This window comes from Sturnus vulgaris, chromosome 29 (genome assembly GCF_052056855.1).
Source record: "Sturnus vulgaris isolate bStuVul1 chromosome 29, bStuVul1.hap1, whole genome shotgun sequence".
Taxonomy (NCBI): Eukaryota; Metazoa; Chordata; class Aves; order Passeriformes; family Sturnidae; genus Sturnus; species Sturnus vulgaris.
The window spans coordinates 4,076,317-4,145,142 of NC_142271.1; the positions used below are offsets into that span (position 1 = coordinate 4,076,317).

The 68,826-nt window shown below is 49.9% G+C and overlaps 4 protein-coding genes and 1 long non-coding RNA gene across 5 annotated transcripts in view; 1 reads left to right on the forward strand and 4 right to left on the reverse strand.

Moving 5' to 3' along the window:
- Positions 1–264: 264 nt before the first annotated feature.
- Positions 265–28,433, reverse strand: USP49 (ubiquitin specific peptidase 49). Its single transcript, XM_014872705.2, has 10 exons — positions 28,368–28,433; positions 27,171–27,362; positions 16,408–16,486; positions 15,011–15,238; positions 12,369–12,494; positions 9,184–10,558; positions 6,037–6,241; positions 3,305–3,413; positions 1,466–1,671; positions 265–673 (listed from the first exon to the last, which is right to left on the reverse strand). Exons 6-10 carry the CDS (start codon positions 10,528–10,530, stop codon positions 507–509), a joined length of 2,034 nt encoding a protein of 677 aa, XP_014728191.2. The 5' UTR covers positions 10,531–10,558; positions 12,369–12,494; positions 15,011–15,238; positions 16,408–16,486; positions 27,171–27,362; positions 28,368–28,433; the 3' UTR covers positions 265–506.
- Positions 28,434–31,403: 2,970 nt separating this feature from the next.
- MED20 (mediator complex subunit 20) lies at positions 31,404–35,133 on the reverse strand. The gene is made up of 4 exons (XM_014872704.2): positions 35,062–35,133; positions 34,483–34,634; positions 33,107–33,360; positions 31,404–32,452 (listed from the first exon to the last, which is right to left on the reverse strand). The coding sequence occupies exons 1-4, from the start codon at positions 35,073–35,075 to the stop codon at positions 32,237–32,239; spliced, it is 636 nt and encodes a 211-aa protein (XP_014728190.1). The 5' UTR covers positions 35,076–35,133; the 3' UTR covers positions 31,404–32,236.
- Positions 35,134–35,153: 20 nt separating this feature from the next.
- On the forward strand, positions 35,154–38,551 carry BYSL (bystin like). Its single transcript, XM_088180292.1, has 7 exons — positions 35,154–35,460; positions 35,549–35,705; positions 36,197–36,335; positions 36,443–36,576; positions 36,715–36,875; positions 37,021–37,123; positions 37,835–38,551. The coding sequence occupies exons 1-7, from the start codon at positions 35,187–35,189 to the stop codon at positions 38,181–38,183; spliced, it is 1,317 nt and encodes a 438-aa protein (XP_088036418.1). The 5' UTR covers positions 35,154–35,186; the 3' UTR covers positions 38,184–38,551.
- Positions 38,552–39,263: 712 nt separating this feature from the next.
- CCND3 (cyclin D3) lies at positions 39,264–53,094 on the reverse strand. Its single transcript, XM_014872703.2, has 5 exons — positions 52,753–53,094; positions 51,391–51,606; positions 45,465–45,624; positions 44,370–44,512; positions 39,264–41,253 (listed from the first exon to the last, which is right to left on the reverse strand). Exons 1-5 carry the CDS (start codon positions 52,948–52,950, stop codon positions 41,095–41,097), a joined length of 876 nt encoding a protein of 291 aa, XP_014728189.1. The 5' UTR covers positions 52,951–53,094; the 3' UTR covers positions 39,264–41,094.
- A 676-nt stretch (positions 53,095–53,770) lies between these two features.
- LOC106851069 (uncharacterized) overlaps positions 53,771–68,826 on the reverse strand; it is a 23,228-nt gene continuing 8,172 nt past the window's right edge. The window contains exon 2 of the long non-coding RNA XR_015808741.1: positions 53,771–54,522. This is a non-coding gene — a long non-coding RNA (uncharacterized LOC106851069). The remainder of the gene's footprint in view (positions 54,523–68,826) is intronic.

The following is a 68,826-nucleotide window of genomic DNA, read 5'->3' on the forward strand; positions in this document are numbered from 1 at the left end:
CCCTGATCCCATTCCTGTCCTGATCCCATTCCTGCCCTGATCCCATTCCTGTTGTGATCCCATTCCTGGTGTGATCCCATCCCTGTCCTGATCCCATCCCTGCCCTGATCCCATCCCTGTCCTGATCCCATTCCTGCCTTGATCCCATTCCTGCTCTGATCCCATTCCTGCTCTGATCCCATCCCTGTCCTGATCCCATTCCTCTCCTGATCCCATTCCTGCCCTGATCCCATTCCTGGTGTGATCCCATCCCTGCCCTGATCCCATTCCTCCCCTGATCCCATCCCTGCCCTGATCCCATTCCTGGTCTCATCCCATTCCTGTTGTGATTCCACTCCTGCTCCAATCCCATCCCTGTTCCAATCCCACTCCTGCTCCAATCCCATCCCTGCTCCAATCCCATTCCTGCAGTTTTCCCCACAAAGAAGGGGAAGATGAACACCAAAATTTCCCAGAAGCAGCTGGGAGTGTTTTCCCCTGATGGGAATGTCAGTCTTGTGTCCTTGTCACTGGTTTTGGGTGGCAAAAACCTGAGCTTGGAGTTGTTTTTCTGGGATTCCTGCTTTGTCCTGCAGCGTTCTCTGAGTGTAGAAGAGGATGTAGGCCTGGGTCTTGCACACCTCCTCCACGCTACATACATTCAGTTTGGAGTCATTGCAGTGCACCCAAAAACCTGGGGAAAAAAAGGAGAAAAAAAGCTCTCAGCTGAGGAAGCATCCCTTTGGATTTTGGAACTGCCCACATGAAACATCCACAGGAGAAAAGGCACCTCTGTCTTTTCCTCTAATCTGGAAAATTGTTTTAATATCACTTTTTCATTTTTTTTTTGGTGCTTTAGAAATATATCAAATCTTCATTTAATCAGCCCAAAAGCTGAAATTAGGCAGCCAAAACTTCCCTGGGGCCAGGCAATTTGTACAGGCAGGAAGGCAGAGCCCATCCTGATCCAGCTGCTGGGATCTCCCAGCCCCCCCTGCGGATGTTATTCATGAATAGTTCCTGTTTTTCCTGCCTCAAAACACTTTCTGTTCATCTCCTCAACCCCCGAGGATCCTGAACAAACCCAGCTGCAGCAGCAGCAGCAGCTCCTTGGAGCAGAATGAAAAAAATCACACTATTCCAAGGAAGAGAAAAAAAACAAAAAACAGGAGGTTGTATCCAGCACCCGTTCCATTTCCATTTTCCATTTTACCTGAACAAATCACCCCTAAGACTTGAATGACCATGAAAACCAATCGAGTGATGGGGAGAGACTGTGGGCAAAGGGAAGAGAGGAATAAAATAGGGATGGGAAATGTAAATTGCAGGACTTCTGAGACGCTTGAGGCTCTGTGCAGAGTATAACTGGAACAAACTACTGAGAGGCAAGGAGTAGATCCCGAAGAATTGGGATTGCAAGGAAAGGAAAACCAAGGGATGCTGAGGGAGGGGAAGGGATTGGGATGGGTTGGGCCAGCACACTCACCTCCCTCCGTGTTGTAGCAATAGGCCGTGTAGTGCCCTGAGCCAAAGCCTTTGCCGTGGTGCATCACCACGGCCGCCAGGTCGTACACGAAGCAGTCGGTGGCCAGCGGGGGCAGGCAGTCCCTGCAGCAGAACGGCTCCATGTTCAGCTCCTGCTCGAAGAGCACGTGCACCCCGATCTTCTCGCGGTGGTTGCGCTCAGACCACCTGGGAAACACGGAGGAAACCGGCTCAGAGCTGCTCCCAAAACCCTGCCCACACCGACCCCTGTTCAGGGATTGGTCATCCCGCAGTGAACTGCCTGCCTCCAGTGAAAACACCGCCTTACCTGCCGCCGGTGTCACTGATTTTTATTTGAGGTGGGGTCTCCCTTTGCCAGAGCAGATTTGTGATTTAGGTGGAATCTCCCTTTGCCATTGAAGGTTTTTATTTGAGGTGAGGTCTCACCCTGCCATTGAAGGTTTTTATTTTAAGTGGGGTCTCCCTTTGCCATAGCAGATTTTTGTTTTAGGTGGGGTCCCCTTTTGGCATTAGCAACTTTCATCTTAAGTGAGGTTTCCCCCTGCCATTGATGATTTTTATTTGAGGTGGGGTCTCCCCCTGCCATTGATGATTTTTATTTGAGGTGGGGTCTCCCTCTGCCATAGCAGATTTTTGTTTTGGCTGGAATCTCCCTTTGACATTGAAAGTTTTTATTTGAGGTGGGGTCTCCCTCTGCCGTAGCAGATTTTTGTTTTAGGTGGGGTCCCCTTTTGGCATTAAGAACTTTTATCTTAGGTGAGGTCTCCCCCTGCCATTGAAGGTTTTTGTTTCAGGTGGAATCTCCCTTTGCCATTGAAGGTTTTTATTTTAGGAGAGGTCTCCCCCTGCCATTGATGATTTTTATTTGAGGTGGGGTCATCCTCAAATTGATGATTTTTGAAGTGGGGTTTTGCCACAGCAGATTTTTGTTTTAGATGGAATCTCCCTTTGGCATTGAAGGTTTTTATTTGAGGTGGGGTCACCTCCTACCATCGATGATTTTTATTTGAGGTGGGGTCTCTCTTTGCCAGAGCAGGTTTTTGTTTTAGGTGGGGTCTTCCTTTGCCTTTAATAATTTTCATTTTAGGTGAGGTCTCCCCCTGCCATTGAAGGCTTTTATTTTAGGTGGGCTCTCCTTTTGCCTTTAATAATTTTCATTTTAGATGAGCTCTCCCCTTGCCATTGAAGATTTTTCCTTGAGTTGATCTCTGCCATTGAAGGTTTTTGTTTCAGGTCGGGGTCTCCCTTTGCCATTAATAATTTTTATTTTAGATGGGGTCTCCTGCTATTGATGGTTTTTATTTTAAGTGGGGTCTCCTGACATTGAAGGTTTTTATGTCAGGTGGGGTCTCCTCCTTCCATTGATATTTTTCTTTTAGGTGAGGTATTTTTGAGCCAGATTTCTCCTCTGACCACCTTTAAAATCCTCAGTTCTACCAATAAACCCCCCCACACCCACCCCACTTTACAAACTTGTCCTAACATTTTCAGCTTTTTCTGCTTTCTGTTCAACAACAGAATTTTTCAATTTCAACACTGGCACTGAATTCCCTCCATCTCCCACCTTCAACAAATCTTTCACATCACTGACTTCTCCTTCCAAACTGCCTGAAAAACTCGAGTAAAACCCAAAGAAATGAAAGATTAAAATGCAACAAAACATTCACCAGTGGCAGAAAAACCCCCTGCAAGCAGGCAAGGAGAGAGGCATTCACCAAGCTGATGGCTCAGAAGTTTTCCTGCTTTCAGCAGGAATTGAGGGCAGTTAAAGGCCCCATTTTTGGTCTTTTTTTTTTTCCCCAAAAAACCCAGGGCTCACCTGAAACGTTTAAGGTGCAGTCGGAGGACCTGAGGTAGTCTGTAGATCAGCAACTGCTTTTTAGCTTCACTCAGAACAAGAGGTTTGGGAGAAGATTTTCGCCTTTTACCTGCCCAAAAAAACCCCAAAAAAACCCCAAGGCAAAGATTATTAACATCCTATTAATTCCCCAAAAAGAACAACCAGCACAGGGTGAAACTTTTTTTTTTTTTTTTTTCTTTTTTTCCAGTCAAAGAAATAAACATTTCTGAATTCTTGCAGAACTTCTGTGGGATGAAACTCTCCCTTCTCCTCATCACACAAATATTTGTCTCCTCTGAGCTGTTCCTGCTGGGAAAACTCCAGGGAATATTGAGCCAAAGATCTCCTGGGCTGCAGCACTTCCAGCAGGTGAATTCCAGCTCACAAATATTCTATGTTTTATTCTCTCTGCTGCTTTGAGGTTTAGGTTTTAGTATAAGTAAGCAAGCAAGTAAATAAGTAAAATAGGTTTTAAATGCTTTAGATACCAGTGTAGAAATTTGAGTTCTAGTGAAAGTTGAAAAACATAACCCTAGATACTAGTGTTTCTGTGGAGGCTCCAAAAACCTAGTTTCAGACATAATAAAGTTATTAAAGAGACAAAAGCCTCGATATTCAGCAAAATTTAGATTGTTTTATTTGATATACAAAGAGCAAAGCAGTGCTGGGGAACGTGAGGGGTCACTGCTCACTCCACTCCCCACCCAACCTCGGTTTGCAGCCTCTTCTTACACTGTGGGCTCTCGGTGTGATCAATAATTTTTGGGTTTTTTTGTTGTCATAAGCAGTGGTGGTTGAATAAACATCCTTGTAGAGAACCACCAGAGAAGTTCTGGGAGTCTGGTCCTTGAGATGAGCAGCATTGATCAGACAAAGGCAGGAAGGGCTGTTGGGAAGGCTGAGTTTGGGCTATTGGGAAGGTTGATTTTGGCTATTGGGAAGGCTGAGTTTGGGCTATTGGGAAGGCTGAGTTTGGGCTATTGGGAAGGCTGAGTTTGGGCTATTGGGAAGGCTGAGTTTGGGCTATTGGGAAGGTTGATTTTGGCTATTGGGAAGGCTGAGTTTGGGCTATTGGGAAGGCTGAGTTTGGGCTATTGGGAAGGCTGAGTTTGGGCTATTGGGAAGGCTGAGTTTGGCTATTGGGAAGGCTGAGTTTGGCTATTGGGAAGGCTGAGTTTGGCTATTGGGAAGGCTGAGTTTGGGCTATTGGGAAGGCTGAGTTTGGGCTATTGGGAAGGTTGATTTTGGGCTATTGGGAAGGCTGAGTTTGGCTATTGGGAAGGCTGATTTTGGCTATTGGGAAGTCTGATTTTGCAAGCTGGTAGCTGATACAACTTATTTGGAAAACATAACATAATATAACATAAAATAACACAATACACCATAACAAGGTGATTTTAAACAGAATGGTTTCCTTTATCTAGTGTCCATGCTTCACTTCAGAGCTTAGTATTCTGGTTTATACAAACCCCAATGCTTTTGTGATCAACACCAATCTTTTATCAATTATCACAAAATTATCATCCTGGGAGAAATTCTCCCCACAGGAGCTGCTCAGCTCAGGGAGAGCAGCAGGAGCTGCAGCCTGAGGAGGATTTTACAGGCTGGGATTTTGCCCTGTAGGAGCTGCTGGTCTGGATGGTCAGGACTGAGAGATCTCTAAAGCCAGGCTTTGGAGCTCATGGTCTGGACAGTCAGGACTGAGAGATCTCTAAAGCCAGGCTTTGGAGCTCATGGTCTGGACAGTCAGGACTGAGAGATCTCTAAAGCCAGGCTTTGGAGCTCATGGTCTGGACAGTCAGGACTGAGAGATCTCTAAAGCCAGGCTTTGGAGCTCATGGTCTGGACAGTCAGGACTGAGAGATCTCTAAAGCCAGGCTTTGGAGCTCATGGTCTGGACAGTCAGGACAGAGAGATCTCTAAAGCCAGGCTTTGGAACTCGTGGTTTATTACAAAGGGCGTGGGTGAAAGGGCCCAGCTCGGAGCAGGCTGTGAGAGCAGGAGGGCAAGAGGAAAAGGAGTAAAAAGAGAGCAGGGGGTAAGAATTAAAAGGGGTAAGGGTGGTAAGAGGTAGGAGAGTAAGAGTGGTGATAGGAGAGAGTAAAGTAAGAGAGATAAGAGAAATAAGAGAAGTAAGAGAAATAAGAGAGGTAACAGAAATAAGAGAAGTAAGAGAGGTAAGAGAGGTAAGAGAAGTAAGAAAAGTAAGAGTGGTAAGAGAAATAAGAGGAGTAAGAGAGCGAAATTCCCGTTACAATCCATTTTCTTCCGTGTTGAATATTCCAATTTGCACTCACCAATCCAATCCAAGATACAAATCCTATAACATTTACACACAGCCTATAAGAATCACTACATTACCAGAACGTGTTACACTTTAAACTTTAAAAACCACTCTTTGGACTCTCTTTACCAATCCAGCAGGGTCTTCTCTGCCCCTTGGCCCTGTCTGCAGGCACAGGGGGTTGTTCAGTCAAGGGGGGATTACAGGATTGTTCACTCAAGGGGGGATTACAGAATCGTTCAGTGAAGAAGGGATTATTTTCAGCTACCCACACTGTTGTTTTCTAGTTCACTAACGAAGCTTTACCTTTCATTTCCACCTCTCTTACAGCACCCATATTCTCCAAATCCTTCACCAGGCCATGCCACGGATAACATTTCCCATTCCCACGTCCCTCTCCCCCGGCAGTGTCCCGCGTGGCACTCACTGTTACATCGGTCACAGGCGTAGATCCTCCCCTCCAGCGCCTCGGTCTCGGTGAACTTGGCGAGCATTTCGGTGAGCAGGCACTGAGCCTGGCCCAGCGGCAGCAGCCGCTCCTCCAGGCCGTGGTAGCGCTGCGGGAATTCCAGAGACAGATCCCAAAAAGGCTCCACGGTGTCGGATTTGTGGTTGCACGTGCTGCAGGTGACCTGCAGGGGACACACGGGGAGCGCGCTGAGAGCGCTGCGCCAACAGCTGGGGCCGAGCTGCTGCTCATGGCTCAATTATTGCTTTTTATTTTATTGATCTCTGTTCTTTATGGATTGGTTTATTGATTTCTATTCTTATGGGTCAATTATTGCTTTTTATTGATCTCTGTTCTTTATGGATTGGTTTATTGATTTCTATTCTTATGGGTCATTTATTGCTTTTTATTGATCTCTGTTCTTTATGGATTGGTTTATTGATTTCTATTCTTATGGGTCATTTATTGCTTTTTATTGATCTCTGTTCTTTAGGGGTCATTTATTGCTTTTTATTGATCTCTCTTCTTTATGGATTGGTTTATTGATCTCTATTCTTTAGGGGTCATTTATTGATTTATGTTGTTTATGGGTCATTTATTGCTTTTTATTGATCTCTATTCTTTAGGGGTCATCTCATTGCCTTTTATTGATTTCTATTTTTATGGGTTATTTATTGGTTTTTATTGGTTTCTATTCTTTAGGGGTCATTTATTGATTTTTATTGATTTATATTCTTTAGGGGTCATCTCATTGCCTTTTATTGATTTCTATTTTTATGGGTTATTTATTGATTTTTATTGATCTCTATTCTTTATGGGTCAATTATTGCTTTTTATTGATCTCTGTTCTTTATAGATTGGTTTATTGATTTCTATTCTTATGGGTCATTTATTGCTTTTTATTGATCTCTGTTCTTTAGGGGTCATTTATTGCTTTTTATTGATTTTTATTCTTTAGGGGTCATTTATTGCTTTTTATTGATTTCTATTCTTATGGGTCATTTATTGATTTTAATTGATCTCTATTCTTTATAGATTGGTTTATTGATTTCTATTCTTATGGGTCATTTATTGATTTTAATTGATCTCTATTCTTTATAGATTGGTTTATTGATTTCTATTCTTATGGGTCATTTATTGATTTTAATTGATCTCTATTCTTTATAGATTGGTTTATTGATTTCTATTCTTATGGGTCATTTATTGCTTTTTATTGATTTCTGTTGTTTATGGATTATTTTATTGCTTTTTATTGATTTCTATTCTTTATGGGTTATTTATTGCTTTTTATTGATTTCTATTCTTTATGGATTGGTCTATTGATTTCTATTCTTTATGGGTTATTTATTGCTTTTTATTGATTTCTATTCTTTTTGGACTGGTTTATTGATTTTTATTGTTTATGGGTCATTTATTTCTTTTTATTGATTTATATTGTTTATGGATTATTTTATTGCTGTTTATTGATTTCTATTCTTTATGGGTCATTTATTGCTTTTTATTGATTTCTATATGGATTGGTTTATTGATTTCTATTTTTATGGATTGGTTTATTGCTTTTTATTGATTTCTATTCTTTATGGATCGTTTTATTGCTTTTTATTGATTTCATTGTTTATGGATTATTTTATTGCTTTTTATTTACTATCTATTATTTCTCTTATTGTTCATTTATTGATTTTAGTTATTGATTTAAAGTTTTGTTTATTGTTTTAAAATTTTATTTCTTTTTATTTCTTACTTATTTGTATTTCTTAGTTATTTTTATTTATTTGTCCATTAATTTTATTTACTATTTTAAAATTTTTACTGACTTCAATTTTATCTATTTATTGATTTTTACTGTACACAGCTTATTTTTACATGGTATTAGAATGCACTGTGTGTGATTTTAATTGGTCAGTAAATGACTGAAACTTGGTTGTGGTGGTTTTGGTTTGTAAATTTGAAATTTTTTTTTTGTGAGATAGGACTAGGACGAAGGTAAAACAAGTTTAATTTGAAATGGTATAAAGAGAAACTTTATTACTAGAAATTATAAGAAAAAATACTTTAGACTATTTTCTTGTATTTTTTTAATACTGAAAATGTTTAGAAAATAATTTAATTAGTTTGCTATTTTTAAAATATTTTTTTATTAATTTATTGGAAGATAAATCCCTCAGGATTCTCTTTCTCCAGGTCCTCCCCCAGTGTGGGAATTGCACAGGGTCGTTATAATTTATTATTTTTATTTTTATATTGTTTATTTATTATTGTTTATTTCTTTATTGTTTGGGGTGTCTTGTGCAGGTTGGATTTGATCCCTGTGGGTCCCCAGGAAACTTTGTCAAGCACGTTCAGTGTTTGTGCTGGCAAAAAATAAAATTGTCATAAAGAGCTTGTCCAGAGGTCCAGAAACAACAAAAAGGGACAAAAATAAAAATAAAAATTGCAAAGGCACCTTAAAAAGAAATTCAAAGCCTAAAGTCTGGGTTTCACCCAGAATGGCTCAACTGAAGGGAATTTGTGCTGCATGTGACAGGGATGGAAATGGTGGCACCTGCACTGCAAGAAAAGGGAGGTTTCCTCAGGAACTGGGAAATTGGGAATTCCTAAAACTCCTCAATGGGATCCTCAACATGCAGAGCTGTGAACAGCTCCAACTGATCCCTGGGGAAAAGCAATCCCATACCTGCCTGTGGAAAATGGTGTTGACCACCTTGAGGAACTTTTCCTCAGGAACTGGGAATTTGGGAATTCCTAAAACATTCCTAAACGGGATCCTCAACTTGCAGAGCCTTTGCTCCTTGCTGTGAACAGCTCCAAGTGTGGTCCCTGTGGAAAAGCAATTCCATACCTGACTGAGCACCTGCACAGCAACCCAAGGGAGTTTTTCCTCAGGAATTGGGAATTCCTAAAACACTCCTAAATAGGATCCTCAACATGCAGAGCCTTTGCTCCTTGCTCCAACTGATCCCTTTGGAAAAGCAATTCCATACCTGCCTGTGGAAAATGGTGTTGACCACCTTGAGGAACTTTTCCACAGGAACTGGGAATTCCTAAGACATTCCCAAATGGGATCCTCAACTTCCAGAGCCTTTGCTCCTTGCTCCAAGTGCTCCCTGTGGAAAAGCAATCCCATACCTGACTGAGCAGCTGCCCGTGGAAGATGGTGTTGACCACCTTGAGGACCTGCTTGGTGAGCTTCCTCTGCGAGAAGGGGATGAGGATCCTGCGCTTGGTGCCCTCGGACTCCAGCTCCTGCTGCACCTTGTCCAGGAGCTCGCAGAGGAATTCCTGAGCGTCCTGCTGGTCGTAGCCACGGAAGGCAGGGATCAGGCTCCACACAGAGTGCAGCATGGCAACGGGGGACACCAGGGCCCACTTGCCAGACCACATCACCCTGAACAGGGTGTGCAGCTCGTGGCACAGGGAGATGTGCTTTGAGCTGGGCTCCTTGGGCTGGATCAGCTCCAAACTCCTGCTGATGGAGGAGCCCCCGTTCAGGCCGGCTGGAGACGATCCCACCCTGTCAGGCTTGCCTGGCTCGTTAGCAGCAGCCCCGTTTGCCAGTTTGCCAGGCATCCTGGCCCTGCCATTCACAGTTTTAGCTAAAAGTTCTTCTGTTTCACAGAGATCAAGAGTCAAGAAACATTCTCGGAACTTCTGGAGGTGGCTGAGCACCTGCAGGATGGAGTTCATGTAGCAGGTGTTGCCCAGGTTCCTCAGCCCCGTCACCCCGGGCGTCACCAGGGGCTGGCGCCGGATGGAGTAGAACTGCTTGAATCTGCTGCTCTGCACCTGCCTTGAGGTAGGGGAAGCCGTGGCCACGTCCCTGAATTTCCTTGGGATCAAGCTCTCCCTGTGCACGTGGGACAGCAGCCTGGCGCTTTTCCTCGGGGGAGTGTTGGCCAACTCCTCCAGGAGCTGCCTCTTCATCTCCTGCCGCCTCTGCCGAGCCGCCTCCTTCTTCTTCTCCAGCTCCTCCATTTCCTTTTTCTCCTTCAACTTCAGCTGTCCCCGGGAGCTCCTGTGGAACCAGGTGCGCAGAGCCCTCGCCAGCAGGGCCTGGCGCCGGTGCCACAGCGCCGTGAGCATTTGGGACTGGCCCTGAGGGCTCCTCCTCCTCCAGGCATCCTCGGGCAGCGCCATGGAGCGCAGCGTCCTCCCGCTCCTCTGCCCCTTGATGGCCGACAGCGAGCTCCTCAGCAGCTTCAGGTCACCCTCGGCGTTGTCATTGAGGACATAATCCTGGCACAGGTAACAGAAGACGTAGAGCTCGTGCACCTCCATGGCCAGGGGGTGCCGGCTCTCCTGGAAGTGTCTCAGGGCGTGCTCCTCGATGTAGCGGCCGCAGGCCACGTGCGAGCACTTGAGGCAGGCCCAGAGCGACTCGGTGGTGTGGCAGTCCACGCACTGCCACTTCTGCGGGTTCAGGATCGAGTGGTCCTGGGCGAGTCGTAGCCGCCCCACATGTTTGCATCGATCCATGTCTCACAGGAGGGGTCGCTGCTCCCACCTTGGGGGGGAAGATCACAAGAAAAAGTGTTTTAGAGATTTGACATGTGTTTGAAATCTTGTTGTAGAGTCATGGGATATCCTGAGTTGGAGTCATCAGATCTGACTCCTAGTCCTGCAAAGGACACCCCAAATTCCCCCTGTTTGTATCTATCCATGTCTCACAGGAGGCATTGCTGCTCTGACCTCGGGGGACAAAAATCACAAGGATTTTAGAGATGGGACACGCATTTGAAATCCCTTTCCATGGGATCATGGAATATCCTGACTTGGAAGGATCATCAAGGATCATCAGATTTGACTCCTGGACACCCCAAATTCCCTCTGTTTGTATCCATGTCTCACAGGAAGTGTTGCTGCTCCCACCTCGGGGGGCAAGAACACAAGGAAAAGGGTTTTAGAGATGTGACATGTGTTTGAAATCTTGTTGTAGGGTCACTGGAAGGGAGCCTGACTGGAAGGGTTAGGGATCATCAAATCTGACTCCTGGCCCTGCACAGCACACCCCAAATTCCCCACATTTGCATCTATTCACATCTCACAGGAGGTGTCACTGCTGTACAGAGGCAAAGAACACAAGGAGAAGGATTTTAGAGCTGTGACGTGTTTGAAATCTTGTTGTAGGGTCATGGGATATCCTGGGTTGGAGTCATCAGATCTGACTCCTAGTCCTGCAAAGGACACCCCAAATTCCCTCTGTTTGTATCAATCCATGTCTCACAGGAGGTGTCACTGCTCCCACCTTGGGAGGAAAAATCCAAGGAAAAGAGTTTTAGAGATGTGACACACACTTGAAATATTTTTGTATGGTCATGGGATATCCCCAGTTAGAAGGGGGCCAAAAGGATCCTCAAATCTGACTCCTGGTCCTGCACAGCACACCCCAAATTCCCTCTGTTTGTATCTATCCACGTCTCACAGGAGGTGTCACTGCAGAGGCAAAGAACACAAGGAGAAGGATTTTAGAGCTGTGAAACACATTTAAAATCTTCTTGTAGGGTCATGGGATATGACTGGAAAGCTCAAGGTTAAGGATCATCAAATCTGACTCCTGGTCCTGCATGGGACACCCCAAATTTTCCACATCTGCATCTATCCATGTGTCACAGGAGGTGTCACTGCTCCAACCTTGGGTGGCAAGAAACACAGGAGAAGGGTTTTAGAGCTGTGAAACACACTTGAAATCTTTTTGTGTGTTCATGGGATATCCTGATTGGAAGGGGTCCAAAAGGATCATCAGATTTGACTCCTGGACACCCCAAATGCCCCCTGTTTGCATTTATCCATGTCTCACAGGAGGCATTGCTGCTCTGACCTTGGGGGATGAAAAACACAAGGAAAAGGATTTTAAAGCTGTGAAACACATTTGAAATCTTTTTGTGTGTTCATGGGATATCCTGATTGGAAGGGGTCCAAAAGGATCATCAGATTTTACTCCTGGCCCTGCATTGGACACCCTGAATTCCACATATTTGCATCCAAATCTTCCAATTACAGCTTCAGGTAATGAAGTCCCCAAGTTTGCTGCCCCTAATTCACTTTTGTTTCCATCTCTCAGGGCCTGAGGCAGTGAGGTGTCCTTGACTGCCAGGCCTGGAGAGGAATTGTTGTGTGTGCCCAAAATGGGAGAGCAGCAGCCAGCACTGAATATGGAGTTTAGAGTTACACACTAAAGAATTACAGCGTTATAAATATATAAAAAAACCCCCAGAAAAGCTAAAATCCTAACTGCTTCATTTTGCTACAAGCTTCCCAGTGGATTGTGGATGCCTTTTGGCAGGGCAGGAGCTGAGAGCAGCCAGGGGACTCACGGAGTGCAGGGCACACATCCTCTCCTCCTCCACGCCACAGCCCGGGCCCCCAGCAGCTCCATCCTCCCCCAGATCCTGGAGAATTCAATTCCTGGGAACTCCTCACTGCCAGGCAGCTTCAAAGCCCTGGAGAGAGAGAGAGAGAGAGAGGAAAATATCCTGGTGATGCACAGAAACCAACCATGGGAGGCTGGCAGGAGCATCATTAACCCCTCAGTGCAGAACTCGTTTATTCCAGAAATAATTCTCTGGAATTACCCCCAGGATCCCAAATTCTCAGATGTTGAGACACACGTCACATACAAAATTCCATTTCCTTTTCATTCTCTGTTTTTTTTTTTTGTTTTTTTTTTTTAATCTGCTGATCACATCTTCACGATGAGGTTTTTGTAGTGGATGACCCAACATATGGCAGAGGAAAAAAATGGGAGTCAAAAAAAAAAAAGAAAAAAAAACAGGAGGAAAAACGTGCCCCTCCTGTGATCACTTGGAATTTTGGCTGCCTTTGGTGAGAGACAGAAGGAGGAGAAGGGGAAAGATTAAAAAAAGAAAAGCTGTGCTGAGTTCAATTTCATTTCTAGGTGTTTTTTCAAACAATAAAAAGGAAGCAATGAGGAGCTGGCAGGTGCAAACTGCAACAAAATAAGAATCACAGAGGAGAGAAAAATGGGAAAAATGAGAAAAAAAAAACCAGAGGTAGAAAGACTGGAAAACCAGATCTGAATTAAGTTTGTAACAGGGACCTGGCACACAGAATATGTGGTTAAAACATCATTTTATGAGGTGCAAAGTTTAACACTTGCCAAAGCTTTGAGGGATTGAGTCCTCACCTGCAGGTGAAGGAAATGCATTTTTAGTGGCCCAAAATGATGCAAATTTGCTTTAATTACCACCTTTATCAGTGTTATTGCTGTTGAGGATGGAATCTCTCAGAGAAAAACCAAAACTCTTCAGTTCTTTCTCCTGGACTCCACTGAAAGCTCAAGTGGCCACTTGAGCACCCAAAGAACCGCTGAGGTTTTTATTTAAACCAGCTCAGAAATTCCCACATTTCCCTTGGGTTGGGCTCATTCCTTCCCAAATTCCCAGGACCTGGAAAGGATTTTGGAAATCCTCACCGTTAAACAAAGCATTAATTTAATTTTTTTTTTTCCCAAGTTGGAAAAATCCCTTCTCCACCTTTTTCCCTCCCTGAGCTTTTTTTTTTTTTTTTTTTTCCCCCCTCTTTCCTCTTCATTTTCCTCCTCAGGTGTGGATCTAAAAATCAAAGAATTCTTTTCAGAATCCTGTCTAGCTTTGGTGTGGCAGAAATTCCAGTTTGCAGGAGTGCAGACACTGTGGTAACATTGACAGCCTTCATTTACATAAAAGAATACTAATTATGTTGTATCATCAACATCTGTGATTCTGCTCACTGCCATATGCGACAGTGTGGGGAATTTAACCCTTCAGCCTCCCCTGCACACCACATTTCTACTTTGGAACAACAAATTGGCCTGAAAGACACAATTTTTTTTTAGGGATTTATCAAACAGCTGGATGCTCACAGGCTCTGTGAAGTCTCAGCATGAGAAATTTTCGAAAAATTGTGAATTTCTCCCCCAGTTCCCAAGGAGGAAGAGCTGCTGGGTTCAGCGGGTTCCCAGGAAATCACTCCCACAGCAGATCCAGGGAATTATTAAATAAATAAAAAAAACAGATTGAAGAATCCAGTTTGACAATGCAGGAGATCATTCAGCAGCCTTTTGTCAACTGCTTTGGATTTTCTGGAGCAGGAGATTTCCAGCTTGGAAAAGGGAAGAGATTCCAGCTGACAAAGCAGCTTTGTTATGTCGAAATTCAGGAATTCTCAGCACAAAAGCACCTTTGATGCTGCATTTGATATCCCCCCAACACACACCTGGTTCTTTTTAGGTATCCTCAGATAATTCCCTTACAAATCCAAGCCATAATTCCACTGGAAGTCAGGAAAAAATTGTGTTTATTTAACCCCAAAGCACTTGAATGAGAGGATTTTCCTCGAAAGTGAAGCTTCTCCTCCCACCACGCTTCAGAGTGAATCCTTCACATCCAGCATTTCTCTTGCTGACTCATATTTTTGACTCTTTCCATGAAAAAAAAAATAAAAAAAAATAGGATTGGAATCAACTCTTCACGTGTTCCAAAGGCAGCTGGAGCAGCTGCAGGTCCAGCCCTGCACCCCCCAAGCAGCACAGAGTGAAATAAATCCCTGGAAATGCTGGCACGGGACTAAGGAGAGAAGTTTTTCCTCTGTTTTTTCACAAGTACACAAAAACAACTTTGCCACAATCTGCAGCTCCCAGCGGGAATTGCAAGGCTGGGATTAAAGGAGAGCAGGATTTGTGAGTCAGGAGCTGTAAACACAGGCACGAGGTGAGGGGAAAAACAAACCTGGCAGAGATCACAGGGCTGGAGCTGCCTCAGAAATCCCAAATTGCTGCCCTGGATGGGCCAAGCCATGAGCAAGACCAGGATTTAAGGATGGGCAAGGAAAACACCTTGGAAAGAAACACTCAGAGCTCTGCTCTTTGTAATTATCAGCTTTTAACTTTTGGGTTTGCATTTTTTTTTTCCCCATAAAAGCAGATTTAAAGGAAACTATAAAATCTTCCTTTTCTCACCTACTTAGATCTTTTCCAGAGAAGGGAAAAGAGGGAGAAGGAATCACTTGGAGCACTGCAATCCACTAAAGATGAGTCAAACTGAAATAAAATAGCAGGGAACAAAAGCAAAATAGAGGTATTAGTTCAGCTAATAACATTTTAGAGCCTATTTGAAAACTTCTCACCTTGTAAATCATTTAAACACTGGGGCAAACCCCACTTTCTTGCCTTGCATGGCTCAGAATCCTGGAAAAAAAAAAAATCCCAGTGAGATCCTCTAAGAGCTCCCAGAAGCAAAAAGCAGCAGGAACAATTTGGCTGCTGCCCCTAAAAGAGAGTCACAAGAAACCACCCGAGCTCGTTCTGCTCCTTTGTTCCATTGTTGCACGTTTGGAACCTGATTAAAGCCATCTGCAGGCATCTGGTGACAGCAGCTACTTTCTTTTTCGAAATAAATCTGCAAGAAGCCAAAAAAACCCAAAAAAACAACAAAAAAAAAAAACCCCAGTCCAGGGGCCAGGAGAGGTGCTGGATGTTCGACCCTGGAATGCTGCTTTTATTTGTCCAAAAAAGTGATTCCGGAATAAATAAGAGAGCACAAAGTCCTGGGAATCATCTGCCAGGACAGGTGGGAAGCTGAGATTGAAGGATTTTTTTTTCACTCATTCCTTCATCCCTCTCCTGGGAATGGCAGAAGTGAAGCACAGAACCATTGGGAATTGGTGCCACATTAAATAAAGCACATTTGTCTCTTTTTTTTTTTTTTTTAACCATTTTTTGCAGTAGTGTAGGAAAAAAAAAATCCTTGGATATTCTCGGTTTCCATCAAAATTCCATAAGGAATAGAGAGAATTTGGTCAAATCATAGAGACAGGGCAAGGGGGATGGCTTCAAACTGAGGTTTAGGTTGGATATTGGGAAGAAATTCCTCCCTGGGAGGGTGGGGAGGGGCTGGGATGGAATTCCCAGAGAAGCTGTGGCTGTCCCTGGATCCCTGGAAGTGTCCAAAGCCAGGCTGGAGCAGCCTGGGATAGGGGAAATGTCCCTGCCCTGGATGAGCTTTAAAATCCCTCCCCCCAAACCATTCTTGGATTTTATGGAATAGGATAAAAAATCCTGGATGCAAAACCCAAGCACTTCCCACCCCAATAAATCACTTTTTATGTGGAACTCTCCAATTTCTGCTGCAAACACTCCAAGATGGAAATCTGGGGATATCAGAGAAGAATTCCACTAAAAAAAAAAAAAACAAAAAAAAACCCCAAAACTTTCTTGCCCTGATTGTTTTCACCTCCCTGTTTGTGAGGCACCAATTATTGAACCAGATGTGCAAATGCAAACTTGTAATCTGAGCTGCCCAGAAATTGGGGAATAAAATCCTGCTCCAACATTCCCCCCCCTACACACACACACACCTTCCAGTTCTGGCAGGAGCTGTCCCAGGAGGCAACCAGGGTAAAATCCTTTATTTATGGAATTCCAGAATCATTGAGGCTGGAAAAAAAATTCCAGGATCATCGAGCTGTGCCTGATTCCCACCCATCCCTGCAGTGTCACATTCCTTGGACACCTCCATGGGGACTCCAACCCTCCCTGGTTTTCTCCTCCTATGGAGAAATTCCTCCTGAATTCTTTCTAAAGACACCAGAAATGAGAATTTATTTTTTTTTCATGGAAAAACTCCTCATATAATCGATGAAAATAGGAATTGCTGCTGCTGCAAGGAAGGAGTGGCACCACCACACCCCCTCACCCCTGTCCTCAGAGAGCCTCGTGCTCCAGAATTCCTCACTCAGAGCATGGAAAATATCCAGGAAAAGAGGCAGCAATCTCATTTTCCTGCTCTTCCTCCAAAAATCCAGCAGGGTTTCTTCCCTTTACTCCTCTCATTCAAACCCTGCTGGGTTTAGATTTGTAAATTCCAGCCCTGGGGAGCAACAGTGGCCAGAGATTTTTCCAGAGAGATTTTTTCCAATTATTCTGGAGCTCTTTTCCTGAAAACTCTCAATTTTTTATCCCTAAATTGCTGCTTTCCCTCTCTCCAGTGACACAACACCCAGCTGGATATAGGAAAATTAACAAAAAGAGGAAGATAAATCCTCCACCTGGATCTCACCAAATCCTGAGAATTCCCAATTTTCCTGTGCCAGGAGGGAGGTCAGGATCCCACAGGAGCCCTGGAGGAATTCCTGCTGGATTCTGCTGTTGGATACAGGAACTGGAGGATTCCACACCTCACCCACATGTGCCAAACTCCAGCTCTGGCACAAGGGAGCTTGAGGAAAATGGGATTTTCCTGCCAATATTGCCAGCCAAGTTCAGGAATTCCAGAATTAATCCCAGTTAATTCCAACTCTGGAAGCGTTGAACTCATCCTGGGAGCTCCCAAAATCCACTCTAGGCTCCAAGCTGGAATTGTCAGGAATCAAAAGTTTTCAAAGAAATACTGAAAAACCTCAACCAAACCCCAAAAAAAAAAAAAAGAGTCAAAAAACCCAAAGCACTTGGATTAGGAAAATCCTCTTTGCTGGATTGACAGAATTCCTGGTGGGAATAAACAGGATTCCTGCAGGATTTGGTTCTCTGCATCCTGTCAGGAAGCTGAACTTGGCAGATTTTGGCCCATCTTTGACTTTAGAGCACAACAAATATAAAAATAAAATATTTTCAGGTCCAAGCTCCACATGAACCAAACTGCTCCAGAGAAATGAAATGCTCAGGGAACAAAGTCCCAGGGATGCAAAACCTCTTTTCCTTAAAACTCTGGAATTCTGAGCACTTAAAAAAAAAAAAACAAACTTGCTTTAAATACAACTCGGGGCTTTGTGTAAACTGGAATGTGCTGTTACCTCACCTAGAGTGAAAAGGGAATTAAATATTCCCATTCTAAGGCTGGGATGGATAAAATAACCCAATTTTTTTTTTTTTTTTTGCTGCTCCTGGGGAATTGGTGGAGCTGCACACCCCAAAAACCACCTCCCTTCTGCTTTTCCTGATGAATTCCAAGGAATCAGAGAAGGCATCAAATTCTTTCTGGGTTGGTTGGGAGAGAAATTTATGACTCCACCAAAAACCTCTTCCAAGAGCTGGAATTCCAACTGCACACAAAGGGCTGCACATGTGTCTTCTATTCACATTCCTTCCCCATGAAGATCCTTGGGAATGGAGCAGGGTTTGGAAATAATCATGGAAAAGGCAAAGAGGAGGTGAAATCCTTCAGTCCACAAAGGGAAGAGTTGTTGTGTGTTTGCACTGCCACGTGAGTTGAAAGGTTTTTAAAATTTCAAGTATTTGTAAAGATGAAATTTGAATATTCTTATTGAGCCAAGCTCAGTTTCTCATGGGAGAGATGAATACAAGTGACTAAAACCTCAAGTTTTCGCTGTATTTTAAATTTTCACCTCTTGACTTCAGCTTTAAAACTCCATTTCCAGGTGAAATATTGTCTGTACATTCCTTGGAGTCACTGAAAACAAACAAACAAGATCCACGTCCTACAGACCCCTGAAAATGTGGGAATTTCTATTTAATGACCTCAGATGTTAAAAAGCATTGTTAAAATGCAATTTATGTTGTAGTTCACAGCTTTCTAGAAGTTAATCTCTCGATTTACTCCAGCACATAAAACCCCTCCTCCCCTTTCTTTCCATCCAGGTTTTATTTTTGGGATGGTTTTTGGAAAGGTCAATAAGCTGGGAAATGCAGATTTGGGCATTAAAACAATTCCCAGCGTTCCTGAACAACTCCAGTCCTCCTGGACCAGTCCAAAGGGAAAGAATTCACAGCAATTCCTTCTGGAATTCACAGCAATTCCTTCTGGAATTCACAGCAATTCCCTGCTGGAATTCACAGCAATTCTCCATCAGCCTCTTCCACCTGGAGAAGCCTGAAGCAATTACAGCAAAACCACACAATTGGAATTATCAGCCTGGAGCAGGAAAAAGAACAGAATTAAGAACAGGTTGAGAGGTGATTCTGACTGAGAAAAAAGTTCTAATTTCACTTTTCAACTCAGGAATTCCCAAAGAATTCTGTGTGAGGATGTCCTGATGTCCCAAATCCTGAAGTTTTTTCCACCCAAACTTCCCTCCTGGAACAGGAGCTTTAAGGACACAAAATCAGCAGCACTGACTCCAAATCTGTTGGAAATTCCCTTTTTTTTGTGCCCCCTCATCCTTAAATTGTGGGGATTCACACCAAACTCGGCATCTTTGCTTCCCTTCACACTTCTCACTGCCCTGGGATCCTGCTCCAGGGACAGGTTAAACCAAATCACCCCAAGGTGACAAAGCAGGGCAGAGATCTGCAGCATTCCCTCACATTCCCATTTTCCCTGCCTTATCATTCCTTTAAATCCCAGCCAGCCACGCAAATCTCTGCATTTCCCAACCTGCAGGAAACATTTCTGCTTTTCCCCACGCTCTTGAACCGTTATGATCCCGCTCTCAGCACATCCCATTTATCACGGATCAGCAGGAAAACGACACATCCAGAGCTGAGGTTCACAGCAACAGCTCACGGATTATGGATTAAAACCACCAAAAAAATCAGGAAAATCCTACTCCAATCCCATCCAGCTTCTCAATAACAACAAAATCCAACATCATTTTGGACTTGATCACCTTAAAGGTCTTTTCCAGTTTTAACAATTCCACGAGTGCAAAAGGCAGAGCCGGTTACATTCTGACCTCGAGCACCTCCAGCATTCCCAAAACCGATAAATTTTGCCTCAAAACCCAGGGGATTTCAATGGAACAAGCCCCAAACGCGTCCCTGGCACAGGGATGAGGTGAAGTTTGGCAGCTGCAGCAGCTCTGGCTCCCGTGGCTGCCGCAGGGATGCAGGAGCAGTGGAATCCCAGGCTCTGGCAGGATCCCTTTGTGAGTGACACAAAGAGGGATTACAGCACGCAGCCAACACTTGCTGAGTTCTGGCGACTCCTCTGCTGCTCTTTTGGGAACAAAACTCGGATCCATCCCGGGGAAATCTCTGCTGGATTAAGGAGGAAGCCGTGCCACGAGCAAATCCTCGAGCCATCAGTCCCAGCGAGGTGTCAGAGCCATCCCCGAGGCAATAAAAGCCAGACAAGGAAAGGAGCATCAAAATTCCACAGGCTGGGAAGGAGCCTCCGACTCCTTCAGGATCCCGAGACAAAAATAACGCCGGGTTTTGACAGCCCTCTCCATCATCTGCTTTGCTTTCACTTGCCAATCAATTATTTGGGTTTTTAACCCCAAAGGAGTGAGGCAGAACAGCAGAAAATTTTGCGTGGGTTTCGTAACAGCAGAAAATTTTGTGTGGGTTTGGTAACAGTAGAAAATTTCGTGTGGGTTTTTTAACAGTAGAAAATTTTCTCTGGGTTTTACAACAGCAGAAAATTTTCTCTGGGTTTTATAAATGCTGTGAATTGGTAAAAATGAGCAAATCCCAGCCAGTTTATCCAATTTATCCAAACGCAGCGAGGGTTTTGGGGTTTCATTTGTCTGCCCAGCAAAGCCTCAATGGGATTTCTGCTCAGGATCCATAGAAATTCCCACATTCCCATATGGAGAGTGCTGCTATGTGCCCAGCTCTGGAAAAATCAGCTCAGAAAAATCTCTTGAGCCCTCCACTTCGACCCTGGGGCTCCACCAAGGGCTTCTGTGTTTTCTTGCCAACAAAGAATTAAGGGATTTACACATCCTCTTCCCCTGCTCAGCTGCTGGGCCTGGTTTGTGCTGGGAGAAGCCAAATCATCCACAAATAAATCCCTGCTCTTCCTCAGTGTCCAAAAGGGGAGCTGAAGTGGCAGAAATTAAACTAAATTTGGTGTTTTCAGCCCCAGCCTCGCCCGAGGTTTGCACCTCTGGTTTTTTTTTTTTTGGTACAAAAGGAAGAATTTCACTTGTTCAAATTTACCTTTCCCTGCCATTTCCTGATGGAATTATTGCCGATTTGCTGACTGAAATCTTCTTTTTTTTTTCCCCCTGAATTACAGGATGTGAGTGGTGCCTTTGTCCTGCCCACAAGCCGAGGTCAGAAGCAGGACCCTGATTTGTGAACTCTCAGGTTGTTAATCTTCCTTAAGAACTGCAGATCAAGCCAGGCCCCATTCTGCAGCATCTGTTATTTTAATAAATTATCCTCCTAAGAGGTTAAAGTTCATCCCTTCAATTTGTCCTGAGATGAAACAACAACAGGACAAGGAGAGTAAAAAAAAAAAGAGAGGTGAATTTGGGTTTGATGCCACAAAATAAGCTGCTCCTAAACCCTCCCAAATTTGGGGATAAACAGGATATTTCCTTCCTTATTCTGACTCATTTCCACATTACCCAAACCAGCAGGTCCAACCATCCTGGGAAGTGCAGGAAAAGAGCAGAACAAATTCCAAAGGAGATTTTTTTTTTTTTCTCCCCTCCCCCTTTGAAAGCCACTTGCTGTTTTTCCATTCTCCATCATCAATATTTTATTTCCTCCAAATAAACTCTGGTGAGCAGCATCTTCATCCCTGCTCTGATTCAGGTGAATTAACTATTCTTAGTTAAATAGATTTGCTTCTAGTCTTAGTCTGATGACAGATTAACTCCTGACTGGTGGGATTATGGATTTACCTCTGGAACTAAATCACTTTTGAATCTGAGTTATAGCTATTAGTTCTTTCTAGCTCAGCTGAACAGCTTTTAGTGCCTCCTTTGTGTTTTTGAAAGAATGATTAAACATCATTAAATCCAAGCTCAGGGCTCTTTCTCACAACTCCAAGGAATAAACAGTTCATTTCAGGGTTGTTTTTTTTTTAAGAATAGCAGAGTTTTACATGGATTTTTTTTTCAGCATAATTAATGGCATTCTAAATGTAGAGTGTTTGTCCTTAAAATTAAAACATGTTTTTTGTGCTTGTGTGGTTTTAAAGGACATAACCCTCACTTAGTTCTCCTCACAGATCAACCTCCTCTTCCCACATGATATTACCATTATTTTTCTCCAGCTGCAGAAAACACAAAAAAAATTCACAGAATCACAGAATATCCTGAGCTGGAAAAGACCCACAAAAATCATGGAAATCCAAATCCTGACTTCTGTACAGCAACCAGCAGACATTTAAACACTGCTCTTCAATGAAATATTCCAAATATGACACCAGAAATGTCCCTGCCACCAGAAGCAGCCACTGAGAGGAATCTCAAGAACAAAAATAATAAAAATAACCTGTAAATGCCATGGGAGGTCACTGGATGCTGAAATCCAGGACTGAGATTAAAACCCCAATTAAGGGGTTTTTAAATAACCCAAATTTCATTTAATTCATCTTAAAGCAGCCCTTTGAGCCAGCCACTACATCTGAATTATTTAATTTCTGTTAATGACTTGAAAACCCTTAAACATCCAGAATCAGACTGTGCTGTTCAGTTCTACCAACACACACAAATATATGTTAAATATATATAAATATATACACATATATATTTTAAAATACATCTCTGGATTTGTTTAACTCAATCCTTATACTCAGAACCCTGATAAATCCCCACAGTGACTACAAATGCAAAAAAATTGAATCAATAAAACCCATGAACTCCTCATTCCATGAGTTACATCTGAGGGAGTGAGGGGGGGGGAGGTTTCCATGCCCAATTTTATTTTTTGAAGTTCACTACATGAAGAAATGATTTGGCTCTGGAGGACTCCAAGACAGAATTTATCAATAAAAATATAATAATAAGATAATGCTCAAGGTAAGAGTCAGCCAAAACAATATTTTCTTCATGCACACAGCACTTGTTATTTAACCTGCAGCACAAAGTGCAGTTCTAAACCAGCTGAAATTTCTGGAAAAAGTCAATTCCAGCAGCAGGCAAGAGCTGGAATGGTTCCAGCACATCCAAAGAAAGGATTTATAGGAGTGACAGGAGGAGGGGGGTGGATCTGAACTGTCAGGGAACACGTTTACATTGGACATTAGGGAAAAAAATTCTTCCCTGTGAAGGTGGGGAGACCTTGGAACAGGGAATTGTGGCTGCCCCATCCCTGGAAGTGTCCAAGGGCAGCTTGGATGGGGTTTGGGATGTTGGAAATTGTCCCTGCCCATGGACACTGGATGAGCTTTAAGGTCCCTCCCAACCCAAACCATTCTGGGATTTTAAAATTTAATTTAAAAAAAAATCACAAAATACAAAAAAAAAAAAAAAAAAAAAAAAAATCTTTCCAGTTTTGTCAGGAATTACTGGAATGGAGCCAGGCTCACAGACACTGATCCCTGTCAGGAAAATAATTTAAAAAATAGGAACAAAGCCCCCCAAGGCAGCACCGAGTGCTCCCCTCAGGACACTTTTAGGATTTCCAGCTCAAAGCCACTTATCACTGCCTCACCCCACCCTGCCCAGCTCCTTTCATTTCAGCTCCACACCCTCCAATTGTCCCGGCAGGATTTTCAAAGCCTGGCAGAGAGGGGCACGATGCAATTAGAGCAGAGAATTTCTTCATCAAATCTAAATCCACCCACTGCAAGCCAGGGGGGAAATGCGGTCCCAAGGCAGCGCTGCTCCGTGGAGGGGATGGATTTGATTTCCACTGGGAATAAAGGATGGGATGGGATGGATTTGATTTCCACTGGGAATAAAGGATGGGATGGATTGGATTTTCACTGGGAATAAAGGATGGGATGGATTGGATTTTCACTGGGAATAAAGGATGGGATGGGATGGGATGGATTTGTCTTTCACTGGGAATAAAGGATGGGATGGGATGGATTTGATCTTCACTGGGAATAAAGGATGGGATGGATTAGATTCTCACTGGGAAAAGGGATGGGATGGATTTGATCTTCACTGGGAATAAAGGGATGGGATGGATCTGATTTTCACTGGGAATAAGGGATGGGATGGATTGGATTTTCAATGGGAAAAGGGATGGGATGGATTAGATTTTCAATGGGAATAATGGAGGGGATGGATTTGATTTTCAGTGGGAAAAGGGATGGGATGGATTTGATTTCCACTGGGAATAAAGGATGGGATGGGATGGATTTGTCTTTCACTGGGAATAAGGGATGGGATGGATTTGTCTTTCACTGGGAATAAGGGATGGGATGGATTTGATTCTCACTGGGAATAAAGGATGGGATGGATTTGTCTTTCACTGGGAAAGGGGATGGGATGGGATGGATTTGATTTCAACTGGGAATAAAGGATGGGATGGGTTTGCTTTTCTGGGGGGATTCCTGTGCTTTTTCCTTTGGCATTTCAGTGCCAAACTCCCCTAAACTGCTGCAGAAACACCTCCTCAGTCAGAACCTTTCTTTAAATAGTCCATTTGTCACGACTGCCACGTTCCACAGGGCACATTTCAGAGCAACTTGGAGCTGTCACATCCCTGGATTCCAGCTCTCTGTCTCCATTTGGAAAAGCAGCTGAAAGCTGAATTAGAGACACGAAAAAAGTGCAAGCACCGTGGGGAGGAACCAGAAAAGCTCCTGGTTTTCTGAGATTTTTTTACTTCCTCAGCAAAGCCAGACTTCTCAGTGAATTACAGCGTAATTAGCTAATTAAAGGAACTCACCTAGTGAGTGTTCTTTGAAAAAATCTCAAGGTATGTCCCAACAATTTGCCGTTTTCTGAGGGATTTCAGCTGATTTGTCACCAACTGGAGGTGTAACAGCTCACGTGCTCCTCATTATCATCTTGCAAGCTAAAAGCTCATTAACAACAATTAGGAAAAAAATATAAACTTGGCAGCTTTGTGTTATTTTCTGCCTACTACAGACACTCCTTAATGCTGTTGCAAAGAGGGATTTTCTTCCTTTCATAGCCAGCAGAACAGTGGGGTTTAATCTGAATTTTCCTCAGTGCACCAGGATATCAATTACAGCAAATAAACAAATAATCAGCTTTAGCTCACCTAAAATTCCATCCCAAAGACACCAGCAAAGGGCAGGATCTCACCTTCAGCTTTACCTCCTGTCCCTTTTAATCTGTTTTGTTTTTATGGGCTGTCGTGGCTGCTCTGTGCTGGAATTCCCTGGCTCCTGAGCCACAAAAGCCTCACCTGATCCATCTTCGAGCTAAAAATCTCCTAAAATCCCGAAGTGAAGAGCATTTGTGGGAACACAGGGAAACATCAACCAACAAGTGAGATATTCTCAGCTCTGAATGGGAGTTTAAAATGATTTCTGTTCAACGATTTGGATTTGCTCAGCACCCTTAGGAGCACAGACTCATTAAAGGTTTTACACTAATGAGGATCCTCTTTCTTCCACTGGAATTCAAGGGGGGCTTTTTTCTAGACAAGAGCCTGGGGTGAAGGGTTTGGGAAAGGGAAAAGAGAAGGGATTGGGAAAAGTGAAGGGGTTTGGGAAGGATCAAAGATTTTGGGAAAGGTGAAAGGGGTTTGGGAAGGATCAAAGATTTTGGAGTAGGAGAAAGGGGTCAGGCTGCTGAGATAAAAACATCTCCCAAGGTTTCATTCCCCAAAGGGAAAAAAAAAAAATAAAACAACAAAACCCAGCAACAAACCCAACCCGTGATGAAATATTCAAGCTGAAAACCACAAAGGTTGTTAAACAAAGTGAGAAAACTTCTCGTTCTCACCAGAGATGATTCCTGCAGATAATAAAGGAACAAACCCATCTTCCCATTCCTCCTGACCTCAACCACTGCTCTCAGTTACAGGCAAAGTTCTCAAACAACTTATTTATTATTCCTCTCTTTATTTATAACAATTTTAAACCAAACCCCTCAGTTTTGTTCTGCCTCAGAGCTGGGCTCAACTTCAGAAAACCTTTCACACTTCCCCAAAGCTAAGAACACTAAGGAAGGAATCCACACTTACACACCAGCAGCTGAATTGTGTATTATTTTTCGAATTTTGTAATATTTTGAAGTATTTCCATTTGTTAACTGCTCTAAATCAATCCATTAACATCTTCTGAGGGCTGAGAAAACACTGAATTTCACTTTATGAGTCCCAGCAGAAGCCCTGTAACATTTCAGTATAAAAACAGTTAACCAAGGGGAAAAAAAGGCCAAGAAAAACAGGATCTAAAAGACATTTTCAGTCCTTTATACTGAATAATCCACTTTTGGTGCTGAGAAAGTGCTTCTTGTCATGTGTTTGGAGGTGCTGAGACAACACAGGGCTGCTTAAAAATAATAATTAACAAGTGAGTGTGTTTTAGCACTGAGGAAAAACAACCTGCAGCGTGTGATGTGGGCAGAGCTGCAGCAGCCACAAGAAATTCTCAGAAAAAAAAAACCACCCAGAACCTGAATGTGCCTTTTTCTGTCCCCACTGAGCAATTGTCACCATTCCCTTCCCAACCCAAACGCTCCCTCCAGCCCCAGCACACGAGGCTGGTCCCAAATTTCTCCATCCTCACAATCCCTGGACCACATGGAGCCGGAATCTCGGCAGGAATTGTAGCAAAAGATTCCTTCCTAACAATCCTTGGACACACAACAGCCAAACAAATCCCCAGTTTGGGTTTTTTGGCTCTTTTCTAGCCCCTAACCCGTTGCATGTGTGACTATTGTCCAAGCCCTGCTCCTGAGCAAGCAAAATTCTCTTGTAACAAACCCAAACTAGCACAAAACCCAGAATTATTCCATGCTGGAAAAAATCTGCCAACTTCAAAACACCCTTTTCCACTCGGAGTCAGCTCGTATTCATCGAGAGAATGATCAGGGGAGGAATAAATGCACATTTATGGTTTGCTGAAAGCTCAGAGACATCAAATGCTGCTCACGCTTGGCTCATCACTCCCAAATATTTGCACCCAGCCCGCTCTCAAAGCAATTAAAAAAACACCAAATAAAACCCCAAACGCTTTTGTTGCCTTCTCCTTTTTGGGTTTTTAAACACCATCCAACCTCTCTGACCCTGGATAAAACCACAAGAGCCCCTGAGTGCAGCTGCCCAAGGCAGAGCAGCCGAATTTTGGTGAAAATTCCACACGGGGCAGCTCCCAACACTTCACAGCAACACTCATTTAATCCACACTGCTTGCATCCACATGGAGTTTTAAATTCACAATTCCACTGGTTTATCCCTTCTCATCCTCCTCCAGCTCTTTTTCCCATCCTCATTCCCACATCCCATCCACGTTTCCTCAGCTCCAGCAGCAGCTCAGCTCTCAGCCCCCTCCCCAACAACTCATTTTTGCTTCCAAGCCCCTTGAAATCATCCCTTTTAACCCGCTGGTTTCTACCTTTCCTCCTCACAAGAACAACCGACTACCGCAGGAAGAATTCCCGCTGAAATCCATCAGTTTTCCCTGGAATCACCATCTCCTTCCCCGGCCTCCACGAGCATCTTCCCCGAGGCAGCAGAGCGTGAAAGGACCAAATTTTGCATCGTTTCACACCAGGCGAGCCCAGCGACTCCAGGCATCTCTCCCTGACTAAAAAAGTAGAGCAAAGAACTCCGCAAAGTAAAGATAAACTTCCCTGTCTGCCAGCTCCAGAATTTCGGGATAACGGGATTCTTTCCCCACGCTGCTCAACCTGGAGCTGTTTTGACACACAGGGATCAGGTTCGTTCCCTATGTAAAGCGATTATCGGGCGATTTTTCCTAAAATTAGCAGCTTTTCCAGCGCTGGATTCCCGTTTGTAGGGGCTCGCTTATCCCTGATCCGCGATTCCAGGAGCTCTCACGGCATGGGGGACCCTCTTTAGAGGTTTAAAAATGGGGATTTTGGAGCAGTTTTGCTGCCTGGAGCTGACCCCAAGCCTCCGTCCCCGGCTCAAGTTCAGCTCTTTCCCCCCCTCTTGAGGACACGGCTTTTTGGGGTTGCTTTTTTTTTTCCCTAAATAAACACAAACCCGCAGCGATTTCCCCCTTTTTCGTGCCCTCTCCCCGCTCCACCACGCTCAGCACTGAGGTTTAAGGGGAGTTTTTTAAGGGTCTTTTTTTTCTCCCCCCTCTCAGCAAAGCCACGACCCTCAGGATCCCCTCACGGTCCCGGGAATGGGGAGGGTATGAGGAGGTGGAAGGGGATTTGTGGGATTTTAGGAATGGGGGGGTCTTGGAGAGGATAAAGGAGGGGGTCTGGGGAGGTGGGAGTCGATCCCGAGGATGAGGGGGGGAACGTGGAGAGGGGAGGATGTTCCCTCAACAAAGGGAAAGTTGCGGAGCCGAGCCCAGCCCGGCGCGGGGGTCCCGCCCGCACACAAAGGCGGCGACCCCCGTGATGGATGAGGGGAAGGGGGGGGGGAAACGGGGTCCGCCTCAGCCCCACCATGGAGGGGGGGGGGTCCCTTTGACGGGGGGGCACCAAAGACCCCTCCTCTCCTCCGCCTCAGCCCCCATCTCCCCCCACCCTTCTCTCCCTCTCTGTCCTCAGGAGGGGTCGCGTCCCGTGTGTCCCCCCCCCCCCCCCTTCGCCCCCCCGTCCCCTTTATTTACCGCCATCACCAGCACGCGCGAGCTGTCACCCAGCGCGAGACGCCCCGGCCGGCCACGCCCCCTCCCCGCCCATTGGCCGCCGCGCCCCGCCCCGCCCTCCCATTGGCTGGAACGCGCGTCGCTCAACGCCAACACCCGCCTCCCTCTCCGCCGCTTACGCCAATTGCGTAGCTCGGCACACAGGCTAAGACCGCGGGTATTTACGCTGTTTGCGTGGCGTACGCACCCCGCCGGCGTAGCGTACGCCGCGGCGGGCAGAGCGGCGGCGGAGCGTACGGAGTCTGCGCAGCCGGCAGGGGGCGCTGTTCAATGGGCGCCGGGGGGGGCGGGCCGGCGAGGGTTCGAGTCCCGCCCCCGCCTGTGACGTACCGGGCTTTGTGAATCGCGGGGCCGAAGTTCGGTTGAGGCACGGGAGGGTAAATAAGGGTGTCTCGGAGACAAAGAGGCTCTTAAAGGGACGGCGCGGGGGTCCCCGAGGAGGTGGCGTGGGGTGGGAGGTACCTCACGGGCGCCCTGAGGTGATGGGGGCGCTGAGGTGATGGGGGGTCGCGCCCCACGGGGGTCCCTGAGGTGATGGTGGGCACAAGGGGCAGGCTGGGAGGGCTTTGAGTGATGGGTGCCTTGAGATGGAGATGCTTGAGGCGATGAAGGAGCACCCCAGGGGCGCCCTGAGGTGAGGAGGGGAGGCTAAGGGAGTTCTGAGGTGATGAAGACCCTGAGGGGATTGGGGGGACACCTTAAAGGGTCCCTGAGGGTCAAGGGGGTGCTATGGGAGACCCTGAGGTGATGAGGGGACACCCAAACAATCCCTGAGGTGATGAGGGGACAAGGAGGTTCTGAGGTGATGAAGACCCTGAGGGGGAACCCCAAAGGATCCCTGAGGTGATGGGGGGACCAAGGACAGGGCTTTGGGGGCTTTGGAGTGTTTATGGGGGCCCTGAGGTGATGAGGGGACACCCCAAAGGGTCTCTTAGGTGATGGGGGGGACACCCCAAACAGTCCTTGAGGTGATGGGAAGGGTCCAAGGGGAGCTGTGGGAACCATGAGGCGATGGAGACCCTGAAGTGATGAGGGGACACCCCAAAGAGTATCTGAGGTGACATGGTGACACCCCAAAGTGTCCCTGAGGTGACAAGGGACACCCCAAAGAGTCTCTGAGGGAATGGAGAAGCCGAGGTGGGGGCTCTGAGGTAATGGGGGTCACAGCCCATGTGGCCCTGAGGTGACAGGGATCCCGAGGTGATGGTGGCACCAGTGCCTGGCCCATTCTGACCCTGTGCCTGCACAGAAATCCACACTGGCACGGCTCCAATGAGCCTGCAACGTCTAAGAATTAAAACTGGAGAGCAACGATTCCTCACTCTCTTTGTGAGATTAAAAAAATGCCAGAGGAACAGAACAAAAGCCCCAAAAACCTCCTGGGGTGGCAGCGAGACTTGGGACTGGCTCTGCCACTGAAGCACTCGTGACCCTGATAACATCACCTGTATAAATAAATAAATATAAATAATAAACCATGCAAGGGTGAGGCTTCCACTCCCAAAACCTCTGTTCCCTCTTGGTCAGGCTTCAATTTAGGGAATGAAACAACACTGACAGAGATTTTTTGAGAGGTGCAGAAGCAGAAAAAAAATAAAAGATCCATGATGGAGCAAGACCTCAGCGTGTCCACCTCTGAAAAAACAACCAACCTTCCAAACCGGGATTTGACAGGGGAAATTAGGATTTTTATGCAGCAACAAGCTTTGCTGGGGCATAAAGGACTAAATCCTCCTCATCCTCACGGCTCTGGAAAGCCACTGACGTCAAGGGGTTAATTAAAGGCAGAACGTGGCTCCAGGGGTCTCTTTTTGGGACAATGTATTAATAAATAAAACCCCAGGGATTCCAGCACACATTTCCATGGTGGTTTTTTTTTTTTTTTTTTTTAGGCACATGAGCAGAGTTTTGACAACTCTGCTTACGGAGCAGCCTCGGGATTTCACAAAGCATTACCAACATTTCACCGTGACTAATCTGCTCATTAAGAGGGTTTTTTTTTTTTGTTTTTTTTTTTTTTAACCTTAAGGTTTGTAATAGGAAACAGGACAGGGATAACAATCCCTACAAATCCTAGTTAGTTTCCCCAAATTTTCCCACTTTAACTACGTGGAACCACAGTGAATTTTCACCACTGAACGATCCCACACAAGTCATCAACTTGAGGCTAAGAGCTGCAAAAAATTCAGTATATTCAGCGTTTTGGAATTTCTACCACACTTAGGGGACATTGTGCCATTCCTTATGGCTCATGAACCACCTCTTTCTGGACCCTGTGCTGATTAAATTTATTAAATGCTCACAACTAAGAGCTCTGAGCACTCTTAACAGTTAATTAGGTTTGCAGGTATAAACAATAATCATATTGAATCATATTTAAAATAATCATATCACAAAAGAATCATATTTAAAAAAAAAACCAAAACAGTTCTCAGCCAGAAAATCAAGCCACAAATCAGCTGCTTTTTTCCTTCTTGCTTCAGAAAAAAAAAAAATTCTGTTTTCTTTGCTCTTCAGACTTGTATGGGCAAGGAACCAACAATATTTTTTCTGGAATGCTGGTGCCTTCCCAGAAATAGGAAGGAAAAAATATATTGAAGTGATATCATTATGTCTTACAATAAATTTTTGGCTCTTGTTGCCCAAATCCTTCCTTATTCCATTGAATCTGAAGCCATCAGGATTCCTCAAATGGTGTGCAGGGACAGGATATTTATTACCTGCCTTAAAAACAATGGGATAAAGTAGCTGGAATTCTCTCAGTGCCTGACAAAGTTCCTGCCAGGTTTGCTTTTTTTTTTTTTTAATTTCTCCAGAGCCTTCATTGAGAGGCAGATTTTGACATTTCCATCAGCTACAGAGGATGAAGGCAAGGTAAGAACAGGAAAATGTGAGAATTCCTGGATTTTTTTTTTTTTCCACAGGGAAATGTTTGCTTTGGGGGCATAAAGCTTTTGAAGCAATTCTGTAAATAAACACCACAAACCAGCACAACCCTCACCGTGCAGGGACAACTCCTCCTCCCAAAATCCAGCGTTTTATTGGGATGGAATACAGCAAAACACCAACGTGGCTATAAAAAAAATAGAAATTTAAGAGATTCCTCCTGTAGCTGTCTGTAGTCACAGCAGCTCTGCCTTTGCTTTTGGCTGGAATTTCTCTTTTCCCTGTGGATAAAACAGCGATTCCTGCAGGAAAAACTGTCCAAAGAACCACAAAACCATGGATCCCAATAATCCCAAACCGTGCAGGACACCCAGGGTACCAGAAAATTTTGAAACGGGAAAGATCAAGAAAGAAAAATAAAAAGTCTGGTGCTGCCTGTGCCACACTTGGGAGGAATTCCTGATACAGTCCAGAAAACTTCACCTGATGCAATAATTCCAAACTGTACAGGACACACAGGACACCAGAAAACTTTGAAATGGGAAAGATCAAGAAGGAAAATAAAAAGGCTCAGGCTGCTGCTTATGCCACAGTTTGGAGGAATTCTTGATGCAGTCCAGGAGCTCCAGGAATTCTCTTCACCTGATGCAATAATCCCAAACTGTGCAGGACACCCAAGACACCAGAAAACTTTGAAATGGGAAAGATCAAGAAGGAAAAATAAAAAGCCTGGTGCTGCCTTCTGTGTCACACTTTGGAGAGATTCCTGATGCAGTCCAGGAAACTTCACCTGATGCAATAATCCCAAACTGCAGGACACCCTGGACACTGGAAAACTTCGAAATGGGAAAACTCAAGAAGGAAAATAAAAAGGCTGGTGCTGCCTTCTGTGGCACACTTTGGAGAGATTCCTGATGCAGTCCAGGAGCTCCAGGGGATTCTCTTCACCTGATGCCAGCCACGGGCACCTGCTGCTGCTTGCGGATCTTGTTGAAGAGCTCCATGTACTGCACCATGGTGTCCCCGGGGCTGTAGGTGCTGTCGTGCTTGGAGCCGAACACCGACGGGATCCCGGGAGTGTGGCTGCCCATGAAGCTCTGCATGAACTCCATCAGCAGGTTCCAGCAGTCGTTGGGGATCACACAGGGGCAGTATTCCACCTGGGAACACATCCCATAATCCTGGAGCTGCCAGGAAGGACAGTATTCCACCTAGGATACATCCCAGAGCTCTGGAGCTGCTGGTAGGGCCAGAATTCCAGCTGGGAACACATCCCACAGCCCTGGAGTACCTGCCTGGATTAAACTTTGGGAGAGGAGATCTAAACCTGCCCGCTCCACCAGCAACACTGAGCCACAGACAGGACAGGGAATTACAGAGTCATGGAATGGTTTGGGAAAGGGACCTTAAAGCTCAGGAACACCTTCCTCTGTCCCAGGCTGCTCCAGCCTGGCCTTGGACACTCCCAGGGATCCAGGGGCAGCCACAGCTTCTCTGGGAATCTATTCCAGGGCCTTCCCATGCTCACAGGGAAGATTTCATCCCAATATCCCATCTATCCCTGCCCTCTGGCAGTGTGAAACCATTCCCACTTTTCCTGGCCCTTTTAAACAAATCATCTCCCTCCACCTTCCCTGTCGGCTCACTTCACACACCCTCAGTTAGATCATCCCTAAACCTCCCTTCTCCAGCTTCTCCCACTGAATTTCCCTGCCCATCCATGCATTCCCCACCCTCCTCAGAGGGCTCTCACCTCTACGGATACACCCCTGTGCCCATCCATGATTTCCCCACCCTCCTGAGTGGGCTCTCACCTCCACGGAAATGCCCCTGGCGCTGGGGCCCATGGTGACCGTGCCCAGTTTGACCAGGAAGTCGCAGTACTGGTAGCGGGTGCCACGGCTCTCGATCTTGTTGGCCTTGGCGTTCTGGAAGAAGCCCTTGAGCTTGACCATGAGGGTGTCAAAGTTGGCGTCAGCCACGAGGCAGGGCCCGTTCTCGAAGAGGGCGAAGCAGCTCAGGGGGTACTCGGAGTTGTGCATGACGTACATGAGCTTCCCTGTCTGCCCTGCAGTGACAGCGGGGGACAATGTGGGAAAACCAACATTCCTGCCTTAAAGCAGCTCCTCTTCCTGCCTCTGCCCTCCTCGCTTTAACTCCAGATTCTCACACGTTTATTGTGGTATCCATTCAGGGAATAACTTGGGTTTCCTTATGGAGATTTGTGGACACACACATTCACAGAGCTGGGGAATTCCAGCTTGGGAATTCTTTCCAGGCCTGGATTTCTCCTGGCTCTCAGCTCCATTCCCAGGCTGACAAGCTGACTGCAGCTTCAGTTAGGGAGGAGTCTCCCAGGGTGAGAACACGGTGACAAACAGAGTGGAATTCATCACCAACATTAACACCTGGTGTCTGTCCCGTGGGACACATCCTGAGGTGCTGTCCCAAGGATGTTTTTCCCAATTGTCCAATGAGCTCCTGTCCTGTCCTGGCTGCACTAACACACTTTAAATCCGGGCTGTCTGTACAATAAATTGGCCTTTTTTCCCTAAAGAGCTCCGTGTATGTTATTGTCCTTTCTCTCTCTCTGCAGCACAGTAACCACAGAGATGTACAGGGAAAAAGAAATCCTCAGGATAAAACATCAGCATGGCTCGGGGTGAGGTGAAAGGAGAAGCCCAGGAGCCCACGGGCACGGAGGGAGCTGGGCTCAGTCTCTCCTCCAAGTTCCAGCTGCCAAAAAAGCAGGAGGAAGCTGCTCTGGAATATTCCAAAGGGTCTAGATGGGAACAACAGCTGAGCAGAGCTGGGGCTGGGTGGGCTCAGTGGTGAACTGATGTGATCATCAGTGCCTGGAAGGGATGTGGGGATCCAGGAGGAGGAGGGAGAAGGGAAAAGGAAAGGGAAAAAAGGAGGGGAAGAGGGGAAAGGGAAAAGGAGACAGGGAAGAAGGAATTGCAGAATCACAGACTAAGGAAAGTTGGAAGAGATCGAGATCAGCCACTCCAAGCCTCAGCCCAGCACTGCCACTGTAACCCCATGAACCAGAATCAGATCCAGGCACCTCCTCAACACCTCCAGGTCAGGTGAGGAGGAGAAGGAAAGCAGGGAGAAAAGAAAAAGGAGGAAAAGGACAGGAAGGAAAAGGGAAAGAGGAGCTTGGAGAGGGGCTGTCCCCGTTGCTGACCCTGTGTTCCCAGGGCGGCCGCGGTGTGATAGGTCTCGCAGTCCACGCCGAACGTGCCCTGCTTGTCCGCGCCCAGCGCCTCCAGCCGCCGCGCCAGCAGCTCCACCGTCTGCTGCACGCTCTTGCCCTCGGCCACCGGCACCTGCGACACGCTGTGACACGGAGCGGCGCTCACGGACCCGCCGGGACACCGACACCGCCGCCGGGACACCGACACCCCCGCCGGGACACCGACACACATCACCGCCGGGACACCGACACCCCCGCCGGGACACCGACATCACCACCGGCCGTGTCCCCGGGGCTGCTCCGCACCCTCCATCCGGAGAACATCCCCGTGTGCCCGGGGCTGCCCCAGCCGGTGCCACCCCCCATTCCAGGAGTCTATCCCGGTGTCCTCGCCATTCCAAGAGCCCTTTCCGGGTCCGCCCTCCCATTCCAGGAGCCCTTCCCAGTGGAGCCCCCCCATTCCAGGAGCCCATTCCAGTGGAACTCCCCATTCTAGGAGTCTATCCCAGTGCTCTCCCCCCCCACCCCGGAGCCCGTCCCGGAGCCCGTCCCGGAGCCCCCCGCGCTCACCAGGTGACCCCCATGGTGCCGCTGCCACCACCGGAACGGGCGGGACCGGCGGCCCCGGGAAGAGGCGGAGCCGGCCCGGAAGAGGCGGGGACAGATCGCACGCGTGTCCCCCCGGTTCCGCCGCGATGCCCAAGGCCCGGCGGGCGCGGGGCTCGGGCGCGGCCCCGGCGCTGCCCTTGGCCGAGCAGATCCTGCAGGACGCGGCCCCGCGGGCGCGGGCGAGGCGCGGGGACCCCGGCGGGGCGGAGGAGCGGGGCGGGGATGGCGGAGGGGACGAGTTCGTGGACGCGCGGCTGTCCCGGCGCATCCTGGAGCAGGCTCGGCGGCAGCAGGAGGAGCTGGAGGCCGAGCACGGCCCCGGAGCGCCCGCAGCTCCCCGGCAGCGCTGCGCGGTTCTCGGTGAGCCCCCGGTAGCCCCTGGCTACCATGCGGGACCCCCGAGGGTGCGCTCGGCTCAGCCGGGCTGAGCCAGCGGCGCTCCCCGCAGGTCCCGGTTCGGACTCGGAGGATGATGAGGAGTGGCCCTCGCTGGAGAAGGCGGCGGCGGCCGCGGGACGGAGCGGGGACTACGGCGGGGAGGTGGAGGTGGACCCCGAGGATGAGAAAGCCATCGAGATGTTCATGAATAAGAACCCGCCGCTGAGGTGAGGAGGGGGCTGCTCCGGGGGCTGGGGCTGCACCGGGGGCTGGGGCTGCACCGGGGGCCGGGGCTGCTCCGGGGGAAGGGGCTGCACCGGGGGCCGGGGCTGCTCCGGGGGCTGGGGCTGCACCGGGGGAAGGGGCTGCACCGGGGGAAGGGGCTGCACCGGGGGCTGGGGCTGCTCCGGGGGAAGGGGCTGCACCGGGGGCTGGGGCTGCTCCCTGCACCGACCTCGACTCTGCCCTGTCCGGTGTTAGCCCCGTGCGACCCCCGAGTCACCCCTCGTCCTGTCTCAGCCCCTGACTCAATCCTTATCCCACGTCAGCCCCCAGCTCACCTGCATCCCCCTGCGATCCCCGATTCTCCTCCTGGTCCCGTGTCAGTCCTGCACAGACCCCAACTCACCCCCCTCCCTTGCTCGCCCCTGGCTCTCCCCTGCTGTCCCCTGCCAGCCCTCCCCTGTCCCCCGCTGACCCTGTCCCGTGCCGGCCCCAGGCGCACCCTGGCCGATATCATCATGGAGAAGATCACCGAGAAGCAGACGGAGGTGGAGACGGCGCTGTCGGAGCTCTCGGGCTGCCCCATGCCCCAGCTCGACCCCCGTGTCCTGGAGGTCTACAGAGGTGTCAGGGAGGTGAGGCCAGAGCAGCTGAACCCACCTGAGGTGCTGAGGGAGGGGACAACGCGCTGCTGTCCCTGCTGTCACTGCCCCCAGTCATGGCTGTGTCCCTGTCTTTGAAGGTGCTGTCCAAGTACAGGAGTGGGAAGCTCCCCAAGGCGTTTAAAATCATTCCTGCCTTGTCCAACTGGGAGCAGATCCTCTACATCACTGAGCCGGAGACCTGGACAGCTGCTGCCATGTACCAGGCCACCAGGTAAGGTCACCTCACGGACCTTCTGGGATTTTTGGCTTTTTTTTTCCCCCCATAACCAGAGTCAGATTTACAAAACACCAACCTCCCCGTGTTTGGCCTCTTTTCCTCATACATCCCTTCACGCTTTGCTGTTCCCAGGATATTTTCCTCCAACCTGAAGGAGAGGATGGCCCAGCGGTTCTACAACCTGGTGCTGCTGCCACGGATCCGGGACGACATCGCCGAGTACAAGCGGCTCAACTTCCACCTGTACATGGCTCTGAAGAAGGCTCTGTTCAAACCAGCAGCCTGGTTCAAGGGTAAGGGCTCTGCTCTGGGGCTTGGCTGGCTCCCTGAGGGGCTGATCCATGCCAGGGACCCTCCTGGGCTCAGGGAGAAGGGGCTGAGCCCGCAGGGTTGTGCTGTGGGTGAAGGTGGTCGGTGCCTGACTGTCCCCATTCCCAGGGATCCTCATCCCGCTCTGTGAGTCCGGCACGTGCACGCTCAGGGAGGCCATCATCATCGGCAGCATCCTCAGCAAGTGCTCCATCCCTGTCCTGCACTCCAGGTGAGGCCCTGAGGGGCTGGAGGGGGGGAGCTGCTCCTCCAGGGACCCTGGGAAGTGCCTTGGATCCATCCCTGAGCCTCTCAGAGGTGGTGAGGGGTCACTCAGCTCAGCTTTGTGCCTGAGTGCCTGGTGCTCCATGGCTCCAGTCCAGGGCTGACCCCTGACCCCTGTGGCCTCTCCTTGGTCACTCTGGCTTCAGCCTGCCCCCACCCCCCCATGCCCATTCTTCAGTCCCCAGGGCTCTGGCCTGGTCCCCCCAACCCCTCACCCTCTGTTCTTGTAGCCCATTACTTTGTCCCCTCACCTCTCCTGTGTCCCCATGTCCCTGACCCCTCACCCCTCCTGTGTCCCCGTGGCCCTGTCTCCTCACCTCTGTGTCCCCATGGCCTTCACCCCTGACCCCTCATCTCCTCCTGTGTCCCTGTCCCCTCATCCCTCACCTCTCCTGTCTCCATGTCTCTGTCCCCTGACCCCCCCACCTCTGTGTCCCCATGTCCCTGTCCCCTGATCTCTCACCTCTCCATGTCCCTGTCCCCTGTCGTGTCCCCATCCCTGTGTCCCTGTCCCCTGACCCTCACCTCTCCTGTGTCCCTCTGTCCCTGTCCCCTGACCCTCACCTCTCCCATGTCCCTGTCCCCTGACGTGTCCCGTCCCCGTGTCCCTGTCCCCTGGAGTGTCCCCGTCCCCTGACGTGTCCCGCCCACCCCGCAGTGCAGCACTGTTGAAGCTGGCTGAGATGCAGTACAGCGGTGCCAACAGCATCTTCCTGCGCCTGCTCATCGACAAGAAATACGCGCTGCCCTTCCGTGTGCTCGACGCCCTGGTCTTCCATTTCCTGGCCTTCCGCACGGACCAGCGGCTCCTGCCCGTGCTGTGGCACCAGAGCTTCCTGGCCCTGGCCCAGCGCTACAAGGAGGATCTGTCCTCGGAGCAGAAGGAGGCTCTGCTGGAGCTGCTCAAGTTCCACAGCCACCCCCAGATCTCACCCGAGATCCGCCGGGAGCTCATGAACTCCAAGACGAGGGACGTGGAAGGGGAGCAGGCAGTGGCCATGGAATGAGCAGGGAAAGGCTGGATGGAGCCTGGCCTGCCCCTGGGTGCAGCTGGGACTGGATCAGGAGCATCCACCTTGGATGAGGAACATCCACCTTGGATCAGGAACATCCATCCTGGCTCAGGAGCATCTTTCCTGCATCAGGAGGGTCCTTTCTGGATCAGGAGCATCCATCCTGGCTCAGGAGCATCCATCCTGGATCCTGCTGCTCCGAGCAGTCCCTGGGAACAGACTGTGCCCACAGAGCTGGGTGTGAGCCCTGTGCTGCTGTCAGGGGACAGGGCAGCCCCTGTCCCAGCCAGGAGCCCAGTGCCACCAGCACTGGGAATCTTTGGTTTGTTCCTGTACTTGGAAATAAAACCAGAGCTGTGTCAGGGCTGGGTCTCACTGGCGTGGTCCCAGCCTGTCCCTGTCCCCACCCGCTTGCCCAGGGATTTTCCCACTCAAAGCCCCCCAGGGTTTACTTCCTGAAGCCCACAGAGCCACCATCCTCACCTGGCCACGAGGCCACCAGCCTGGCCTGCTCCTGGCCCTCTGCCCAAGTTCCACCTCTGCTGGAGAACCCAGGGGGGACTTTTCCAGGAGGCTGCACTTCCCTGGGCCCTGCTGGCACTGTCACTGCCAGGTGTGTGCCTTGCAGCTTTGGGCCACGGAGAGGAGCCCCTGCTGCACCCTGAGCTGTGCCAAGGGCAGCTGCCTCCCGTTGTCACCTCCCGTGGCAGGAGCTGGGTCCCCACACCTCAGCCTTTGCCATCACCGCTGATTTTATCTTTTAAAGCAGCCAAATGAGCACAGGAGGGAGCCTGGGCTGGCACGGAGCACCCCTGGCACTCTCCTGCCACCACCTGAGCTGCTCCAGTGCCCATCACCTGCTGGGAAGAAGGTGCTGCCTCTGCTCACCTGCAGGGAGGGGTTCGGCTCCATCACCATCCCTGAGCTGCCCCAGGTGTCCCTCAGGGTCCTGCCTGCCCTCTCCCCCTTCCATCCTGGGAAAAGCAGGGCTGGAACTCCCAAGGGAGCCCCAGCACCAGGGAAAGATCCGAGCCCCGCCCTGGGAACGGCGCAGGGAAACCCTTGAGCCTGCTGTTTAATTTTTGTTTAAAATATTTTATTGCAACATCACGGGGTTCTCTGGCTCTCCCAGCAGCGGGACTCGTGCGAGTGAACACCAAACCAGTTTACTCTTAAATTAAAAACTCATTTATATAGATATAGTTTTATATATATATATATATAAAAAAGGGGAAACACATTTCCTTTTGCACAGCCAGGCTCTGTCCCAGCCCTCCTGCTCGCAGGAGGCAGCGGCTCCGGGGGTTTCCGGACCAGGCAGCCTCAGGGAGGAGCAGCAGCCCCACCTTTTTCCGCCAGATTTTTGTGTGGCTGGTGGCATCCAAAAAGGAAGATTTCTACCTCTTTTTTTTTCCATATTCCCCCTACGGGAGGACAACAGCCACATGTCCAGAAGTCCCCAAGCAGCAGCAGCAGCCTCCCATCCCTGTGGAATCTCTGGCTTCTCCTGGTTAATTCCACTCTGTAATGGTTTTTCTCATAGAAAAGCAGCATTATTTTTTTTTCCCTGTTTTACAACAATTTTTATAAAAAAAACCCTAACAGGATCAACAACAACAATACAAAAAAAATGCAGTAATTGCTTTTCCAACTCAAGTGCGCAGCAAAGTTTTCCACCCTCTCGGGAGGCAGCTCGGGTGAACACAGCCCCCTGCTGAGCGTGATCCGAAATCCCTGCCCTGGAAGAGTGGAGATGCATCCCAGACCATAGCAGCACATTCAAAGGTTTTCCTTAAATCCTACTCTTGATGCCTAAGCTACCAAAGGACCAACCAGCCTCCAAGGAGAGTCTCCCACTGCTCAGGGAGCCAGGGAAGGGGTGAAAGGGGGGAAGGCACTTTTTTTGGGAAAGGAGAGGAGAGCAGCATCCAGGCCCCACCCCGAGGAACGCCAGCTCTCCTCCCTCCCCGTTTCCCAGCAGTGAACAATAAATTAAGCAGCTCAGAAAAGCCGAGGGGACGGCGCCCGACCCTGAACTCCTCCCAAGGCACGGCCGGGGAGCACATCCCCAAAATCCCACATCCAACAGCAAAAACAAACAAAGCCCCCGGGTCCTCTTCAAGCAGAAGCAGCTGCACAACTTCCCCTGGAGCTGTGGGAATGTGGCACGAAGCAATGGGGACCGAGGGGCCACCAAGCAGCTGCTCCACGAGCCCCGTGGCCCTGCAGGGCTGGGGGTGATGAGGATTCGGGTCCTGCAGGGTTGGGGGTGATGAGGATTCGGGTCCTGCAGGGTTGGGGGTGATGAGGATTCGGGTCCTGCAGGGTTGGGGGTGATGAGGATTCGGGTCCTGCAGGGCTGGGGGTGATGAGGATTCGGGTCCTGCAGGGTTGGGGTGATGAGGATTCGGGTCCTGCAGGGTTGGGGTGCCGAGGATTCGGGTCCTGCAGGGTTGGGGTGATGAGGATTCGGGTCCTGCAGGGCTGGGGGTGATGAGGATTCGGGTCCTGCAGGGTTGGGGTGATGAGGATTCGGGTCCTGCAGGGTTGGGGTGATGAGGATTCGGGTCCTGCAGGGTTGGGGTGCCGAGGATTCGGGTCCTGCAGGGCTGGCTCTCCATGGTTCTGTCCCTCACGGGGCTGGAAGTCACCATGAACACCCCAGAGAGCCAGGGAACACAAAGAGAGCGACAATCCCAAATTCATCCAGGCTCCTGCTCCCCGTGCCCTGCATTCCTGTGCCCTGGCACCACCTCGGTCACTCCCCCCTGGCCACCTGCAGCAGCTCCAAGCGTGGATCCCACTCCACATTCCCAGCCTGGAGGTGCTGGGTGGGCAGGGGGGGATGCAGCGAGCTGGGGGGGGTGTCCAGGGAGGGGCTGGAGCTCTGGGGAAGGGCCCTTGGTCACAGGTTGACGTCGGTGACATCCGTGGGGGTGCTCGTGGGTTGGCTGCCCCCGTACGCCGCCGCCTTGGCGCTGAATTCCTGCTGGGATTGGGATGCCTGCTTCAGGCTCTCGGCTAAAGCTGCCTCAATCTGCTCCTGACAGGCCTTCAGGCAGTCCTGGAACGGGGAAAAACACAGGAGCCATCAGACCCGTACTGCTCAGGGCTGGGAGCTCGGGGAAAAGCTCAGAGCAGCTGCTGGGCTGCACCTCTGACCCCCGGAGCATGCAGGGAAAAGGAGATTTTCTCCATCAGCTTGTCCCTCCCCAGGCAAAACCCCACACTCTGGTTGTCCTCCTCCCACCTCCCTGCTGACCCCATTCTGCAGGAATGTTGTGTCCAGCAGAGCTTCCCGAAGTCCTGGAGGGAGCCAGGGCGTGGCTTCAGCAGCGTGGCAAGGGCAGGGCACTGGCCAAACTTCCCAGATCCCGAAACTTTGGCTGTCCTTGGAACATGGATCCACCCCCCTCCAGCTCCCCAGGCCCTCCAGCCCAGCTTTCCCAGAGCTCAGGGTGCTCCTGCAGCAGAGCTGGGCACAGGAATTGTGCTGGGTGCCCCTGAGACCCAAAATCCACCCTACAGCACCTCCCATCCACACTGAGACAACGACGCTGTGGCCACCGAGCTGCTCACAAGGTTTTCACCCTCCTGTCCCCTCTGTGACACCCCCCAGGGGACCCAGAGCTGGGGGACACGCACAGGAAGGTGCAGGGGCATCAATGTCCTGAATGCAAACCCCGCTCTGGTTTTTCCCCCACGAGCTGTAAGCAGGGGAGGAAACTCCCACTCGGACACCCCCGGGCACAGCCCAGCCCGGTGACAGTTTGCACCTCACGGGACTTTGTCACACCCCGAAATCTCTTACCAGGAATCCGCCAGCGGTTCTTAGAAACTGACAGAGGATGTGGCGAGCGAAAATAGCAACAGCCAGCTCCCCTTCCCCAGCTCCCCTTCCCCGGCTTCCCGTCAGCAAAGCCTCGTCCTGCCCCAGCACTGCCCAGCCCTGAGCACCACGGACACCTGCACAGGGATTGTCACCACGGACACCTGCACAGGGATTGTCCATCACCATCCCCCAGCAGATCCCTGGGCTCTTCATCACCATCCTCATCTTCATCACCATCCCCAGCTGTCCAGCATCATCCCTGGGTTGGCCATCACCCTGTCCAGTCCATCCCAGCCTCTCCATCCCCACCACCAGCAATTCTGGCCAAGATGCCAAAGCCAGCCTGGCCACCCCCAGCCAGGCTCCCACTGGCCATGGAGCTGGCCCAGCCCTGCAGCATCACCCCTGCACTCCCATCCCTGCACTCCCAGCCCTGCATTCCCAGCCCTGCACTCCCAGCCCTGTATTCCCATCCCTGCATTCCCATCCCTGCACTCCCAGCCCTGCATTCCCAGCCCTGCACTCCCAGCCCTGCATTCCCAGCCCTGCATTCCCAGCCCTGCATTCCCAGCCCTGCATTCCCAGCCCTGCACTCCCAGCCCTGCATTCCCAGCCCTGCAGGAAGGGGATGGCTCCTCCAGAGGGGAAACTGAGTCACAGCCTGGGGACACTGCAGGGCCACACTCCGGGAGAAGCAGCAGCACCACAGATGGAGGAGGCTGAGCCCAGGAGCTCTCCCAGGAGCCCAAATTTCTGTGGACACATCCCAGGAGGAGCTGCCACGGTCCTGGCTGGGCTGGAGCTGTGTGTGAGGCACCCCACACCTGGGCAGGGGGCACAGCAGATGCTGGGGAGGGACAGGAGGGGACAAGAAGGGACAGGAGGGTGCTGGGCTCCATTTCAGCTCCTCTCCCTCCACAGAACCCTCCCTGCTTCCCACCTGTTCCCTGCACAGCCCCGACCTCCCCGAGCAGGTTGGGAGCAGGTGGCTGCACTGATTCTCTCTTTAAAAAGGCTCCAGAGAACAAAAAAATTCCATCTGCACGAACAGCTCGGGAGGAGCCCGGACAAAGCCTCGTGGCAGCCACCCCCAGGCCTGCTCCAGGTCCTGGCACGGGAGCAGATCAAAGGGGAGAGGAAAAGCTCCAGACTGGAGTGACCTGGAGAGCCCCACAGGATCCCTGTCCCCCCTCCAAGGGCAGTGGAGGGGCGGGAGAACCCCCCCACGCTGATGTCCCCAAACCTGGAAGGTTTCATGTCCCAACCCCCCTTTCCTCCCCCCCAGCCAGGGCACCTGCAACCGGACACTGAGGGGAGCAGATGCTGAGCCCGAGGTGTCCCTGTCCCCATCCCAGCCGGAGAACACGATCCTGCCAACACCTGCCCGGGCAGGGAACAGATCCTGCCCTTTGTGTGGCATTTCAAAGGCTCCGGGCACACCCTGCCCTGCCCCGGGCTGGGTTTGGGATCATCCCACAGCCCTCGGCTCTCCTCAGAGCAGGGCAGCACCGTTTGAACTGCACAGTTCCACAGAATCCCACAGGAGCTGGGGCTGGAAGGGCCCTCTGGAATCCATCCCTGAGCCTGCATCCCTGGGCTGGCCAGCAGCACGGCCAGTCCATCCCAGTGACCAGTCTGTCCATCCCAGTGACCAGTCTGTCCATCCCAGTGACCAGTCTGTCCATCCCAGTGACCAGTCTGTCCATCCCAGTGACCAGTCTGTCCATCCCAGTGACCAGTCTGTCCATCCCAGTGACCAGTCTGTCCATCCCAGTGACCAGTCCATCCCAGTGACCAGTCTGTCCATCCCAGTGACCAGTCCATCCCAGTGACCAGTCTGTCCATCCCAGTGACCAGTCTGTCCATCCCAGTGACCAGTCCATCCCAGTGACCAATCTGTCCATCCCAGTCTGTCCATCCCAGTGACCAATCTGTCCATCCCAGTCTGTCCATCCCAATGACCAATCTGTCCATACCAATGACCAATCCGTCCCATTCTGTCCATCCCAGTCTCTCCCTGACCATTCCCAGTCTCCCCCTGACCACCCCCAGTCTATCCCAGTCTCTCCCTGACCATGCCCAGTCCATCCCAGTCTCTCCCTGACCATTCCCAGCCTCTCCCTGATCACACCCAGTCCATCCCAGCCTCTCCCTCACCCCCTGGGCCAGGGTCACCTGCAGCAGGTGACACAGGGACACATCCAGGTGAGTCTGGAACATCTCCAGAGGCGAAGACTCCACACCCTCCCCAGCCAGCTGTCCCACCCTCCATGGAAAACTCCTGTGAGGAGGAGGAGGAGGGTCCCAGCAGCTGCCCCGTGCCCGGTGCCAGCCCCGTGCCCACTCACCACGTCGGTGCCCGTGATCCCGGCCAGCAGCTCGGTGATGGCCTCTCCACCGCAGGCGCTCCCCGGCAGGCTCAGGCCGTGCACGGCTGCCCCGATGCTGCCCGTGGCCACCATGGACGGCGGGTACATGACAAACGTGTAATCTGCAGCCGGCACAGGCACAGGGGAGGGGGAAGGAGCCGTTAGTGGGGTTTGGGAACGGGGTTTTCCCTGTGCAGCTCGGGAGAAACCGGCATGGAGGAGCACGGAACAGGCTGAGCGCTTCAGGAGAAGTCCTGGCTCCAAAGGTTGAGGGAGAGGATGAGAAAAGTTGGGATTCAGCCCTGGGCACCTTCCCACAGGCACAGCAAGAGGATGGCACACACAGCCCTGCCCTCCTGGCATCCGAGAGCCCCCAGGAGCATCACCCCACTGTTGGGAAGGATGAATTTGGGAAACCTGAGCAATACCAGTGCCTAGCAAAAGACTTGGAGAATATGGAAAATATAAGTGAAATATAAATGAGAGCAATTTTTGACTGTGTGGCTGAAAGCAACTGAATGCCTGAAGGCTCCTTTGGTTAGATAATGTTGGATGCTGCCAATACCAAAAAACAAACAGACATCCTCCCTAGGCATGGCAGGAAGGGTCCCAGATAAAATTTAAAAATAAAAAAAAGCAGTGAAACACGGTGATATAGTGATTCCTATAGGTTGCATGCAAATGTTCGAGAATTTGTATCTTGTATTAGATTGGTTAGTGGAAATTAAAATATTCAACGTAGAAGAAGATTTATTGTATTGTAAAGGGGAAAAATCTCTCTCTTATGCTCTTACTCTCTTCGTTCTTACTTTCCTGAGCTCTCTTCTTTTACTTTCTCTCTATCCCTTTTTCCACCCTGCTCTGAGCTGTGGCTGCAGTTCCCAGCAGGGCCTCATATAAACCCACACCCTACGAAACAAACTGCAAAACTTCAAGACCAGAACACAGAGAGCGCCTGACTTCGTTTCCTCCACCCCACCCTGCACATCTCAAGACTGCAGCCAAGGCAACAGAGCAGAAGTGGGGGGCCCATCCCAGGGGTCCCAGCAGCCCCGGGCCCAGCCCAGCACCCACCTGTGGCACAGAGGGCGATGAAGGTCTGGGCGTGTTTCTTCACCAGCTCCACCTTGTCGCTGGGCAGGGGCAGCCGGTGCAGGATGTGAGGCAGGAAATCGTTGGCAATCACCGACACCAGGTCCCACTTGAGCTTCTCCAGCACCAGCAGCTCCCAGTGCTGCAGGGGGACAAAGGACAGGACGTTATGGGATGGCTCAGGAGGCTTCCAGCACCGGGAAGGGCACAGGGGTTGTCGCCACTCTGTGGTTGTGGCACAATTCCAGCCCTGGGCTGCTTGGAGGAGGAAGCAAAAAAATGTGGATTCTTCTTTCCAGGGATTAGTCCTGGACACTCCTCACTTTGCAAGGTGCTGTGAGAGCCCAGGGAGGGAAATCCACAGCAGGGACAGAGGGAAATCCACAGCAGGGACAGAGGGAAATCCACAGCAGGGACACCATCCTCAATCCCTTCCCCACTCCCAGGCTGACGTCCAGGCTCCCAGGACAATCCTGGGCCAGAGCTGCCTCTGGGAGCTGTGACTGCACCACAAACCCCAAGGCAGGAGGGAATTCCCAGGCTGGGAATGCTTTTTTTTTTTTTTTTGGGCAGGAAATTCCCCTTTTCTCCACCAGGAAAGGCTCCAGGTGTGCTCAGAGCATCCCCAGCACCCTCTGGGGCTTCCCAGGTGCTCCCTCCAAAAAGCCAGCAGGGATTTCTGGGATCTCCAGGAGCCAGCCAGGCTGGGAGCAGATGGTCCAGGCTGGGAGCCCCCCTGAGCTCCAGGACCCCCTGAGCCCCTCCTGGCTCTGCCAGGGACAGGGACAACCCTTGGCAGAGCCATCCCCCAGCAGGTGCCAGGCTCAGGCAGTGCCAAGGTGAACACAAGGAGAGCCCCCAGGAAATCTGGGATCCCTGCCCTCAAATCCCAGCTCTGGCAAGGCTGGAGCAGCAGCTGAACCCAACTGGGGGCCACACACGTGGAGCTGTCACTGCTGTCACCTCTGGGGGTGACACAGCTGAGCTGTGTCCTGCCAGCATCGTTCCCTTCCCTTCCCCTTCTCTCTGCAGCTCCCAATTCCCCCAAATCCCAGCCACGATGATTTCTGCAGCCCCTTTCCCCTCACCCGGGGGGTCAGATCGGGGTGGGGGGCTCAGAAAGGCCTGAGGGTGTCCCCAGGTCCCTGGAGCGGGGGGTGACAGTGGCAGGACAGGGGACAGTGACCCTGCTGGCAAAGGGAAACCCCCCAGGAGCTGAAGCTGAGGGCCCAGAGCTGGGTTTTGGGTCAGGTGTCCCCAGTTCAGGACCAGCACCAATCTCCTTTCCCCCCAAAATTCAGGATTCCACTCAGCTCTGCCAAAGCTCCAGAATTTGAGGAAGTGACATTTTTTCCTAAGCTCAGATCTTCACTTTCCCCTTTTTTTTTTTTTTTTTTTTTGTTGTTACCCCCTTCCCCCTTACACAACAAACCCTCCCCGAGTTGCTCAAACCAGCAGCGTTGCCCAACCTGCCCCAAACCCCCACCCTGGGCCCAAGCTGCCACTTCCCAGCCTCCACTTTTCCCCCCAGGAACCCATCCCTGCCTCCCTCCTCCCACATGGGATGATGCCCAGCCCGCCAGGATTTGGAGATTTTTAAAGCCAAGCTGTGGGATAAAAGCAAAAAAAGGAGCTTTGGAGAAGAGGCTGAGGATGCCCAAGTGGTTTGAGGGAGGGATTGGAGATGGGTGTGGGATGTCCTGAGTGGGACACACAGGGGACAGCTCTGTCCCCACCTCTGCCTCACCTGGGAGGCTCCAGGGGGTTGGGAAGGCTGGTCCAGGTTTTTGGGAAGGGCCTGGAGCTCCCTCCCCACCCAGAAAATCCCAAATCCCTGAATCCAAGGGAATCTCCCAGCTCTGGGTTTTTATCCCCCCAGGGGCAGTGCCACCCTCGGGGCTGTGACACAACCCGGGATTTTGTCCCAAGGAGCTGCTGCAGACCCAGGGATGGATCCTGGCCCAGGACAAGCTCTGGTTCCTCACAATCCAGCCCTGACCTGGCGGTGCCACTGTCCCCAAGCCCAGGGACTGTCCCCAAGGCACAGGACACAGCTCAGGGCAGCCAAAAGCTGCCCCATCCTTGCCCCTCTCCTGCTGACCCAGATCCACTCTGGATCCACTCTGGATCCATGAAAGGAGCACAACAAAAACCGGGCCAGGCCTGGGCCAGCTGATGATCAAATTTCCCTTTCCTGGAATTTCCTGGAGCCAGCCCGGGGAGGAGAGCTGAGGAGGAAGGTGGGGAATGTCCCTTTGTGTCTCCTGAGGAACAAAACCCTTCCCTGCCCATCCCAGAGCTGGGAATGCAGCAAATCCCCCCCAGGGCAGGGCTCTGTGGGGCTGGGAGTCACAGCAGGGTGTGAGCATCCCCCTCTGGAAGTTGTGATCGCTCCTGGCTGTATCCCAGAGGGAAAAAAAAAAAAAAAAAAAAAAAAAATGGCAGGAAAAGCAAAATTCCTCAAATTCCCAGAGCCTTCCCTGCTTTGCTCAGGTGAGCACAGTCCTGGTGCTGCCAAAAAAATTTCCAGCAGGTTCAGCCAGAGCTGGGACAAGGGCAGGGAATGTCTGGCTCCACCTGGGATGTGACAGTGACAGTGTGACCCCGCCTGGGAGCAGATTTTGGGCTCTGGTCCCTGCAGCTGGGACTGTCCTTGCTGCTGTCACACACTTGGGGACACTCTGAGGTCGATGACAGCTCCAAAATCCACCTGAGGATGGAAAAATCCGAGAAAAATCCGGATTGCCACGGCCTGAGCAGAGTTGAGGGTGTGAAGGGACAGGTGACACACCTGAGCCACGGGAATTAATTCCCATTAAATTCTGGGAACATCCCTGCACCCTCAGCTGCTGTTTTCTGATTTTCACTCCCCCCTGCTGCTCCTCCATCGTCTCCCTGGAGGCTCCTTGGTTTTTCCCAGGGAATTCCTGGCCCTTGGCAAAACTGAGGCTGAAGATTTCCAAGCCAAAGCAGGAGGATGGAGATGATTTCCAGCTCTCTCCCCAAGCTCTGAGCAGCTGAACCCCTTCTCACCCAGGCCAGAAAAATCTTTATAAATATTAAAAAAAAAAAAAAAAAGAGAAATAAAGAATTCAATTTTTTTTAAAAAAAAGCAAGGTGGGTGAAGAGAACTGCCTGGACGGAAATCCAACTTCCTCCGAATGGACAAATCCCCTCCTTGCATCATTTCCTTCTCCCCCAGAATAACTCCAGCGAGCTTCTGTGTCCTTTCTGAAGGGCTGAGCTGCTGCCAAGCATCCCGAGGAGGAGGAGGAGGAGGAGGAGGAGGAGGAAGCAAAGCCCCCGGGAATGTGAGCCAGCTTCCTGCTGGGATGGCCCCGGGCCACGGAGGGGAGGCCAGGATGCTCCATTGTCCAGGGGCTGCTGGAGAAGCTCCCCTGGCCCTGCTCTCCTGCAGGGGGTTGGGAAAGAGCAGGGGATGAGCACACAGGGGGAAGCAGCAGCTCCGGGGTGTTGTAATTCACATTTAACTCCCTCAGGTCCCTCAGCCAGGGGGAATCCTTCAGATCCCTGGATATCCCCTCAATTCCTTCTCTATCAGAGCAGGATGTGCCCCAAAAAGAGTTGGAATCCATGGAAATCCAGGGAAAATGACTTTCCATGGGATCTCCCTCAGGGCCAGGCTGGTTCCCAATTCCTCTGTCCAGCCCTCGGATAATAAACAGGAATAAACCTGAATAATAAACTCTGCTGAGTGCTCACACTCCCATCAGGAAAGAAGAAAAGGATCCAGTTTGGCCTGGAAAAGCCAAAAAAAAAAAAAAAAAAAAAAAAAAAGCACTTTTGACCCCCAAAATAAAACCATTTTCATCCATATCGACTCTCATATTCATCCTGGGGGGGAAAAACTGGATGGAAGGAGAATTCCAGGCTGAGAATTCCAGAACAGGAGCAGAGTTTTCCTCCTCCATCCCCAGCTGCCAGGAGGAAGGAGCAGGGAAGATGAGCAGGAATTAACCTGGGAATGAGAGGGGATCTCCAGGGATGCTCTGCCTGCTCCTCACCTGCTCAGGACTGAGCTGGGAACAGCAAATCCTCACCAAAAACCAGCAAATAAATCAGAATTAAACCCCAACAATTGGGCGCTGCAGGAGTCGCCAGGAGTGGCTGTGATGTCCCTCAGGGATGGGGACAGGACTCAGCACCCAGGGGAAAAAAAAAAAAAAAAAAAAAAAAAAAAAAAAAAGGAATTTGCTGTGAATTCCCACCCCTCAGCACACTCATCAGCTCGTGAGCGCTAATTAGTGCAATTATCACCCGCTAATGACTCCGGGCAGAGGGTTTGGAGGGGAGGGGGTTTTCCCCAGCCTTGGGACAAACCAGGTTGAGCTCAGAGCTCTGAGGTTCCCAGAAGTGGCCTGGAGTCACACCTGGGGGGTTCTGTGGGTGGGCACAGGTCACACTCAGATCAGCCCACCCCAAAAAAACCAAAATTCGGTGATGAGTAACCCCGAGACGTTCTCGGAGGCTGCCGGTCCCCAGGGGTGTTCTGTCACCGAGGGGAGGTGACAGTTCCCTCCCTGAGGCCCCAAAAAAAAAAAAAAAAAAAAAAAAAGGGGTTTTCTCCCATTTCCTCCCTCGTGGCTGGGGCTGAGCTCGCAGGTTCGGATCTCGGGGCTCTCATCAGACACCACCGCGAACATTCCAGAGCCTCAGAACGGAACTGTGCCGGTGTGGGATGAGAAATGGAGGAGCAGAGCAGGAATTCCACTCATTCCCAGCACCCCGGAGCAGCCCAGCTCAGAAACCCCTCACACCCATTCTGCTGCTTCACTCTGCACCTAAAATCCCATTTCTGCTGCTGCTGTGGAAGAGAATTTCCCCCATTCCCTGCTTTTAGCAGCTGGGGGGAGGCAGAACTGCCTGACCCAGAGCTGGGAGCCTTGGGAATGTCACTGGAGTGACAGTGACAGCCCAGAGTGACACAGAAAACACAACCAGGAGGGGACAATTCTGCTCCTCAGCATGGGGAGGGTGGAAAACCTTCCCCAAGGAGGAGGGGAATGCAGAGGAGTTTGGGAGATGCCAGGAAGGAGCTGGGCAAGGAGAGGGGACACCAGAACTGCCTGACCCAGAGCTGGGAGCCTTGGGAATGTCACTGGAGTGACAGTGACAGCTCAGAGCGACAGTGACAGCTCAGAGTGACAGTGACAGCTCAGAGTGACACACGAAACTCCCTCCACAACCATGAGAGGCCAATTCTGAAAGATGGAAAAACCTTCCCCAAGGAGGAGGGGAATGCAGAGGAGTTTGGGAGATGCCAGGAAGGAGCTGGGCATGGGGAGGGGACACCAGAACTGCCTGACCCAGAGCTGGGAGCCTTGGGAATGTCACTGGAGTGACAGTGACAGCCCAGAGTGACACAGAAAACACAACCAGGAGGGGACAATTCTGCTCCCCAGCATGGGGAGGGTGGAAAACGTTCCCCAAGGAGGAGGGGAATGGAGAGGGGTGGGATCAGGAGATGCCAGGCAGGAGCTGGGCACGGGGAGGGGAGAGCCTGGAGCCCTGGGGATGTCACTGGAGTGACAGCTCAGAGTGACAGCTCAGAGTGACGCACGAAACTCCCTCCACAACCATGAGAGGCCAATTCTGAAGGATGGAAAAACCTTCCCCAAGGAGGAGGGGTGTGATCAGAGGATGCCAGGAAGAAGCTGGGCACTGGGAGGGGACACCAGAACTGCCTGACCCAGACATTGGAGCCTTGGGGATGTCACTGGAGTGACAACTCGGAGTGACACAGGAAACACAAGACAGGAGGGGACAATTCTGCTCCTCAGCATGGGGAGGGTGGAAAACGTTCACCAAGGAGGAGGGGAATGGAGAGGGGTGGGATCAGGAGATGCCAGGCAGGATCCGGGCACGGGGAGGGGGCACAGGGCGTTACCAGCAGCTCCTGGGGGGTGATGGAGTTGTCGGTGTAGATGCAGAGCTTCTCCACGGTCAGGGGCATGGTTTCCCTCAGCTTGGAGGCCAGCAGCATGCACACAGCTCCCAGCAGCTGCAGGTGGTTCTTGTGCACGGCCACCGAGGACAGGTAACGATCCACGTAGTTCATGGCCAGCGGGAAAACCTCCTCCTCACACTTCTGCTCCTCACACACCTGGCCACAGCAGAGAAAAGGAAGTTTTGATGTGCTCGGTGCAGTTCAGAGCTGCTGTTTCACACTTGGCAGGGAAGGAGCCACAGGGATCGCGTCCGTGGCTCGGCACCGAGGCTTCACCTTCCCGTGGGGAGCAGCAGAACCGAGCTGCAGCTCCAGAGAGTGCTCAGATAAATCCGAATTTGCCCGATTTGGCCCCGTTTCTGCTGTGCCCAGCTGCCAGCCCTGCCCTGGGGAGCGCTGGAGCAAAAGGAGCAGCTCCAGCTGGAGAGTGGAGAGAAGGATCCAGGGCTGGCAATTCCACCTGGAGCACCCCCGGGACTCGAGGAGAATCAACGGCAGCGCCCAAATCAATGGCGAGTCCCCAAAGTCCCCTCCCTGAGCCACCAGCAGAGTCCAGCAGCTCCAAATTTCAGCCCCGTGCTCTTATCTGCCACCAGCATCACAACACTTGTCACACTGAACTTCCTTCTTTCGGCACAACCATAAAAATATTGCTGTTTCTCCTCATTCTGCAGCAAACACCACCCTCCTCCTCCTCCTCCTCCTCCTGCTGCTGCTGCCAGCCCCGGCTGTCCCGGCCATGGGGACAATGACACGCAGGTCGTGACAACCGCCAGTGTCACCTCGCTGCCTTTAGGGCTCCACAGGAGCGGCTTCCACAGCGAGTTTATTTACCGACCCTTCTTGCAAAGGGAACAGAGTGACAGCGGGGGGGGGAAAAATCCTTTAAAATGAAAATATTCATTATTTCTCTGGAAGGGTTTCCCGCAGCACCGGCTGGGGGCAGGCAGGACCCAGCCCTGTAGAATCTTCATTTATTGAGATTCTTCTCTGCGAGCCCACCAGGAGATCCCCCCCGCCCCGAACTCCATCCCGCAGAGATCCATTTTAGGGAAGTCAATAGCAGCGTTATTATTTCCACCTTCGCAGCCCCGGGGCTGAGCCCTGCCCGGAGGTTTCGGGGATCTCTCACCCCCTGGTTTTGGGTTCGGGGGAAGGGAAAATCCCAATTTTAGCACAGCCAAACTCACGGAGAGCCTCCATCCCCACCGGCATCACCCCCCGCGCTTGACACCGGAGCCATCGGCGCTGCTTCGTCCCCGGTACCCCGAGTTTTGGGGGATCCCGGTGGGATTTCGCTACCTCCAGCATCCAGAAGGCCAACATCTTCCGCATGTAGGGCTGGATGTCGCGCTGCACGCACTGGAAGTAGGACACGCGCGGGCTGTAGCGCTCCTCCAGGCTCAGCAGGTTCTGCAGCACCCGCCGGTCCCCCAGCAGCTGCGGGTCCCGCCCGGCGCGGGGAGCGCGGGGCGCGGGCTCCACGCACAGCAGCTCCATGGGGCGAGGGCACGGATGGACGGGGGACGACGAGGAGGAGGATGAGGAGGAGAAGGAGGAAGGACGAGGAGCAGCAGCAGCAGCAGCGGGCGGAGCGAGGCGCCGCAGCCACCGCCGGCTCCGCCGCGGGACGCCGGGAACTGGCGACGCTCCCGCCCCGGCCCCGAGCGCCGCCGCCGCGCGCCGAGGGAGGGGGCGGAGCTGCGCCGCTCCGCAGCCAATCGCAGCGCGGCACCGCCGCGTGGCGGCCAATCGCAGGGCGGCGGCGCAGCCGAGGGGCGTGGTTACAACGAGGATTGACCAATCAGAGGCGCGAGCGCCGCAGAAGGGGCGTGGCCAGCGGCGCGCCGGCGGGACGGGCGCACGTGGGGCGCGGCGCGCGCTGCTGCCATGTTGGGGGGGGGGGGAGGGACACGGGGACATGGGGACACTGCGCGACCCCCGCCACCACCCACCGCACATTTCCGCCCTGTCCCCTTCATCTCCCCGCTCCCAGGCGTCTGGCAACCCCTGACACTTTAATTTTTTTTTCAGTGTTGAGTCCTATAACTTTTTTTTCCCCTTTTTTCTTTTTTTTCTTTTCCTTTTTTTTTAATTTTTTTTTTTTTTTTGAGCGCATTTTTTTTTTCAAGGCTGTGTAAATAATCAGCTGTGCCCATGTTCGTTGGGAGCTGCGCCGTGCCGAGCCTGCTGGCTTCCAAAATTCCCCCTGGTGCGGCTCGGTGGGAGATAAGGAACGCGGGGGCTGCCGAGATAAAGCTTTGTCAGCCCAATAATCCACAATTGTTTGGGAAACACCTTCGAAAAAGTACGAGGCTGCTCAGTCCTCAAAGGAATTTTAATTATTTTTGTAATGTGGCTTCCCCCAGAGCTGATCCTGCTTCTCCCAGATCCGCTGGAATTCCTCGCTGGGAAGCTGCAGATTGGTTTGGGAAAATGATTTTTGTCACTGGTTTTCAGAAGCTGCGACTTTGCTGCTGGGAAGTGTCAGAAAACGGCAACAAATATATAAAATAAACACCAGATTGTCCCCACAAAACTTAGGAACGGAGCAATGGGAGCTGCGGAAATCAAAGCTTGAATCCCAAAAATATCCCAAAGTTGGCTCCTGTGGACACCTCTGACCCATCCTGCTGGGATATTCCTCGGCAAATAAATTCATTTTTGGGCTAAGGAACAAAACTGTGCCACCACAGCTGCTCCCACACGCACAAGTGACACTTCAGTCACTTCCACCTGTGCCATTTTGACACGTTTGGTGCTTCTTTGTCACCTGAAGAATCTTTTATTAAAAAAAAAAAAATCCCTCAAATTAATAAGTGCAAGTAAGACAAGAGCAAAGTCTTTGTTCTGTCAGCTCAGGGGTTTTTTTTGGGGGGGAGTTGTTGAAAATGAAAACCATTTTTTGTGATCAGAGGCTCAAAATGTCCCTGGTGACAGGGAACACCGAGGTCCCATCCACAACATCCTTCCCACGTGCTGGAATCCTGCAGGTGGCTTTAATTTATGCAATTTAATTATTGCAATTTAATGATGTCATCAGCGTGGATTTGCTGTGCTGAGGATGCAGAACTGAAGGGAAAAAAGAGAGAGAGAGAGAGAGAAAATCCCATCAATTACAACAAGAGGGAATTTTTCTAGGCGACCTCAGAACTCCCAAAATTCTCTTTTTTTTTTTTTTTTTTTGTTCCTCCCAACTTTCTTTCATTTTACAAAGAAATCTCCCTGCTGGAAATATTTGAGGAATCCATGGGAGAGAACCCTGTGGATCAGTCAGCTGCTTTTAATTTGGGGTGCAGGGGAAAAGAAGGGCCCCAGATCCCACATTTTAAACAAAAATAGCAGCTCTTGACTCCAGCAAAGGGAAACCACAGCGGTGGCTTTTGGGCCTTCTGGTTTTTGGGGCTGTGTCTTTGGAAATTGAAAGTTTCAGGTTGTTTTTTTTTGTTGTTTTGGGGTTTTTTTGGTTTTTTTTTTTGTCCCGGACTTGCTGGTTTTCCTCCTGTTCCCGGTGTTTGTGGGGTGGTTTTGGCCCCACAGAAGGGGGAAGGGAATATTGCACAAGGATGATGAGTGAGCAGAAATGGAGCCTCTTGCCAGCCACAGGAGAGGGCTGGAAATGCAAAATTAAGAGTGCAGGATCCTCAAAAAAACCTAAAGTGTGTGGGTGTGCTATGGGGGAAAAGGAGGTGGAGAGGGGGGGAAATTCCAGGAAAACCAAATTTTGGTCACTGCTGGCCATAGATAGGCGGCTTCCTGGCTGGGGCAATGTTTAAAAAAAAAAAAAATAAAATAAAAAAAAAGGAAATTCCTTAGGAGGAAAAATGACAAAACCCCCGTGGCTTCCAGGAGCTCGGCGGGGTGAGGTTGGTTGGTCTTTGCTGAATCATAAAATTGGGATTGTTTTTGTTGGAATGTTGATGATGAGGGGGAAAAGTGGGAGTTCTTCAAAGGGCAGCAGGATGTGGGGATGGTTCTGCTGGGTTGGGATGGAGCTTGGTGCCATTTTTCCGTGTTCTTGGAATTTTTAGGGGCTGGAAAATCCCTCCAGGATCACCGAGTCCAACCTGGGACCCATCCCCACCTTGTCACCAGCCCAGAGCCACATCCAGGAATTCCTTGGGTACATCTGGGAATGGGGACTCCAAAAATCCCTGAGCATTTCCAAGGCCTGAATGCCCTTTCCATGGGAAATTCCTCCTGATTTTATGGGGAAATTCCTCCTGATCCCATGGGAAATTCCTCCTGATTCCATGGGAAATTCCTCCTGATTTTATGGGAAATTCCTCCTGATTCCATGGGGAAATTCCTCCTGATTTTATGGGGAAATTCCTCCTGATTTTATGGGAAATTTCTTCTGATTTTATGGGGAAATTCCTCCTGATTCCACGAGGAAATTCCTCCCAGTTCCACGAGGAAACTCCTCCCCCTGAGGCTGCTTCTTCCCCTGTATCTAAGAATTCCCATTCCTGGGTTATAAATCCATTTATTCCCAATTTTCTGAACCAGGATTATCCTAGGGAGAAAGGGGGATGGAGGGAAGCTCTTGGCTGAGGTGGCTTCCAGAAGAGAGCAAAGAAAAGGTTGGAAAGAAGGAAAATGGGGAAAATGAGATTTTTGTGACCATGGACTGAGCCAGCAACTCGCTGCAAATTATTTAGGGGAAAAAAATATCGCAAATTTTAATAAAATTAAGAAGTAAAATTAAAAAAAAATTCAAATTAAAGTGGGCCCTGGCTGTGGAATGTGAATTTTGGCACAGCTGGGCCAGATGTGAATCCAGAGGAGCTGGCCCAGGTCACCTCAGTGTCATTTCACCTGATTTTTCTGAGCATTTTTTTTTTGTGTTCATTTGTCATTTTCGCAGCTGTTTGGTGCCTCAGTTCCCTTTTCCTGAGGAAATCTCAAATGAAATCAAATTTTCATCGACTCAACCTCGGAACCAGAGCCTGGCAGCCCCAGGTGAGAGCTCGCTTTTGTTCCCAAATCTGCATTTTGGAACCACAATTCAGCTGGGGGAGAAGACACCGAGAGGGAAAGAAAAAAAAAAAATAAAAAATTAAAAAATTGCAAAGGTGAAACCAGAATTTCAGAAAACAAACTGGGCCTGGAAAGCCCCCGGATGGGACAAATTTAGGTCATTTCAGGGGATTATTTGTGGTCACCAATTATGCAAACAGTGTGAAAGGCACTGCCCTGATGTTTTACATCTAAAATTCAGGTTTGTTTTTTTTTTTATTTTTCCACGCCCCTACCCCTTGTCCATCCTCCCTGCCCTGCCCTGACCTCGAGATTCCATGGGTTTGGGTTTTTCGAAGAATTTGGAGTTGCAGGTTATTTTTTATGTTTGTTTTTTTTTTTTAAATATTTTTGATTTGATGTGGGGAGCTCGGGGCTCCTCAGCGGGGCAGCACAAAGGGAATTTCCTGGAGGATTTGCTGGAGGAAGGAGCAGCCCTGCCCTGCTGGAGGGGTGGGAAAAAAAAAAAAATCCTCCAAGCTGAGCTCGGATTTGGGTTCCCTGTGGGATGGGGGAGCATCCACGAGGAAACAGAGGCAGGAAAATCGTGGATGCAGTGGGAGGGAAAGGGGAGAGATGAGTTTAAGCCAGGCTTAAGCTCCTGGGAGAATCATTCCCAGTCCAGGGACAAGAGGGAATCAGGGCAGGAAATCCTGGATGATGTTTCCTGGGAGAAGAATGTTTTGCCTTATTTATTTTTTTTTTTTTTTTGTCCCCCCAGGGTGACAATGACAGGTTGAGCCGGGCCAGGCTGCTCCAAAACTCAGCAGGAAAAGCCAAAAGAAAAAAAAAAAAAAAAAAAAAAATCCCGGTTCCAATCCAAAGCCAGGCTTGGCAGGACAAAGGGAAACGTCCACTCCTGCCAGGCCACGCTGACCCTGCCCTGTGGCCTTGTCCCCCTGTCCCCAGGCTGTCACATGTCCCCATCCCCTCCAAGGCTTCCAGCAAGCTTTCCCAGGGATCACTGGAATCATGGAATGCTCTGCCTTAGGAGGGATCATAAAGCTCAGCTCAGCAGAGACAGCTCCCACTGCTCCCAGCCCTGTCCAGCCTGAGCCAGGGATTCCTCTGGGAATTCCATCCCAGCCCCAGGGAAGGATTTATTCCCAAAATCCCATCCAAACCAGCACAGGGAATCCTGGAATGGTTTGGGTTGGGAGGGATCATCCAATCCCATGGGCAGGGACACCTCCCACTATCCCAGACTTTATCCTTTTTATCCATTTTATCAATTTTATCCTTTTTATCCACTTTATCCACTTTATCCACTGTCCAGCCTGGCCCTGGGACACTCCCAGGGATGGAGCAGCCAAAGCTCCTCTGGGAATTCCATCCCAGCCCCTCCTCACCCTCCCAGGGAAGGATTTATTCCCAAAATCCCAAATGGATCAGCACAGGGAATTCTGGAATGGTTCGGGTTGCAAAGGGACCAACCCACACAGGGAGGAATTCCCTCCCTGTATCCAACCAAAATTTCCAAAAATCCCTCCAGGATCACCGAGTCCAACCTGGGACCCATCCCCACCTTGTCACCAGCCCAGAGCACTCGGTGCCACATCCAGGAATTCCTGGGATATGTCCGGGAATGGGGACTCCAAAAATCCCTGAGCACTTCCAAGGCCTGAATGCCCTTTCCATGGGAAATTCCTCCTGATTTTATGGGGAAATTCCTTCTGATTCCATAGGAAATTCCTCCTGATTCCACGAGGAAATTCCTCCTGATTCCATGGGGAAATTCCTCCTGATTCCATCCTGAACCCATCCCCTTGTCCTGTCACTCCAGGCCCTCCCCTCTTTCCTGGAGCCCCCCCAGATCCTGGGAAGTCTCAGAGTTCTCCACCCAACGTTCTGCACATCCCAATCCAATAATCCCTGTGGCACCCCTGGCCCCCCTTTATTGCCCCTGACCCCCCTTTATTGCCCCTGACTCCTTTTTCCTACCCCTGCCCCCCCTTTTCCTGCCCCTGCCCCCCTTTTCCTGCCCCTGTCCCCCTTTTCCTGCCCCGGGCCACCTCCATCTCCCTCAGCCCTGGCCCATCAGTGGGGGCAGTTTTTTGGCAGGGCCGGCCCTGGCCCTATCGGTGCCCGAGGTGGCCCCGGGGCAGGGAGTGTCCCCAGGGGAGGTGACAAAGAGCCGGCAGCGCTGCCAGCTCTGCTGGGCTGGGGACAGCCAGCCAGGAGCAGAACCATGGCACGGATTGGGATGGACCTGAAATCCCGTTATCCCATCATCCCATTATCCCATGGATCCCATTATCCCATCATCCCATGGATCCCATCATCCCATGGATCCCATTATCCCATGGATCCCATCCCACCCATGGAACCCATTCCATGGGTCTCATTCCACATTTCATGGATCCTATTCCATGGATCCTATCCCATCATCCCACCCCATTATCCCACCCCATTATCCCATCCCATGGATCCCATCCCATTATCCCATTATCCCATTATCCCATGGATCCCATCCCATGGATCCCATCCCACCCCATTATCTCATCCCACTATCCCATTATCCCATTATCCCATTATCCCATTCCATTATCCCATCCCACCCCATGGAACCCATTCCATGGGTCTCATTCCACATCCCATGGATCCCATCCCATTATTCCATCCCATCCCATGGATCCCATTATCCCATTATCCCATTATCCCATGGATCCCATCCCATGGATCCCATTATCCCATTATCCCATGGATCCCATTATCCCATTATCCCATCCCCTCTGCCTTTTGCAGTGCCAGCTCCCACCAGGACTTTGCAATCCTGCCTGCTCCAAGGGGTGCCACAGGTTCCAAGATTTAGGAATATTATTATTTTAAATAATAAATTTATTATTTAAACCATCCCAAAACCCCAAAATCAGGATTTTTTTGAGCTTTGCCATACAACTCCTACCGGGATTTTGAAATCCTGCCTGCTCCAAGGGGTGCCACAGACTCCAGGATTTGGGAATTTTATTGTTTTAAATAATAAATTTAATATTAAACCACCTCAAAATCTGGATTTTTTTGGCTCTGTCACACACAGGAGAACTTTGAAATCCTGCCTGCTCCAAGGGGGCTCCAAGATTTGGCAATCTTATTATTTTAAAGAACAAATCCATTATTTAAACCACCATAAAACCCCAAAATCTGGATTTATTTATTTATTTATTTTTAATTTCTGTCTCTCCCGAGGGAGAGGGGAAATGTGGGATTTGATTTCCTGGGAAAAGCTGCCAAAGGATTTGTGCTGGCTTGGCTGCCTCTGGAGTGGGAACTGATGGGGAAAAAAAAAAAAAAAAAAAAAGGGGATTTAGGGAGAATTTTCCTCCAAATCACCTGATTTGGGCTCCAGGCACATCAGAGCTTTGAGGATTTTGTGGTGGTGGAACCAGCTCGGTGGGATTGTGTTTAAATCAGGAGAAATGTAAAATAAACGGGCTTTGATGTAAAGTGAGGCTGAATTTGTGTAAAAGCATCTCAGGGGGGAATAAAAAAAAAAAACTCCCCCAGCTCGGCAAGAAGTGATTGCTGAGGTTCTCACACGTGGAATAAAAAATGATAAAAGGGATAATAAATAATAATAGGAATAATAAATAATAATAGGAATAATAAATAATAAGAGGAATAATAAATGGTAACAGGAATAATAAATAATAACAGAATTAATAAATAAAATAGGAATAATAAATAAAAATAGGAATAATAAATGATAAGAGGAATAATAAATAATAATAGGAATGATAAATGGTAACAGGGATAATAAATGATAACAGGAATAATAAATGATAACAGAATTAATAAATAAAAATAGGAATAATAAATAAAAATATGAATAATAAATAATAACAGGAATAATAAATGGTAACAGGGATAATAAATAATAATAGAAATAATAAATAATAATAGGAATAAGAAATAATAACAGGAATAATAAATAATAACAGAGGTAAGGAAATGCTCGTTGTTAGGAGGAACACACCAAGTGAGACTCCTGTAATTAATTAAAAAGGAGATCAGAGCTGCCTAAATATTGGGTGAGCTAAAAACCAACCTGGTGGGGAAAAAAGGAAATAATAATCTCCAAAGAGAAGAGACTCCAGCCCAGCTGGCCCCGAGGCACCAGGAGGTGGCACTGGGCAGGGTCCCTGTGGGGACCTGGCCCTCCAGAAACCCCAAAATTCACAGGATTTTTGTCTCTCAAAACTCCAAAATTCACAGGGTGCTCATCCCTGAAAACCCCAAAATTCACAGGATGTTCATCTGCCAAAGCCCCAAAATACACAGAATTTTTGTCTCCCAAAACCCCAAAGTTCACAGGATTTTTGTCCCCCAAAATCCCAAACTTTACCAGATGTTCATCCCCCAAACCCCAAACTTCACCAGATGTTCATCTTCCAGAACCTCAAACTTTACAAGGACGTTTGTCCCCCAGAACCCCAAACTTCCTCAGATTTTTATCTCCCAAAACCTCAAACTTCACAGGATTTTTGTCTCCCAAAACCCCAAAATTCACAGGGTGCTCATCCCCCAAAACCTCAAAATTCACAGGATGTTTGACCCCCAAAATCCCAAACTTTACCAGATATTCATCTCCCCCAAACTTCACAGGATTTGTCTCCCAAAACCCCAAAATTCACAGGATTTTTGTCTCCCAAAAGCCCAAACTTCACAGGATTTTTGTCCCCAAAAATCCTAAAATTCACAAGATTTTTATCTCCCAAATTCCCAAACTTCACAGGATTTTTGTCTCCCAAAACCCCAAACTTCACAGGATTTTTATCTCCCAAATTCCCAAACTTCACAGGATTTTTATCTCCCAAAACCCCAAACTTCACAGGATTTTTGTCTCCCAAAACCCCAAAATTCACAGGATTTTTATCTCCCAAATTCCCAAACTTCACAGGATTTTTGTCTCCCACAAGCCTGGGAATGGGTTGGTTTTTTCTGCCTGAAATAAATCGGATTTTCTGCCTGTGAATCCCTCTCTCCTTGTTTTCCCTGGCCTTTGTGGACGAGCAGGGTTTGGCTGTGAAGCCCTAAATGAGAATTTTGGGTTCCTCTCACTCTGGATGAAGCCAAGGCTGGAGCTGGGCAGGCAAAATTCCTCCCATCCCACCAAAAAAAAAAAAAAAAAAAAAAAAAAAATCTTCCTGCTGGCCATCAGGATGGACCCAAGGCTTTTCCAAACTTCTGCCTTTGTTTCCTAAAGAAAAATCCAGCTAAATCCATAAACTCTTCATCCTCTGGCTGATTGCTGAAGGCAGAAATCAGATTTCTTTATATTTATTTTTATTTTTATTGTATTTACAGTGGGGCAGTCCCAGGAGTGTCACCCCACGCTCAGCAGGGACTCAGATCTCACTGAGGAATGGCTGCAGCTTTTCCACATGTGCAGAATCCAGGTTTTGTGGGGAAACAGCTGGGGAGCTGGGCCACATCTGGATGGCACCAGACCCTCGCAGGTGGCACCTCTGTGTCTAATCCTGCCACCCCAGCCTGGCGTTATCGAGGCCAGAAAGGGCAGAGATAAAAGAAAAAATAAATTTTTTTGTTGGTTTTTTGGGGGTTTTTGTGTGTTTCTGCAGCTCCAGGGTTTCTCAGAATCCTGGAAGGAGAAATGAGACAAACAAAAGTGTGGGGACAGGGACAGGGGTGATAGAGATGCCAGCACGGCCTGTCCCTGTCCCTGTCCCTGTCCCTGTCCCTGTCCCTGTCCCTGTCCCTGTCCCATCCCTGTCCCTGTCCCTGTCCCTGTCCCTGTCCCTTTCCCTGTCCCTGTCCTGTCCCTGTCCCTGTCCTGTCCCTGTCCCTGTCCCTGTCCCTGTCCCTGTCCTGTCCCATCCCTGTCCCTGTCCCTGTCCCTGTCCCTGTCCCTGTCCCTGTCCCTGTCCCTGTCCCAGCCCTGTCCCTGTCCTGTCCCTGTCCCGTCCCTGTCCCTGTCCCTGTCCCTGTCCCTGTCCTGTCCCTGTCCCATCCCTGTCCCTGTCCCAGCCCTGTCCCTGTCCTGTCCCTGTCCCGTCCCTGTCCCTGTCCCGTCCCTGTCCCTGTCCCTGTCCCAGCCCTGTCCCTGTCCCAGCCCTGTCCCTGTCCCTGTCCCTGTCCCTGTCCCTGTCCCAGCCCTGTCCCATCCCTGTCCCTGTCCCTGTCCCTGTCCCAGCCCTGTCCCTGTCCCTGTCCCATCCCTGTCCCTGTCCCTGTCCCATCCCTGTCCCTGTCCCTGTCCCTGTCCCTGTCCCTGTCCCTGTCCTATCCCTGTCCCTGTCCCTGTCCCTGTCCCTGTCCCTGTCCCTGTCCCAGCCCTGTCCCTGTCCCATCCCTGTCCCTGTCCCTGTCCCAGCCCTGTCCCTGTCCCATCCCTGTCCCTGTCCCTGTCCCTGTGCTGTCCCAGCCCTGTCCCTGTCCTGTCCCTGTCCCTGTCCCTGTCCCTGTCCCTGTCCTGTCCCTGTCCCTGTCCCAGCCCTGTCCCTGTGCTGTCCCAGCCCTGTCCCTGTCCCTGTCCCCAGGTATCAGCAGATGAAGGGGGAAGAGCTGCCTGCCCTTCCAGAGGCACAAACCCGCGGGCTTTGCAGAGCAAATCCCACAATTTTCCTCCAGGAAATCCATCCTGCCTCAGTCTCTGTGTGGTAACCTCAGATATTGAAATTTGCTTTTTTTTTTTTTTTTTTTTTTTTTCCCCTGCTCAGTTCCCTGCCAGGCTGTTGGGAAGTGATGCCAGGTGCTGGAATTGGTTCAGGACAGGGATTGGGATCTGGCTGAAGGATGGGGACACATCCAAGCATCCAAGTGACCAAAGCAGGGAACAAAAATGTGCCCTGGGAAAGCCCTGCTTGGCTCAGGAACTCCATTTTCCATCCAGGGAAAAAAAAAGATTCCTCTTTTTCAGGGATCCACTGCTTGAGATTGAATATTATCCTAATTAATAAACTGGAAATAAATGATGAATGATATCCCAAGTGATAAATTATGTCCTAAGTAATAAATTATAAACAAGGACTGTGCATTTGGCCTGAGCCTCATAGAGCTCTCCTGTGAAATAGGGGTTGGGAAATGCTGCAAGACACCCCAAATTCCCAATTTTTGCAGCTCTAACCCCCAAAATCCTGCCCTGATGGGAGCCAGGAGAGCCCTCAGGGCCTGCACACCCAGGAGGGTGGCAAGAAATAAAAGCTTCAAACACAAGGCTGGGTTTGCCCCCCCCCCCCAGATTTCAGAAGGGTTCCCCCACAAATCCTCTCTCAGCCTGATGAGCCCCACAAATTTATTTTGACCTGCCAAACGCATTCAGAGCGTTCAAAAGCGTTTCTTTACTTCCTGCACAGTGAAAATCGAGCGGGAAAAAAATAAAAAATTAAAAAAAAATAAAACAAAACAAAACAAAAAAAAAGAGATGCTGAGCAACGATCTCTGCTCACCTGCAGGGCCCTGCTGGGTTGGGTGCACAGCTGAGAACTGCAAGGGTGCCCCCAGAGAAGTTTTTTTGCACCCCAAAAAATCTCTTCTCAAGCTCACACCTGCAGCCCAGGCTGGCTCTGGGGTGCTGAGGATGTGTCTGGGGCAGGTTTTGAGCTCAGCCTGCAAAAGGCACCGCGGAGATTCTGCTCGGGGGAGGGGTCCTGAGCTCAAGGCTGAGCTCTGCAAAGCTCGGCTTACACGGGGTTTAAAGGGTTTGGCGGGGTTTAAAGGGTTTGGCAGGGTTTTGCAGGGTTTTGCAGGGTTTAAAGGGTTTTGCAGGCTTGAAAAGCAGCTGCAAGAGAGGCTTGAAAAATGTGGCACGGGAGGGTTGAGAGTGGCAGTGTCACAGCCCAGGGCTGGCACGAGCTGCTGTCACATTTTTCCAGTCGCTGCTGCCCTGAGATCCTTCAGCTCTTTGCACTCGGGGTTTGGAGCATCCCAAAGATTGGGGTTGTGATGGGAGCATCCCAAATATTTGGGTTGTATCTTTCTGTGCCTCGAGGAAGGATTTGGAGCATCCCAAATGTTGAGATTGCATCTTTGCCTTCTTTCATAAAGGGTTTGGAGCATCCCAAAGATTGGAATTGTGATGGGAGCATCCCAAATATTGGGATTTTATCTCTCCCTGCTCCAAGAAAGGGTTTGGAGCATCCCAAGTCTTGGGATTGTGATGGGAGCATCCCAAATATTGGGATTGCATCTTTCTCTGCCTTGATAAAGGATTTGGAGCATCCCAAAGATTGGGATTGTAATGGGAGCATCCCAAATATTGGGATTTCATCTTTCCCTGCCTTGATAAAGGGTTTGGAGCATCCCAAAGATTGGGATTTCTTTCCTTGCCTTGAGAAAGGAGTTGGAGCATCCCAAATGTTGGGATTGCATCTTTGCCTGCTTTGATAAAGGATTTTGAGCATCTCAAATATTTGGGTTGCATCTTTCTCTGCCCTGATAAAAGATTTAGAGCATCCCAAAGATTGGGATTTATTTCCTTGCCTTGAGAAAGGGTTTGGAGCACCCCAAAGATTGGGATTGTAATGGGAGCATCCCAAATATTGGGATTTCATCTTTCCCTGCCTTGATAAAGGGTTTGGAGCATCCCAAAGACTGGGATTGTAATGGGAGCATCCCAAATATTGGGATTTCATCTTTCTCTGCCTTGATAAAGGGTTTGGAGCATCCCAAGTCTTGGGATTGTGATGGGAGCATCCCAAATATTTGGGTTGTATCTTTCTGTGCCTCGAGAAAGGATTTGGAACATCCCAAAGATTGGGATTTCTTTCCCTGCATGAATAAAGGGTTTGGAGCATCCCAAATATTGGGATTGCATCTTTCCCTGCCCTGATAAAAGATTTAAAGCATCCCAAAGATTGGGATTTCTTTCCCTGCCTGGAGAAAGCCACAGCACCCAGGACAAGTGACCCACACCCGTCCCCTCCTCAAATTCAGGCTGGCTCTGTCCTCTGCAGGATGACAGGAAAATGCTGAGGTAAAGATAAGATGAAGAATTTTGGGGAAATCTCTGCAAAAATCTGAGACTTTTGGGGTATTTCCAACGGTGAGGCTGATCCAGGCTCTGCCTGGAATGGAATTAAAGACTTCAGACAGCAAAAAAAAAAAAAAAAAAAGGGCAAAGCTCCCGTTTTGATTTATTTATTTTTAGGATCAGGTTAGAAACCCAAGCAGGGCTGGTTTGGAAGGTGCTTTCCATAAACCTGGAGTCCATCTGTGCCTGCCTGGGCTCTGCTCCCACACAAAACCTGAGCTTGGAAACCTGAGCTTGGAACAGCTTTTCCTAAAGGGAAAAAAAAAAAAAATCCTTGGAAGAGGGAAAAAAAAAAACAAAAAAGAACAAAAACTGCACAAAACTCCTGGGTTAGAGCCTGCAGATGCACATTCATGAAGCAGGGATCTGTTGGAGCCAGGAAATTCTTCCCAGGAGGAGGAAAAATGCAGGATGGAACAAATTCCAAGGGGAAGTTGCTCCTCACCTCTCCTGATGCTGATCCAGGTGGCTCCAAGCCCAAAATATTTTGATTTTGGAGGTCTCATCCCCTGGATATTCCAAGCACAAAGTGTCAGTTTGTTGTTTTCCACCAGGAATTTGGCACAAAGAATTCAGGCCTTGGACACACAGGCCTTGTTTGAGGGGCTGATGCTGGGAAAAAAAAAAAAAAACAAACCCAGAAAAAAACCCTTAAAAATATTTTGAATTTTGAGATTGTTCCCCTGCCCTAAAATATCCCATTTTTCCAAGCTGTGGCTCCTGCTGTGCCACACCCAAGCAGCTGCAGGGAGGAGGAAAAAGCAGCTCGGGGCTCCCTGCACCCTCCAACTTCTGCTCTCGCATAGGAAGTCGATAAAAACCTCACTTGGTTGCAAAAAAGAAAATCAGATTTCAAAAGAGGCTCTCGGCAGCCCTGGATTAACCCTTTCCAGCCTTCCCAGAGGGTCCCTTCCAGCTGGGGGTGACACCAAATCCTTTGGTCTCTTTGCTCAGCTCTTTATTTTTTTTATTTTTGGTTTTTTGTTGTTGTTGTTGTTTTGTTTTGGGGTTTTTTTTATGGTATGGTATGGTCTGTTTTTTGTTTATTTTGGGGGGTTTTTGTTTTGTATTATTTTTGATTTTTTTGTTGTTGTTTTGGGGTTTTTTCCTTAGGTTCTGTTTGGTTGTTTTTTGTTTGTTTTCTTTGTTTTTGTGTTGTTTTTTTTTTTCATTTATATTCCATTTTCATGTGGATTTTATCTTGGGATTTCTCACCTGTCCCACCTGCTCTTATCTGGGTTGGGAGAGGAGAGGATGGAGGGAAGATTTGGAAAAATTCCATTCAAATGTTCACTCACTGCAAAAAGTGAGCAGAAAAAGGGGGAAAACCAGTGGAAGTTTGGCTGGAAAAACTCATTTTCCTGTCAGCAAAATTGGCTCCTGCTGGGAAGATCCAGATCCTTGGTGGTTCCCAGTCCTGGATTCCAGCCCCCAAATCCTCCTTGTCACAGCAAAGCCGAATTTCCCCTCTTTGGTGTCTTTTCCACCCATCTGGGAATGGGAATCATTCCTGCAGCAGTGACAGCCTGGGAATGCACGGATCTGTGGGATCTGCTGACCCATGGGATCCACTGATCTGTGGGATCCACTGATTAATGGGATCCACTGATCTATGGGATTCACTGATCTATGGGATCTGCTGATCCATGGGATCCACTGATCCATGGGATCTGCTGATCCATGGGATCCACTGATTAATGGGATTCACTGATCCATGGGATTCACTGATCTATGGGATCTGCTGATTATGGGATCAACTGATCCATGGGATCCACTGATCTATGGGATCCACTGATCCGTGGGATTCACTGATCTGTGAGATCTGCTGATCCATGGGATCTGCTGATTTTTTGGATCCACTGATCCATGGGATCCACTGATTAATGGGATTCACTGATCTATGGGACTCACTGATTTGTGGGATCCACTGATTCTTAGGATTCACGGATCTGCAGGAATCCACTGATCCATGGGATCCCCCGATCCAGGAGATCAACTGATCTGCAGGAATCCATGGGAACCCACAGGAACCCACAGATCAATGGGATCAACTGCTCCACATGAATCCACTGATCCATGGGATCCCCTGCTCCATGGGATCCACAGATCTATGGGAATGCACTGATCCATTGGATCCACAGAAACACGGAATCCACTGGTCTGTGGGAATCCTCTGATACATGGGATCCCCTCCTCCATGGAATCCCCTGATCCCTGGGATCTCCTGATTCATGGGATCCCCTGATCCATGGAATCCCCTCCTCCATGGGAATCCCTGATCCATGGGAATCCCTAATCCCTGGGATCTCCTGATCCATGGGATCCCCTGCTCCATGGGAATCCCTAATCTATGGGAATCCCTAATCTGTGGGAATCCCTGATCCATGGGAATCCCTGATCCCTGGGATCCCCTGCTCCATGGGAATCCCTAATCTGTGGGAATCCCTAATCTGTGGGAATCCCTGATCCATGGGATCCCCTGATCCATGGGAATCCCTGCTCCATGGGAATCCTCTGATCCATGGGAATCCCTGATCCATGGGAATCCCTGATCCATGGGATCTCCTGCTCCATGGGATCCCCTCCTCCACGGGATCCACAGGGATCCCAGAGCGATGGCTGCTGAGGGAGGATCAGCACGGGGCTCTCTGTGGACAGTGACAAAACGATTCGGCCTCGGTTCACTTTGGGAGGTCACAATGTCACCATTGTCCCCTTTCACCGGGCAGGAAAGAGCCACTGAATGGGGCAGGCTGGGGGGTTCTCCCCATTTCCTGCCTGTCACCCCCTGCTTGTCACCCCTGTCACCCCCTGTTTGTCACCCCTGTCACCTGCTTGTCACCCCTGTCACCCCCAGCTTGTCACTCCTGTCACCTCCTGTTTGTCACCCCCTGCATGTCACCCCCTGCTTGTCACCCCTGTCACCTCCAGCTTGTCACCCCCTGCCTGTCACCCCTTTCTTGTCACCCCCCTCTTGTCACTCCCTGCTTGTCAATTCCATTTGTCACTGTCACCCTGTTTGTCATTGTCACCCCCTGTTTGTCACCTCGTTTGTCACTGTCACCCCCTGCCTGTCACCCTCTGCTTGTGACCCCGTTTGTCACCCCCTGCTTGTTGCCCCTTGCCTGTCACCCTCTTCTTGTCACCCCATTTGCCATTGTCACATTTTCACCCTGTTTGTCATTGTCACCCCCTCTTGTCACTCCCTGCTTGTCACCCCTCTCTCACCCCCTGCCTGTCACCCCTTTCTTGTCACCCTCTTCTTGTCACCCCCTGCTTGTCACTCCATTTGTCATTGTCATCCTGTTTGTCATTGTCACCCGCGCCTGTCACCTCTTGTTTGTCACCTTCAGCTTGTCACCCCCAAC

Excerpts from the sequence above, each read along its gene's own strand:
- USP49 (XM_014872705.2), bottom strand. The coding sequence starts at position 10,530 with ATGGATCGATGCAAACATGTGGGGCGGCTACGACTCGCCCAGGACCAC. Across the intron at positions 6,242-9,183 it reads ACGGGCAGCTGCTCAGTCAG|GTCACCTGCAGCACGTGCAA; the intron begins GTATGGGATTGC and ends TGTCCCCTGCAG. Across the intron at positions 1,672-3,304 it reads CTGCACCTTAAACGTTTCAG|GTGGTCTGAGCGCAACCACC; the intron begins GTGAGCCCTGGG and ends CGTGTTTCCCAG.
- MED20 (XM_014872704.2), bottom strand. Across the intron at positions 33,361-34,482 it reads GGCCGCCCTGGGAACACAGG|GGCAGACAGGGAAGCTCATG; the intron begins GTCAGCAACGGG and ends CTGTCACTGCAG. Across the intron at positions 32,453-33,106 it reads CCAGGGGCATTTCCGTGGAG|GTGGAATACTGCCCCTGTGT; the intron begins GTGAGAGCCCAC and ends ATGTGTTCCCAG.
- BYSL (XM_088180292.1), top strand. The coding sequence starts at position 35,187 with ATGCCCAAGGCCCGGCGGGCGCGGGGCTCGGGCGCGGCCCCGGCGCTG. Across the intron at positions 36,336-36,442 it reads TCTACAGAGGTGTCAGGGAG|GTGCTGTCCAAGTACAGGAG; the intron begins GTGAGGCCAGAG and ends CTGTCTTTGAAG. Across the intron at positions 37,124-37,834 it reads ATCCCTGTCCTGCACTCCAG|TGCAGCACTGTTGAAGCTGG; the intron begins GTGAGGCCCTGA and ends CCCACCCCGCAG.
- CCND3 (XM_014872703.2), bottom strand. The coding sequence starts at position 52,950 with ATGGAGCTGCTGTGCGTGGAGCCCGCGCCCCGCGCTCCCCGCGCCGGG. Across the intron at positions 45,625-51,390 it reads TCACCCCCCAGGAGCTGCTG|CACTGGGAGCTGCTGGTGCT; the intron begins GTAACGCCCTGT and ends GTCCCCCTGCAG. Across the intron at positions 41,254-44,369 it reads GGATCACGGGCACCGACGTG|GACTGCCTGAAGGCCTGTCA; the intron begins GTGAGTGGGCAC and ends TCCCCGTTCCAG.